General features: G+C 36.1%; 1 protein-coding gene across 1 annotated transcript; it reads left to right on the top strand.

Moving 5' to 3' along the window:
* Positions 1-41,728: 41,728 nt before the first annotated feature.
* LOC139899666 (uncharacterized) lies at positions 41,729-50,451 on the top strand. Its single transcript, XM_071882515.1, has 5 exons — positions 41,729-41,877; positions 43,471-43,737; positions 43,806-43,882; positions 44,324-44,461; positions 50,311-50,451. Exons 1-5 carry the CDS (start codon positions 41,838-41,840, stop codon positions 50,449-50,451), a joined length of 663 nt encoding a protein of 220 aa, XP_071738616.1. The 5' UTR covers positions 41,729-41,837.
* Positions 50,452-72,089: the final 21,638 nt, after the last annotated feature.

Here is a 72,089-nt window from a genome sequence, read left to right as displayed (position 1 = left end):
ATCTAGAGGTAATGATGAACAATTTAATTTAGCCTAAAAGTCTCTACATATGTAACTTCTATCGGTACCACTATCAAATATAATAGATGCTGATAAGTCATTAATGGTAAACATACCCGTAACAAGCTCCGGGTCTTCACACGCCTCTCTAGCATTAATAACAAATGCTCTTCCACGTGCAGGTCTGTTATTCTTCTCTGAATTCGGGCACTGGCTCTTAATATGACCCTGTTTTCCACACCCGTAATAAGTAACAGTAGCCAAGGCAGTTCTATTTGCATTGGTGCCAGGAGTCTTTGTGCCATTTGTATTTGTAACGGGAACCCAACAATCTTCAGCAAGATGACCCCTTCGATCACATTTGTTGCACACCACATTGCAAAAAACCAGTGTGATGTTTGTGGCATCTGTTACATAAGGGATTACGCCATTTGTAACCTGAGCTTGAACCACTACCCGTACCTTGCGTGGTTTCCTGTTTCTTGAGAGATTGTTGCTGGTGACCTCGATCACGGTTTCCACCCCACTTTCTTTTGTTATCCGATACCTTGGCATCTGTATTTGATGCGTTCTTATCCAGGATGATCTGATCCATTAGCTCATTTGCCATGGTGATAGCTTCATGAATTGTCTTGGGTTTGGATGCTGTAACATTGGCCTTGATGTTCTTTGGCAGACCATCTTTGTACAATTCAATCTTTCGCTCTTCCGTTGGTACCAATTCAGGATATAACAAGGCTAATTCCATGAATCGCCTGTTATAGTTGGTAAGTTCTGTTCCAACAAATTTCATATTTCGTAACTCGGCTTCCATTTTTCTAACCTCGTTCCTTGGGCAGTATTCATTGATTAGCATATTTTTCAACTCTTCCCAAGGAGTATCATATGCTCCATCGCCCCCTACAGCTTTTACATAGTTTTCCCACCATGTAAGTGCACCATCCTGTAATGTGCATGAAGCATACTTCGTCCTATCCCCTTCCGCACAACCACTAATTTTAAATACGGACTCCAGATTTTCGAACCATCGGGTTAAACCGACTGGTCCCTCTGTTTCGCTGAATGATGAAGGTTTGCAACCTTGAAATGCTTTATATGAGCATCCAACACGAGGGTTGGTGTTGTTTGCTGCTGCTCTTGCCGCTTCGACCCAAAGCATATGGTCGTTTACGCGTTGGTTGATAAGCTCCTCAATTTCTTGTTCCGTCATTCGATTTAATCTAGCCATGTTTCTTCAATAAAACATATAAGATAATTAATCACATAGAATATTATAGATGTAGCGAGTAATTAATGGTACATCGTGGCATATTAATAATATGAACCAATTATTATAAAAGCATTTTCTTCTTATTAGCATTTTATAATCATTTCTAGGGTACTAACTACCCGTTAAAGTTCATACTTAATAGCTTAGTACAACAATTAACTACTACAATCCAAATAATATTCTATTATGAAAAACTAATGCATTATCATTTCACGCTTATTCATGATATAGCAATACAATACCAGTATTTCACATAGGATATTTTACATAATACATATGTAGGATAAAATAAAGCACACTACATAATATTATACATGGCGTTATATGTTATCATAGCGGAAGGTGATTCAAAAATGACGGGGCCTTTTAGTTGTTGGTGAATCAATTTGTTTAGGTGGAATGAGGGATAGACGCACAGTGTATTTTGTTGTTGGTCGGGGGTTGGAGGTACTTGGTATCTCAGTGGGATTATCAGGGAGATTTATATGATAAGGGTGGTTTGGTGGTAAAAGGTGTCGGTTTTCAAGCCCTATTACAATAGGAAGTTGAACACCGGGTCTTCTTGTTGCGTTAATCCATTACTGTTTAGAAATTTCTTTGACTTTCTAATGACCAAGCATTATATTTTAATTTAGTCGACAATAATTATGTAGTGACCCGTCCTTATCCACCTGGACGAAGTCATCAACGTTTGGTCCCATTGCGATGATCGACTCCAAGTAATGTCCTTAAAATGAACAAATGCACAGCGAAAGACTTAATTCGTACCTGAGAATAAACATGCTTAAAAGTGTCAACCAAAAGGTTGGTGAGTTCATAGGTTTATCATAACAATCATTTCAATATATTAATAGACCACAAGATTTCATAATCATAAACATAATACACTCGCAAGTGTATGTAAAGCATTCTAAGTGGTTGAGCACTTGGTAACCATACTTAACATTTAATCAACGTCGCATATTCCCTTTATTATGAAATCTCACTACACTGTACCAAGTGTAGCCTACAAAACGAAGTACTGTGCAACCGTTGAATACTGGTCGTCCAGTCCGGTTGGGGTTGTCAGGCCCGATAGATTTATCAACAGGATTCGCGTTTACAATACCACATGTAAATAGTAGTTACCAAGCTACAGGGAAGTATGCCAGTGGTACAACTCAATGTAGAATATATTTTTTTTAGTACTCGTGTCTATTTCGTAAACATTTATAAAAGCAGAGCATGTATTCTCAGCCCAACAATATATATATTGCAAAAGCAATTAAAAAGGGAGCAAATGAAACTCACCGTATTGTATTTTGTAGTAAAAATACATATAACAACATTGATCAACTAAACAATGCAAGGTTGGCCTCTGATTCATGAACCTATATCGTTATAAAGATATCTTCAGAAATATAGAGGATATTTATAACGAAAGATACAGTGATATCTCAGAATTTCTAAGTTCCAATGACGAGGAAAATTCTTTTGTTTCCTCTGCATTTAATGCTACCATATCTGAATCATTGGTTATCAATCCGAGATGGTTTCAAGAAATTTTATTTTTTTAGATGATTAAATGCTGATTGTAATCGTCAACGGATCTAATGGTTAACGAATAGGCATTGTTGATGATAATTTCAGTGGTTTGATGTGATAATTCATCATAGAATACGAATGAATATAATTCATGAATGTAGTGATCTTTAGGAAGATAACACCTGCTAAAGCTTTACTTGAATTCTGGTATGTTAATTTCAGAATGTGTAATTAAATTTGTATGAAAATGATTGTGTATCACAGTGAAGGCAGTGAGTATAATTAATGATTTATGAATCGAAATTGAAGAATGTATAGTGTATTTATGTGAGATGTAAATATTTCTCGGGTATTACCTACCCGTTAAAATATTTTCACAATTAACAGTTTTTACAATCTTTATGAAGATATACGTTCATATATGTATTCTTCAGATATAATCATGGATTTAATGAGTTAATATATATTAAACTCATTTGATTTGCGGTTTGGAACGAGAGTAAATAATCTCCGAAATCTTAGAGATTTCATAATTGTTGCAAAATATTTCGCTAATGAAGTTATGAATCAATACATTCATCGTTATACTTGATTTATTATGAAATGGAGTTTATTGTGCTGAAGCAGTGATTAACAATTGTTAAGTCATTAGCGAAGGGTGTACATCATAGCATATTAGTGATATAAATTAACCAAGTAGTACATACTAGTTGAGATTCTCACGTAATTGCTTAGTACGACAAGATTTATTATTGTTCCAAATCATATATATATAAGGTATACATATATAATTCTTCACGAAGAATGAGTCAATACATCTTAACTCTTTATTGCTAATATTCCTTGGTATCTATGGGGCGTATCATGTTGATGTTTGAGGTACTGAGTGTGTTGTTGAGGCGGGGGATGCGAATGTTGTTGATGAAGCTGATGCTGTTAGTGGTGATGTTGATGGTACTGGTGGTGATGCTGGTTATGCTGCTGGTGCTGCTGCTGGTGTTCGTAGGTTTCGCACCAGATTTTCCAGAGCCACTACTCGAGCGCGAAGCTCGTTGACTTCTTCTATTATTCCGGGATGATTGGTGGTTGGAACAAGGGGTGAATAAGATCTAGAATCTTCGATATTATATATTCGTGACGGGATACCCTGGAAAGAAGAGAGAAAATGGTGTTTCGGACTGGTTCGCTGGTAAGCGCTTCAGGTTCTTCGCCAAGAGGTGAATTCGGTTGGTTGAAGGGATCACCTTCTTCTTGTCTCCATTGATTGAGTCGGCTACGAACCCATCCCCAATTCATCCAGAATAGATGATGGCTGATTGGTTCGTTTGTTCCGGTTACACTGCCGTGGGAGCTTGAAGAGTTTGAGAAATTCATATTATATGTTTGGAATAGGGTTTGATATGAAATGGGTATTGAATACCGAATGATATATTCGTCTCCTTGAATACGTATTTATAGCAAAAAGATTTCCGTAATTTACGGAGGAAATTTAGGATAAGTGGTAGACAAAGTTTATAGACATGATAATATATGATAAGATATGATGTGTCATCCATTTATTTAATAATGGTGGTATGACGTGTTGAGATTTGTAACCAGATATTGATTAAAGAATTTCAATTCGTATACTATGATAACCTAATAATATTTTCCAGTTCGCAAACCGATGCATAAAGGCATAAGATACGTGAGTGTTTGAAGTAGTAGCAGGAGCTTGTGGACGAACCGTTATCTTCAATAACATATAGAAGTTTGATAAACTTGATAGGTCATAAGTTTGAAAAAAAAAATTAAGTGGAATAAAGATGAATATGATATAAACGAAACACTTTATTTTATTAAGAACAAGGCTTTAAACAAGCCTTCTTATTACACGATTCGGGGATAGAAATAGTTTAAGGCCTAGCCTTTGCATAGATAGAAAATAACTAGGAAATATTAAGATTGAAGTAGTCTTCATATTTCTTCTTCTCGTCCTCAACCTCCTTCATAAACTTCTCAAACTTGTCGTTCTTCTCCTTTTGTTCCTCATAAAGATACTCGATGTTATCATAAAGATTGGAAACATCATTGTTGATTACATGGTACTTGTGGTCCCTCATAGAAAGTTGATTATTCACGCTGTTTTCCTCCATCTTCAATCTAAAGTCAACATCTTCTCTTAGGTAGGAGAGATATTGCTTCCCCCATCGGGCATTTCTTGTAAGGGTGCAAACCAAAGTCCCACATCGGTCATGGGATAAAACAAATGTATGTATATAATCTCTTTCTTTAGCTCAGCATTTTCCTTCATGAGCTTCTTGATCGCTAGGTCTTTTTCCTTCATTTGAGCATCGATCCTTGCAATATGGCGAATTAGGCCTTCGGTAGTTCTTCACAGATTCATGATCTCGTACTTGACATCAACTTCATCGTAGGAAGGAGATCGGGATCTTTTCTTTGACGGGCCAGTTTCTTCAAGACGTTTCCTCTTGTCTTTATTTCTTGGGGTTGGATAGTATTGAGGAGACCCATGTGAATCAAGATTAGTATTTGGGCTATAATTTGGTGATGGAGGACCACCAAAGCCATAAGGTGGGCTTTGGACTGGTCTTTCTGTGGAAGACCTTTCAGTATCTTTTTCGGTTGGCTTGAAAAGATTCATTTTGGTCGTTTGATGATAATTAGACATCCTAACATTAGGAAGGATATTTTGATTAGAATCTTTAAGTCAAGTTTATTAAAGCATAATCGTTAAGATTATGGGGCAATCCTAAGTACTTTAATTCTAAGGCAGGAAAGGTTATAGTTTCCTAGATTGCTAAGGCACACTAGCTAACAAGTAAGGCACACATAAAAATGCAATTCTGGTTCTCTATAACAGCCTGGTTATGCTATGATACCAATCTGTAACGTCCTCCCAATAGGGTCTGGAAGGAACGTCACTAATATCAAAACATACCAACATATTATAATAAACGAGAACAATACTAAATGATGAATTTAACTTTAATGAGTACGCAGCGGAAAATGAAATGTCGTTACAATGACAGGATTAACAATATCGTAAATGTTCACATGTAGAAGTAATAAATGCGATATCTCTTGATCCTATGTCCAAGTAGCATCACATAAGCAGTAAGTATAAGAGCTTGAATCAAACAGCACCTGAGACAAAACATGCTAAAGTGTCAACCAAAAAGGTTGAGTGAAGTTCATAGGTTTAACAAAAAGTTTGTCGTTGTTTTAGACCACAAGATTTAGTTTGTAAAGTTGATCTCCCACAGGATCAAAAAGTTATGCCAATGCGTGATATTTAGACTAAACGGTCAAGTTTGTCCCATGACAAGTTGTGTCTGTCCTTGTCGGTTTAATTTCATTATTAAGTAATACAATGACTTGGTCAAATGTATCGGGGACGTTACTCCCGATAGGCCTACCCCCAATAATTAAGCATGCCGCAGCAATTAAAAATATCACTGTAGGGACTTAGTCGGACATAGCCGGGTATAACATAGTTTAACAGTTTGGTACTTGTGTCTAAAGTGTAAAAAGTAAAAACAGCATGTGTCTCACCCCAAGTAAAAGTAAGTAAGTTTGCTAGCAATAAAGAGGGGCTATGAATTCACCTTAGTAAATAGAGAGAGAGTTATTCCTCGGAATAAAGAGTTGAACGAGTGAGCAGGAAAGTCAACCTATTGACATTTAAGAGTAGTTAAGTGTTTTGCCCATGTTTAAGTTTAAGTATGTGTTTAAGTATAGTTTATTTTACTAAGTTTCTATTCCTAGTAAGTTACTATTTTTATAAAGTTTCCATTTTTAGAAAGTTTCTTATTTTACTAAGTTTCTATGACTAGAGAGTTTCTACTTTTATCAGTGTTTTCCATTTTAGGATACTTGTCGTATTAGATAAGCTTCCAATCACCCCTTTCCCTTCGAATGGCTAATTTAGATCTAGGGTCTTGAGGCATAGGACCCTTTAAATTGGAAATCCAAACCCTCTGCCTAGAATCTCATAGAAACCATTCGTCAAGAAAGTTCGAAGATCTATACATCTCTAAAACATATCCTAAAATGTTTTTATGTTACAATATAAGTAGTAGGTTATAGGTGCTAGTAATAGTAATAGTGTATATTTATTTTATTTTTAATTGCATATAATTTATAACATTATTTACATGTTTCGGTAAAAATAATAACCGAAGTAAAAAGTAAAAAGTAAAAAGTAAAAATTAAAAAAAATAAAAAGTAAGAAAAGAATACTTACTAGTAGTAATTCTTCAAAGAGAGAATGGGAGAAATTTTGGTGTGAGTTTGAATGAGAAATGAGGGGTATTTATACTTGAAAAAATTAGGTAAAAAGAATAAAATAATTAAAAGAAAAAGAAATATTTTAATTCTTAATGGGATTTTAAAGTTAAAAAGTATTAAATGTTAGGTAATGGGATAATGCACAAAATAAAATAATAAAAGTAGTTTTTCCATTAAAATTTTTAATTAAAAAGTAATTTATTTATTTATTTATTTATTTTTTATTTATTTTAAGGATTTTTTTATGTAAATAAACAAATTTATTTAATGTTTTTCCAAGAATATTTGTCAATAATATTTTTTTTATTTTTGTTTTATTTAATTAATAAATACAAATTTTGTATTAAAATAATAAATAATTCGGTATTTTGTATTTTTAATAATAATTATGATTTTAATTATTAAACTATAGTTTTAGTAAGTTTGTAAATATTATTACATTTATATATAATTGGATTTATTATATAGCTAAATATATAATACATTAACTAAATAATAAAAGTGATACAAAGTTTATATACTTAGTTAAATTATGTCAAATTATATAAATTAATAATATATTATTTATTTAAGCGTACATTGTTGACTAAAAATTACTATTCGGTCAATATTTAATTGTATATAACAACCCTTAATACATATAGTCAGACATATAACCCAAGGGTTAATTCAGTAATTTAGAAGTCGAAAAGTGAGGGTTGTTACAGTACCTCCCCGTTAATAAAAACTTCATCCCGAAGTTTTAGGCAGACTTCTTGGATGCATCAGCGGTTGAGAAGAGATGAGGATATTTCTATTTCATTTGGTCTTCACGTTCCCAGGTATGTTCGGGGCCTTGCGTGTTTTCTAAAGGATAGAATATTGTTTTGTTTCAAGCGTTTAAGTCATACAAACCATAATCTCTATAGGTTCTTCTACGAAGTGCATTTTATCATTAATGCAGAGATCATTCAAAATGATGATGTTATGCAAGTCATTTCAGTAAATTGGATACATGAAATGTGTTATGAATAATATTGAGCTCATTTAAAACCTTGAGCGTTTATGCTGCAATATTAGGCAGACAAAACAGAGAGGAGTTCATGAAAATCATAGTCATGAAATTTGATAGAGATCGTCATTCTTTATAACAAGAATGATGAATTAGAGTTTTATCGACATTAAATAATATGGATAAAGTAATTCGATTATAGAAAGAGTATAAACGAAGCTATCGTAAAAGAGTAAATGAGAAAATTAAATGTTTGCCTTAACTTTTGACGTAGTTACGATTGATTTCCGGATTTCAAGGAATTAAAGAAATCTTCGAAATCTTTATAAGATTTGATTTTCCGGTAATTACAGAAATTAGGATTTTCTTTAATTAAAGGTGGTGAATTGCCTCGATTGCTGTGTCTGAAATTTTTGCTATAAATTAGCTTCTTCCGTTTCATTATCTTCACCACTTATATACTTTCTTTCTCAATTCATATTTCCAAAAGTTTTGTTAATATGCTCAATCCAGTTCTTGTCTTTGACATTATATTGGTTATCGCCACAATCATCCTTCTTTTCCAACTCCCACCAGAGGAGTCTGTTTACTTCTACTATGCTCTAGAATTTATTATGTTTTTAGTTCTTCCGTGTCTTTATATTGCTATACGCATTGATATACACGGTTTGTAATTTCAGTGTTGTTATCGGGATTTATATTTTCCCTTATATGTCGAAGCTTCATGCTTTTGTAAAGCAAGTAACGTTCCAGAATTCGTAGGTATGAAGTTTCGAATGATCATGATATTCAAACCAGAAGGAAAGGTAATTGCACGATTTGATTTGTCATATTACCAGAATATCTGGAAAAGACCGAATTATCAAGAAAAATATTTTCTTGATATGTTTAGAGTTTAAATAGATAAGAGTCGTGTAACATGGCAAATGATGATTATAAAGTCTATGAGTCATCATCTTCCATTAAAAATTTAGCATGACTTACTGTAATATAATCACGTTGGCCTGACGTCATTATATTATACTAACTCATGCTTCAATTCCCAACACTACTTCAAATCATTCATAATTTAAACTTGAACTTTACAGAATATAGAAACTAAAATAGTTTCCTTTATGATGTGATAAAGATATCGCAAAGAGATAATTAATTGCTGACAAGAATCGTTATAAAGATATCTTCAGAAATATAGAGGATATTTATAACGAAAGATACAGTGATATCTCAGAATTTCTAAGTTCCAATGACGAGGAAAATTCTTTTGTTTCCTCTGCATTTAATGCTACCATATCTGAATCATTGGTTATCAATCCGAGATGGTTTCAAGAAATTTTATTTTTTTAGATGATTAAACGCTGATTGTAATCGTCAACGGATCTAATGGTTAACGAATAGGCGTTGTTGATGATAATTTCGATGGTTTGATGTGATAATTCATCATAGAATACGAATGAATATAATTCATGAATGTAGTGATATTTAGGAAGATAACACCTGCTAAAGCTTTACTTGAATTCTGGTATGTTAATTTCAGAATGTGTAATTAAATTTGTATGAAAATGATTGTGTATCACAGTGAAGGCAGTGAGTATAATTAATGATTTATGAATCGAAATTGAAGAATGTATAGTGTATTTATGTGAGATGTAAATATTTCTCGGGTATTACCTACCCGTTAAAATATTTTCAAAATTAACAGTTTTTACAATCTTTATGAAGATATACGTTCATATATGTATTCTTCAGATATAATCATGGATTTAATGAGTTAATATATATTAAACTCATTTGATTTGCAGTTTGGAACGAGAGTAAATAATCTCCGAAATCTTAGAGATTTCATAATTGTTGCGAAATATTTCGCTAATGAAGTTATGAATCAATACATTCATCGTTATACTTGATTTATTATGAAATGGAGTTTATTGTGCTGAAGCAGTGATTAACAATTGTTAAGTCATTAGCGAAGGGTGTACATCATAGCATATTAGTGATATGAATTAACCAAGTAGTACATACTAGTTGAGATTCTCACGTAATTGCTTAGTACGACAAGATTTATTATTGTTCCAAATCATATATATATAAGGTATACATATATAATTCTTCACGAAGAATGAGTCAATACATCTTAACTCTTCATTGCTAATATTCCTTGGTATCTATGGGGCGTATCATGTTGATGTTTGAGGTACTGAGTGTGTTGTTGAGGCGGGGGATGCGAATGTTGTTGATGAAGCTGATGCTGTTAGTGGTGATGTTGATGGTACTGGTGGTGATGCTGGTTATGCTGCTGGTGCTGCTGCTGGTGTTCGTAGGTTTCGCACTAAATTTTCCAGAGCCACTACTCGAGCGCGAAGCTCGTTGACTTCTTCTATTATTCCGGGATGATTGGTGGTTGGAACAAGGGGGTGAATAAGATCTAGAATCTTCGATATTATATATTCGTGACGGGATACCCTGGAAAAAAGAGAGAAAATGGTGTTTCGGACTGGTTCGCCGGTAAGCGCTTCAGGTTCCAAGAGGTGAATTCGGTTGGTGGAAGGGATCACCTTCTTCTTGTCTCCATTGATTGAGTCGGCTACGAACCCATCCCCAATTCATCCAAAATAGATGATGGCTGATTGGTTCGTTTGTTCCGGTTACGCTGCCGTGGGAGCTTGAAGAGTTTGAGAAATTCATATTATATGTTTGGAATAGGGTTTGATATGAAATGGGTATTGAATACCGAAGTAAAAAGTAAAAAGTAAAAAGTAAAAAAAATAAAAAGTAAGAAAAGAATACTTACTAGTAGTAATTCTTCAAAGAGAGAATGGGAGAAATTTTGGTGTGAGTTTGAATGAGAAATGAGGGGTATTTATACTTGAAAAAATTAGGTAAAAAGAATAAAATAATTAAAAGAAAAAGAAATATTTTAATTCTTAATGGGATTTTAAAATTAAAAAGTATTAAATGTTAGGTAATGGGATAATGCACAAAATAAAATAATAAAAGTAGTTTTTCCATTAAAATTTTTAATTAAAAAGTAATTTATTTATTTATTTTTTATTTATTTTAAGGATTTTTTTTATGTAAATAAACAAATTTATTTAATGTTTTTCCAAGAATATTTGTCAATAATATTTTTTTTATTTTTGTTTTATTTAATTAATAAATACAAATTTTGCATAAAAATAATAAATAATTCGATATTTTGTATTTTTAATAATAATTATGATTTTAATTATTAAACTATAGTTTTAGTAAGTTTGTAAATATTATTACATTTATATATAATTGGATTTATTATATAGTTAAATATATAATACATTAACTAAATAATAAAAGTGATACAAAGTTTATATACTTAGTTAAATTATGTCAAATTATATAAATTAATAATATATTATTTATTTAAGCGTACATTGTTGACTAAAAATTACTATTCGGTCAATATTTAATTGTATATAACAACCCTTAATACATATAGTCAGACATATAACAAAAGGGTTAATTCAGTAATTTAAAAGTCGAAAAGTGAGGGTTGTTACATCAGTGGTGATGTGCTCGAACAGGAACAGAAACAGCGGCAGTAGTAACCCGTATCATCTTCATTCGTTATCATTTTTGTCACTGTTCATCGACTGGGTTTTGAAACTGAAAGTTAAAAAGTGGGTTGGTCGATTAATATGGATGACGAGTTTAAGTGGTGGTTAGGGTGACGATTTTAGTGGATGGGAAACACATCGAATAGCAACAGTGGTTTGATTGAGCAATAGCATATACATCTAATAGAAGAATTCAAAATAGGTGGTTGTTGTTCTTGGTGGTGTTGTCGTGATCACGGTGGTTGAACCAAAGTGGTGTTGTATCGAATAGAAAAAAAATTGTGGGTTTGGTAGTTATGGTGGTCGTTGGATGTTAGAAGATGGTGGGTTTTAAGAAGAAGAGGGTGACGGATATAGTGGTGGTTTGATCATCAAAATAGAAGTGACTTGGTGATATAGAAGTATTCATACCATATATGTATGTATAGTTAATAATAATAGTATAATAATTAAGATCATAAGCATTGACATCATTTAAATTCATGTTTGCATTAGATCTGCAAAGATTGTGGATTGGTAAAAAGAATAAAAGTTGAGGAATGAAATCCTGTACTTAAACGTAATACACATATATGTGCAACTTGTGATGATAAAAGAATATATAAGGCAATCATCACTTATTTACTTTTCCTGTGACTCGTGGGACATGTAGAATTACACCCGTGAGTTTTATTTATTTTTATTCTGCCGACGGTTTCGTGGAGCGTGTGCATTGCTAAACAGTTAACGTATAAAAGTGTCCCTAAAAATCCCAAATTTTTAGATTAAACATATTTAATTGTTTCACTCATTAACTGTTTGAAACCTGATCAAAAATGTTCAATAATTATTTATTTTATGTTCCAATTTATATGTACGGAGTACTAATATTTAAACTTTAAAAGGTAAAAATATTTTTAACAAATCTAAAATCCTCGTAATCGATTTACCGTTCAACTTTTATTTCAATCCTTCATGAACACGTACAATATTTATATTAAAACTAACAAAACATCAACCGAGTGTTACCGACATTTGCCAATTAAGCTCGTAATCATTCATTTTCCATTAACTCTCTCTCTATATATAATTAGTTTTAAATAACAAGTTTTATCACATAAATATATATTATATATTTTTAAACAATTATTATTTTATATATTTTCAAGTAGTATTTATATACACATACATATATATGTATCTATTTACATATAGTTGTTCGTGAATCGTCGAGAACAGTCGAAGGTCAATTAAATATAGGAAACAGTTCAAACTTTTTGAGACTCAACCTTACAGACTTTGCTTATTGTGTCAAGAATACTAAATCGTATCGAGAGTTTGGTTTAAAATTAGTCGAAATTTTCCGGGTCGTGACAGTACCTACCCGTTAAAGAAATTTCGTCCCGAAATTTGATCGAGGTGGTCATGGCTAACAATAAGATTGTTTTTATGACGAATATGAGTTAATAACTATAATTTTATCACCATGTAGTAATTGTGGTAAAACAATTCGATTATGTGAAGCGTATGAGTGAAGCTATCACAAAAGATCGAGAAAGAGATTTAACTTATGACGTAGTCACGGTGGGTTTCTGGAATTCGAGAAATTTAAAGGAAATCTTCTAATCAGAAAGAAAATGTAATAGCATGATTTATTAGCAATTTGTTGGAATTACGGAAGAACAGAAATATCAAAGAAATATTTCCGTGATATGCTTAGAGATTAAGTAGAATGAAAGAGTCATGTAACATGTCACATGATGAGGATAAGGTCTGTGAATCATCATCACATTTCATTAGAAACTCAGCATGACTTACTGTAATATAATCACGTTGGCCTGACGTCATTATATTATACTAATTCATGCTACAATTCCCAACGCTTCTCTAGAATTCATTCCTAATTTATACTTAGATTTTACAGAAGTTTCCAATGTAGTGGAGTACAGAAAACACGAAGAGGTAGATAATTTCGGACAAGAATATTTATAAAAATATCCTCAGAAATATCGAAGATATTTATGATGATATTTTGGAATTTCTAAGTTCGAAGGTTGATGAAGAAAGATTTTCCGCAAGATTTTAATCATGAGTATGGAGCAAGATATTCGTTAAAGGTTTCATCGGATCCAGAATTACCTGGATTCTTTGAATATAGGGCTTTGTCCTTGTATTTGTCCATGGTCTCCTTTCATGGTTAGCTCAATCCATTTTTCAGTACCAAAATTTTCTATCGAGCGTTCCCAACACTCCATTCTTTTATCATCACTTTTGGCCATTAAGACCATTTACTACATGCTGCTTCGTCAGCATTTTCAAAGTTAAGGGATCTGGATCATCGGTTATCAAACCGAGGTGTTTTCAGAAGAATTGTGTTTTGAGATGATTAAACACTGATGGTAATATGGTGGAATGTAAAAGGTTCCCCAGTAACAATAAAAGAGTACGCATATATATCAAGGTTATAATAAGGTTGTTTCGGATGAAAAGTCAGAGTTGACTTGCTGGAGCTGTGACAAAATTTGCTACTTTGAAAGGGATTGCAAAGTGATTTTTGGTAGTAACATCGCCAAAGGAGCTAGCGCAGATACGTGTTAAACCTTTACTCAGGTTCCAAGAGTTTTTCAGGTGCATAACTACATGCATAAATCTTTTCTTCCGTAGATGAAGTGTGGTTGGTCCATCTTCTCGATCGAGGTGTTTTCAAGAATCATGAAAGATTTGAACGCAAATTTAAATCGTCAAGATACAAATGAGGTTTAAGATGAAATCAAGTGGCAAACTTGAAGAATTGTTTAGTTTCATATATTATAATCAATATTTTAATTCATTTTAATTGTCCAATATTATTAGTCCACAGTCGATAGTCCACAGTTAACAGTCCAATAATTCATATATAGTTTAATATATAATATTTGAATTAATTAATACGTTTCGTGACCCGTATACGTCTCAGACTCGATCACAACTCAAACTATATATATTATTGTAGAATCAACCTCAACCCTGTATAGCTAACTCCCGCATTACTGCATATAGAGTGTCTATGGTTATTTCAAATAATATATATAGATGCGTCGATATGATATGTCAAAACCTTGTATACGTGTCCTGATATTTAAAGTGCGTAAAAATAAATAACAGAAATTAAATGACCATAAGTAAAGTGCGTAAAGTAAATAACAGAAATTAAATGACGATAAATAAAATTGCGAGAATGTAAATTGCGATAATTAAATTGCGATAAATAAAATGTAATCAGTTAGCTAGGAACAATTAGCTAGGAACAGTTAGCGTGGATACTTATCAATATTTCAATTAGTTAATTCGTTTGTTTCTAACAAATTTTATTTGTCCAATGTTTTCTTCATTATGCCACTTGTTGGATTCTGATAGGTCAAAATCCAAATATGAAATTGAATTTGAATGGAAATAGTTGTTCTTTGGTGAACGGATACGTATATGTATGGATTTGAGCAGTATTTGTTAATGACCGCTGAATCAGAACTGAAGAGTGTACCGTGTAACTCATTAATGTGAATTCTAAATATTCCTCGGGTATTACCTACCCGTTAAAATATTTTTACCATTAACAGTTTGTACGAAAGAACTTTTAATTACAATCTTTATGAAAATATACATACATATATATTTTCTTCTGATGTAATTATGGATTTAAGGAGTCAATAAGATATTAAACTCATTTGAATTATCGTTAGTACTAGATTACATAATCTCTAAAACTTTAGAAATTACATAATCGCCATGTCGAGCGAAGATAATCGATGTAGAACGATATGTAGAACGAAGATAAAGTAGATAGAACGATACGTAGAACGATGATTATGCTCGAGGTACAGAATGAGATGTTGAGGCATGTGATGTTGAAACTTGGGTTGTTGGTGGTACTGGTGTCGATGTTGGTGGTGCTGTTGGTGCCGGTGATGTTGGTGAAGCTGGTAAGTTTTGCACCATATTTCTCCAAATTGATTACTCGAGCGCGAAGTTCGTTGACTTCTTCTATTATTCCGGGATGATTGTCGGTTGGAACAAGCGGATGAATAAGGTTTTGAATTTTAGATAGAAGATAATCGTGGCGAGCTACCCTGAAGATGAGGCTAAAAATGGTGTTTTGGATAGGTTCGCCAGTAAGTGCTTCAGGTTCTTCGCCAAAAGGTGAATTCGGTTGGTGGAAGGGATCGTCTTCTTCTCGTCTCCATTGGTTAAGTCTACTACGAACCCATCAGATAAATTGAGGATGGCTGATTGATTGATTCATTCTGGTGACGCTGCTTTCAGAGCTGGAGTGGGACTTAATATCGGAATCCGAGGGATTTGAACTAGTGGTGAGTTTCATTTGATACGGTTAGATAAAGGGTTTTTGGAATGAAATGAATTTTGGATATCGGATGATATTCTAATTACATAGAATATCTATATATAGTACAGAAGATCCCGTAGATTACGAAGGGATTTAAAGAAACGTGTCAGATAAAGTCTATAGTAACAGATACGCTAAAATATGAATTAGTCGATACGCTAAGATATGAATTTATCTGTAAACTATCTATCAAATAAGTGCAGGAAGTCGTGTCTAGACTTAGGAATGATTAGCAGGTAATTTTCCACTAGGAATGATATACAATACTTATAATATGCAGCTAAGGTCGAAGTTCAGACTTGCTAAGGCATCCTAACAACTATCAGTTAGACACACTAATACAAGACCTAGTTCGCTACGACCACCGCTCTGATACCACCTGTAGTGACCCGTCCTTATCCACCTGGACGAAGTCATCAACATTTGGTCCCATTGCGATGATCGACTCCAAGTAATGTCCTTAAAATGAGCAAATGCACAGCGGAAGACTTAATTCGTACCTGAGAATAAACATGCTTAAAAGTGTCAACCAAAAGGTTGGTGAGTTCATAGGTTTATCATAACAATCATTTCAATATATTAATAGACCACAAGATTTCATAATCATAAACATAATACACTCGCAAGTGTATGTAAAGCATTCTAAGTGGTTGAGCACTTGGTAACCATACTTAACATTTAATCAACGTCGCATATTCCCTTTATTATGAAATCTCACTACACTGTACCAAGTGTAGCCTACAAAACGAAGTACTGTGCAACCGTTGAATACTGGTCGTCCAGTCCGGTTGGGGTTGTCAGGCCCGATAGATCTATCAACAGGATTCGTGTTTACAATACCACATGTAAATAGTAGTTACCAAGCTACAGGGAAGTATGCCAGTGGTACAACTCAACGTAGAATATATTTTTTTTAGTACTCGTGTCTATTTCGTAAACATTTATAAAAGCAGAGCATGTATTCTCAGCCCAACAATATATATATTGCAAAAGCAATTAAAAAGGGAGCAAATGAAACTCACCGTATTGTATTTTGTAGTAAAAATACATATAACGACATTGATCAACTAAACAATGCAAGGTTGGCCTCTGATTCACGAACCTATATCATTTGTATATTTATTAATATATATAGTTGTAATCAAACAAGTTTATATATTATTATTAGTGATAAAATTGTTATATTTAATAATTTATAATTTTTATTAATTATTTATATATTTTCATTTTATATAGTATAGAATTATTAATATAGTTAAGTTATGTAATTTAAATATATTTTTATATCTATGACCTTTATTTTAATACTTATAATCTTAACAACGTTATTTAAAATTTTACTTTAGTAAATTTATATTATTTCAGTAATAATGATGCAGATAATACTTGATAATAATAATAGTTTTAATGATGACAAAATAATAATTTTTGTAAAAATGATTATAATGATAATAGTTTTTAATAATAACGATACTATTAATGATAATCATACTAATAATAATAATGATAATGTTAATGATATTGTTGTTGATGATAATACTAATAACACTAATATTTATAAAATGATACTAATAATAATATTTATGAAAATAATAATAATTTGTATTATTTTCATGATAATAATAATAATAATAATCATAATGATAATAATAATAATAATAATAATTATATTAATATTAGTAGTAGTAGTAATAATAATAATAATAATAATAATAATAATAATAATAATAATAATAATAATAATAATAATAATAATAATAATAATAATAATAATAATAATAATAATAATAAGATAGTAAACTACCTCAAAATAAGCCTTTATAAAAAATACACCAAGCAGGGCTCGAACCTGAGACCATTCGTTAAACCAAAACACCCTCTAACCATTAAACCGTTTCTATTTCTTTTCTAATATATATCACCCTAAAATATATATGACCCATATATCCATTTCATCATCTTCATGTACATCATCGAACCGTCACCATCATCACTGTTTCATCTACTTCCTCATTCATCGTCACCTTCATTATCATCATCACTGTTTTAACAGAGTAAGGAATAGAAAACAAAATGCGTTCGTTTAACAGCAGCTTGTGAGTATAGTGATTTTCGATCGAATAAATAAATTATAGAAACAGCTGAACAGTAGTAGCATGCCATCCTCATCACAGTAGCTACAGTAGTGGGTTTCATAATTGTTCGAAAAGAAAGGGAAAAAAAATAACCAAAACAACAGCAGGAGGTGGTTGCTTTAAATGGTGCTGGTGTTGTTCGACTAGAAACAGAAAACAACAGGCATAGCAGCAGCTGCAGTATCGACAGAATAACCAGAATAGGAGACGTAGTAACAGTGGTTCAAAGGCTTGGTGGTGGTGGTTTGTTCCGGTGATCATGGTGGTGATTGTGATGGTTCTCGGTGGTGATGTGCTCGAACAGGAACAGAAACAGCGGTAGTAGTAACCCGTATCATCTTCATTCGTTATCATTTTTGTCACTGTTCATCGACTTTGTTTTGAAACCGAAAGTTAAAAAGTGGTTTGGTCGATTAACATGGATGACGAGTTTAAGTGGTGGTTAGGGTGACAATTTTAGTGGATGGGAAACACATCGAATAGCAGCAGTGGTTTGATTGAGCAATAGCATATACATCTAATAGAAGAATTCAAAATAGGTGGTTATTGTTCTTGGTGGTGTTCTCGTGATCACGGTGGTTGAACCAAAGTGGTGTTGTATCGAATAGAAAAAAAATTGTGGGTTTGGTAGTTATGGTGGTCGTTGGATAGAAGAAGAGGGTGACGGATATAGTGGTGGTTTGATCATCAAAATAGAAGTGACTTGGTGATATAGAAGTATTCATACCATACATGTATATATATAGTTAATAATAATAGTATAATAATTAAGATCATAAGCATTGACATCATTTAAATTCATGTTTGCATTAGATCTGCAAAGATTGTGGATTGGTAAAAAGAATAAAAGTTGAGGAATGAAATCCTGTACTTAAACGTAATACACATGTATGTGCAACTTGTGATGATAAAAGAATATATAAGGCAATCATCACTTATTTACTTTTCCTGTAACTCGTGGGACATGTAGAATTACACCCGTGAGTTTTATTTATTTTTATTCTGCCGACGGTTTCATGGAGCGTGTGCATTGCTAAACAGTTAACGTATAAAAGTGTCCCTAAAAATCCCAAATTTTTAGATTAAATATATTTAATTGTTTCACTCATTAACTGTTTGAAACCTGATAAAAAATGTTCAATAATTATTTATTTTATGTTCCAATTTATATGTACGGAGTACTAATATTTTAACTTTAAAAGGTAAAAATATTTTTAACAAATCTAAAATCCTCGTAATCGATTTACCGTTCAACTTTTATTTCAATCCTTCATGAACACGTACAATATTTATATTAAAACTAACAAAACATCAACCGAGTGTTACCGACATTTGCCAATTAAGCTCGTAATCATTCATTTTCCATTTACTCCCTCTCTATATATAATTAGTTTTAAATAACAAGTTTTATCACATAAATATATATTATATATTTTAAACAATTATTATTTTATATATTTTCAAGTAGTATTTATATACACATACATATATATGTATCTATTTACATATAGTTGTTCGTGAATCGTCGAGAACAGTCGAAGGTCAATTGAATATAGGAAACAGTTCAAACTTTTTGAGACTCAACCTTACAGACTTTGCTTATTGTGTCAAGAATACTAAATCGTATCGAGAGTTTGGTTTAAAATTAGTCGAAATTTTCCGGGTCGTGACAAATTATTCCTATCAGGTACTCAGGAAATAATAAAAAATATAAAAGAGACTTTGATGGTTAACAGTGCTTACCTCTTGATTAAATGTGTGTGTATATATATATATATATATATATATATATATATATATATATACATACATACATACATACATACATACATATATCACAATGTACAATTACTAAGTCTTAATAGAATCACACATATACATATAGATTCATAATAATATCATGTATAGATTTATATATAAATACTTAATTGATTATTATTTTATATGTTTTATTCCGATTAATTAAAGTTTATATGTATATATTATATAAATTTATTTACATATTTACTTACACACAATGGTTCGTGAATCGTTGGGAATCATCAAAGGGTAATTAAATATATGAAACAGTTTAAAATTTTCGAGACTTCAACATTACAGACTCTGCTTATCGTGTCGAAACATATAAAGATTAAGTTTAAATTTGGTCAGAATTTCACGGGTCGTCACAGACTTCCTCCTCCTCCTCAGGATCGGTTTCAGGTTCTTTCACTTTCGATTCTTCCAGAAATTGTGAATCTCCCCAGAATGGGTCCTCTTTCGGGTGTTCATCATCATCAGACAAATTGATGATCGGCACTTTTGCTGGAGATTCCTCTTCAGAGTCGCTGATTATGATAATGAGATTGGTGCTAGAAGTAGACATCTATCACACATTGACTACCACATTAGAAATATATCACATAATATTTATATGTTATAATATTCAATTTCAGACCAAAAATGATAAGCGATGGTTTTTAAATACAAGTTCGGTCAAAGTCCAGACTCACTAATGCATCCTAACAAATACCGGTCAGACACACTAATGCAATTTCTGGTTCGCTAAGACCTCTGCTATGATGCCAACTGAAACGACCCGTCCATATTGCTATAAATGAAGTACGTTATTCATTGGTCCCATAGCAAGGTATTTGACCTCTATATGATACGTTTTAGAAAATATTGCATTCGTTTCATAAAAAGCACACCATTATTATACATAATGCATGTTTTAAACAAGTGGGCAATTATTTAAGAGATAATCCCCATAATACATCAGTTTCCAAATACTACACACGTGACATAATAGTCGAATATAATACATGACAAAGGTTTTATTGAATGCAACACTTCATTTAAACAAAAGCATGAGACTCCATGCACAGTTTGCTCAGATAATGCAACAGCGGAAGACTTTCTTAAGGACCTGAGAATAAACATGTTTAAACAGTCAACACAAAGGTTGGTGAGATATATAGGTTTAAAGATAGCATCGATATAAATATAGACCACAAGATTTCATAGTTATAAATGTTTCAATAAAGATATTCTATAAGTTGTTGAGCGCTTCGGTAACCATACTTGACCATAAAAGTAGCATATTCCCTTTATTATGAAATCTCCCTACACTGTACCAAGTGTAGTAAAAATGAAGTACTATGCAACCGTTTACGATACTAGAGCAACTAGCCCGATTGGGGTTGTCAAACCCGATAGATCTATCAATAGGATTCGCGCTTATATGTTCTTACAACATGTAAATATTAGTTACCAAGCTATTAGGGAAGATGCAATGTGGTACAACTCAATGTAGAATATATTTTAAGTACTCGTGTCCATGGAGTAAAACATAAAATGCATGTATTCTCATCCCAAAATATTTTTAGAGTTTAAAAATGAGACTATATACTCACTTGAATAGATTTTCAAATCGTTGAAAATCAGACTTGGCCTCGAATCGATTCACGAACCTATAATAACATATACATATATCAAAGTATGATAGAAATATATTCACATCATATTTGTATTTATGTGTTGACGATTTAAGTTGTTAAGTTAGTAGTCCAACGTTAGTAGTCCACAATTAGTAGTCCACAATTAGTAGTACATAGTATACACGTATTGTATAAGACTCAATCATGACCCACAATACCGCTATTGTAGTTACACGTATTGTGTATATGGGTCTTTTGATTTATCTGACGTATTGTGTAACCATGACATGTTAGAATACATGTATAATACAAGAAAAGTTAGTTAGGATATGGTTAGTATAGATTTTGTAAAAACAATCCCGAATTCATTTTAGCCATTTTTAACCAATATTGTTTTGCTCATATCTTTTTCGTTATAAATCCGTTTTAAGTGAATCAAATTGCTATGGTTTCATAATGAACTGTAGTATTTATAAATAAATTGAAAAAGTAGTGGTTTATAGTCGGAGTTACAGGTTACAAGTCATATTTGAAAGAGGTAGTCATTTTTGTCGAAAAATGACATCTTGATGACCATTTTGAAAAACATACTTCCACTTTGAGTTTAACCATGATTTTTGGATATAGTTTCATGTTCATAAGAAGTATCATTTTCCCATAAGAACAACTTTTAAATCATAGTTTATCATAGTTTTTAATTATCCAACCCAAAACAGCCCCAGTTTTACTACGACGGCGTATGTCCGGTTTTACGGTGTTCTTCGTGTTTACAGGTTTTAAATCATTAAGTTAGCATATCATATAGATATATAACATGTGTTTAGTTAATTTTAAAAGTTAAGTTAGAAGGATTAACTTTGTTTGCGAACAAGTTTAGAATTAACTAAACTATGTTCTAGTGATTACAATTTGTTTGTATCGAATAAGATAGATATATGAGTATGAATCGAACAAGGTTATGAACAAGGTTACTACCTCAGATCAAATGGATAAGGTTGCTAAAAAATAAGGATATAATCTTGAGCTTGATGATGTTCTTGAAAGCTTGGAAGTAATCTTGCAAGTTTGAAAGATTTCTTGAAGTGTTCTTGAATGGTTGTTTTTATGATGATTAAAGCTTGTAATTGAAGCTAAATGATGGGGAAAATGCTTGGAGATGATCAAGTATGAAGTTAGGAGTATTTTTAGAGAGAATTGAGAGTGTAAGTATGAGAAAATGGAATGAAGAAATGGTGTGCATGCATAAAAATGTTTTTAGTTTATAAAGAAAGAAAAGATTCCTAATTTTGTTTTCTTGCTAATAATTCATGCTACTTGACAAATGGTTGGTTCCACACGTTCCTTAATCATTTAAGGCTGCTAAGGAGCAGATTTGTATTGGTATATACCATTAGTAAATACATATAGAAGCTGGGTATAATACGAGTACGAATACTGAATGAATACGAGTAGAATTGTTGATGAAAATGAATGGGAATATAATTGTAACTATTTTTGTTAAGTATGAGTGTTTTGATATATGTATTGAAGTCCTTAAAATGTGTATTAATACATCTTAATACACTATATATATATATATATATATATATATATATATATATACATTTTAACTGAGTCGTTAAATCATCGTTAGTCGTTACAAGTAAGTGTTGTTTCGAAACCTTTAAGTTAAAGACCTTGTTAAATGTAATTAATCCCATTGTTACTATATCTAATGAGATGTTAAATTGTTATATTATCATGATAACATAGTGTGTTAATATACCTTAATACAATATATAAATATTAAGATGTTATTACAACGATAATAGTTACGTATATATATCGTTTCGAAATCCTTAAGTTAGTAGTCTCATTTTATGTATATAGTTCATTGTTAATATACTTAATGAGATACTTAATTATCATTTCATCATGTTAAATATATATATAAGTTCATATATATATTATCATGTCATTTACAAGTTATAACGTTCGTGAATCATCGGATAAATTGGGTGGTCACACGTTTACATAAAATTCGTTTCAATTAATCAAGTCTTAATAAGTTTGATTACTTAACATGTTGGAAACATTTAATCATGTAAATATTAATATCGTTCAATATATAATCTTGGAAAAATCCGGGTCATGACAATTAGTGTTCTCATTGGGCTCCTTTTCAACATAAACTGGGCCCACTTTTTCCTTAAGTGATGGACTATAAGTTTCTTTTGGCCCATTCTTCTTGTCAAGGCCATCAAACGTGTCTTGAATCGATATGTTGGAACTATTACCAGCCTTGTTAACGTCACACTTGCAATCATTATTCTTTTTGGAAGTAGGGTTTATTTCAATGTTATCTTGGGTTTCACCTACCATCTCCTCGTTATCCTCAAACAGATTCCCAATCCCAAAACATCTGGACTCTTGGTCTTCACCCCCCAATGAAACCTTGTCATCTTCATCGCCATTAATTCCGGTGTTAAATTCGGTTGGCTTGAAACCTGGAATTTGTACCGATTCCGGGTAATCACTTTCATCGGACTCATCAAATGACTCAAGGGAACCATCATCATCCTCTTTATATGTAGGACCGATATAATCGTCTTCACTGGCAAAATCATCTTAATTTATGACCTAAGTACTATGACCACAAGAATTGTAACCATCACTCTCTAGATCATCAATGGAATTGACCTTCTTCTTCTCCTCATTAACATTAATAAAATAAGAACTGTTATTATGTTGTAAGCGTACATAACCTTTGACCTTCTCTGGACGAGATAATTTAACATAGACCCTCCCATAATTCAGGTTATTTTTTTTGTCAAAATCACAGTTATTCAATTCGTATACTACCCCCCACCATCCAGCGATTGACATAAAAGTTTTTTCGTTCCAACAGTGAGGTGGAACTCTTTGAATTTGGAGCCAAGTCATGCGATTTTCAGGCCATAATGAAGAGTCCCACATACTCACCTTTTGAACCCATCTTCTCAGGGGATGATTTAGACGATTGATAACATCACTTGCAGATTCTTCACAACTAAAAATCAATAGAACGCTTGAACCACCAAGATTTCTAATATGAATTTACTAAACCCTTCCTCCATACAAATGGAATCAAGGTTTTTGAGAACAATCATATTGATTGCATCACCTACAACAGCATACTTTAAGGATTCAATGTTACAGTCATCATCTACCACGTTCACATTTTTTTTCACAGATTGCTTTTCATCATCAGAATTTGAATGGACTTCACTCCACCCCTTTTTGTTGTTAAGTTTTGAACGAAGATCCTCCTTGTTGTGATTCAGTTTTTTACGTAGGTCATAATCCATCTGTGACAACCCGGAAATTTTCAACCAAATTTAAACTTAATCTTTATATGATTCCGACACGATAAGCAAAGTTTGTAATGTTGAGTCTCAAAAATTTTGGAATTATGTTCATACATTCAATTACCCTTTTGACTATGCTCGACGATTCACGAACAAATATATAAATGGATATGAATATATATATGTATATATATATTATAACTTGAAAACGTTAACAAAGTATTAAATGTATAATATTTTAGAATAAGTGTATTTATCTCAGTATATGCTTAATATATTCATCTACGGAATTAGAAGATAATACCAACGATTGGATTAGCAGATATTTCAATAATTATAAATCCCGTAAGTATTGTGATAAGTCTTTGTTGAGAGGTCCACCTTGATTTAAGAAATCTTTCCTTTTTGACTGTATTTGATATATAAATAACTTGAAATGTGTATAGAAAAAGTATTTATATATATTGTATATATATATATATATATATATATATTAAGGTTCGAAATTATTTTTGTAAACAATAGTAACACCCATTTATTGTTCCGTTTGATAAATAAATATTATATACAAATTTATATTTTTCTAAACGAAAATATATATTTTACAATGTGATAATGCATAGAATTGAATTAGATATAAAACGTTTCGATATTATTAAATATATTTTAATAAACAACGAGGAGTTGATTTATAGAAGCAAATGACCAAATTACTAAAATGTATAAGTTATACTTTGAGTAATATAGTTTATTGATAATTTAAGATTATATTTTGACAAATGTACGAATCACGAAACGTAAAGTACAAGTTTTCTAAGCATACGAAAATGCATTCGAGAAATCGGAACTGAGACATTAGTCGAGCGTAAACGTACGAGTCATCAGACCAAAAATTAAAAGTTAACTATGCACGTAAATATAATATAATATATAATTAATTAATATAAATTATATATATTATAAAAATATGTCGACAAACAAAACAAAAAAAATTGTGAGCTGAATTTTGGGGCCATGCGATCGCATGAGAAATAGGCATAAAACCCATGCGATCGCATGGTAGTCAGGATTCAGAAACATTCTATAAATTAGCCAGTTTGCTCGACGTACACACACACATATTCTATATCTACTCCCTCTGTAATATTATTATTATTTATATTATTATTATTATTATTATTATTATTATTATTATTATTATTATTATGAAGATTAATATTATTATTAATCATAATATTATTACTAGTAGTATAGTATTAGTATTATACATAAAATACTACGACGAGGTCATGAGCGAGTTATTTCAAACGGGTTTTTCGAGTGGGATAGAGCTAAGGAAATTATGGGTTATAGCTGTGAAGGTTATGGGTATTGTCAGGGGTATTGATCGTGAGTCAAACTAGTGTTTATCATCTCCGTTGCGTCTACGTACTTTCCTGCAATATTGAATCACAATATTGATACGTAAGCATTTATATTTTATCTTTTATATATTAATAGTGTATCCATGTCTAGTGCTCGACTATATATGTTTATGCATGCTTGTATGCTTTAATTTTGTCGTTAGATAGTTTATGATGAATCACGAATTTGATACATATGCTACTGATATAAAGTATATGATATGCATGTTTTTGGAAAGCTGGCGAAAAATTATTAACTTTTCATTTAGAAATCGCGTGATTTCGATGAACGGATTAAAAGATATGGTCAACTGAATTATGGTTAACGTTAATTGAAATTGTGTTTGAAACTGTACATTAATATTTAAACAACTTTTCTATGAGATTAATAAATTGGATTTTCAAATATTACTAAGCGAGTAAATGAATTTCTATATAAAGCACGTCTCGTCTTGTTGAACAATTGTCAAAGTTGACTTTTGAGATGACTTTTGTTAACTTTTGTATGTCGGTCTCGTGCATTAGGATTCTGATACACTATGACCCAACCTAGCTTATTAGACATGTATTGACCAACATATGATCTCTAGGTTGGGATCTACGGTTAATTTTGCATTTCGAGTTTCGGTCACTTTTTGGTGAATGACCATATGTGCTGCTAAGGTGAGTTTATAGATCCTTTATTAATTGCTTTTGCTATCTATATTTTTAGGCTGAGAATACATGCACTTTATTTTAAACGCAATGGACACAAGTACATACTAAATTCTACACTGAGTTTGAACCAAAAATCCCTTAGCTTTGGTAACTATTAACTGCCGGTTATAAGAACTGGTGGGCACGAGTAGTTATATATAGATCCATAGAGCTTGATATCCCCATCCGAGCTAGAGCACTAGCCTTTTAACAGACGTATGATATTTGAGAAGCGTATACGTTGGTTTGCGTGTATTATTAAGATGATTATACAAAGGGTACTTATTATATAAACGTTAAAGTTTAGTTACCAGGGTGCTCAATTTCGTAGAATATTTTGATAAACGTTTCTGGATGAAACAACTGAAAACTTGTGATTCACCTTTATATACAGATTATACGCAACATTAAAACTATGAACTCACCAACCTTTGTGTTGACACTTTTAAGCATGTTTATTCTCAGGTTTCTTGAAGTCTTCCGCTGTTTGCTTATACGTTATACAAGCTATGTGCATGGAGTCATATATGCTTTATTCGAGAAAACTTTGCATTCAACAAAATCATCACCATGTAGCTTATTTTGACTGCATTGTCAACGGATGTAGTATTGTAAACTATTATTTCCAGTGATTGTATATATGTAGAAATCATCAGATGTCAAAGACCTTGGAATTAGATATTCATTTATGGTGTGCCTTTTTAAAAGAATGCAATGTTTACAAAACGTATCATATAGAGGTCAAAACCTCACTATGAAATCAATGAATGATGTATTCGTCCAAAGGGATTTTGGAAGGATCATCACACCATCCCCCCTAAAACCTCGTCAAATCTTCTGCGTCACGGTAACTGTGCTTAAAAACCCTACCACCAGAATTACTTTTGTTGTTTGTTTTCACATCTTCATTGATAACTTTTGGTTTACGATTTGTTGCCTTAAACACATTGATAGGAGCATCACCAAACCTGATACCTTCCAATCGTCATAACATGTGATTGGAATATGTAATATCAGCAAATCGAACGAACGCATATCTCTTACCACCTTTGAGACAGTTACCGGCAACATACACATCTCGAACAGATCCATAAGGCTTGAATGCCCTCCAAAGATCAACCACTTTGCAGTCTCTCGGAAAGTTGAAGAACATGTACGATGTCAGATCGTTTTTGCTTGACCACTTGAACCGGTGTTTTGGAAGTAGCCACCGTTGTAGCCACCCTTTGCCCTATCCGTCCCCGCATTCACTCTCTCTCGATTTTCTCTCTCACACATATTTTCTTTCCAACTCAAATAGAGATTCATCAAAAAGAAAAAAATATGTAACACGTACAAAGTAATATTTAAAATATATTACACCGTGTGTGTTATTATGCGCTTAAAAAGATGTATTTATGCATTATTTTGGTGATAACTAATTGCTCTACAAGTAATTTAATTTACCAATAAAGTTGGAGCTACTTACTTTATAACTAGTTGGATGACCTAGCGTCGTGCCGGTTGTTCACCCTTGATTAACATAAATTACATAGCTAATTATATAGTTATATGGTTCTTTGCAGATTACATCAGACATGCTTCCAAAATGTTGGGATATTCCTAACTACATCGCAGACTATTTAGTTCTTTTCCAACAGGTTTCTTGCTAACTACGTTAGTGTCTATGCTAGCTAGATTCAAAAAGTTGGGATTGTTTTCGCAAAAGTTGCAGTTGTTGGCTTCAAGCAAAAAATGTTGGCATAAGATTTTTCAAAATATGCTGTCAAAAGATGTTCATGTTGCTTTGTTACTCCTTTTTCTTCTTCGGTTCGCTGGTGCTTATATCTGCAGGTATTTAGAGTTAGTTAGTCTCTTTATAAGCAGTTGTTGTGGAAGGTGTGCTGACCTGTGTTTTCAAAGAGTTTCCTTTTAACATTGAGCGATGAGGTCTGTGTTCCATAGGTTTTTGGGTTGACTGATTCTTCGGCTGGTGTTTCCGTGAGTGACAATTGTGGAGATTCTAAAATGTGATTATAAATGTTAGTGTGTAAAGATTTGAGGTTTAGTTTGTTAATAGTAGTTTGTTTACCTGAAGAGGGTGGCGTGTAGATGTTGTGGTGTTCTTGATTTGTGGTGTCGAGTACAGCTACTCCTAAGTATTCGTTGGTTGAGGATGCGGAGATAGCAAATCCTAGTATATACCACATCACATAATTACTATTAGTACATACCACATGTTCACAAAACATCAGATAGCAAATCCTAGAATCCAAAATAAGGTTTTAAGCATAAAACACATACTAAAACTAAGGCTATACAAACCTGTGGAAAACATTATAACAGCTACGCAAAAAACTAACCACAAACAGAGGCTTTTTGAAAAAAATAAATAAATAAAAAAATAAATACATGCATGAAGAATAAAATAAGGTAAAAAAAAAAAATAGAAGTGTACCTGAAACACGATGAAACGACATATACGAAAACAACCTGAAAATAAGAAACATCAGTGGAAATCATGAACGTTACTACTTTCAAAACATAAGGTCTTGTATTTTCGTTGTAAGAGTAATGCTAGCAATAAAAAAAAACATTGCTAAGCTACCGTTTATGGGGCATTGACTAACAGTACAGTACTATTAGTACATAAAGAAAGTTGCTAAACTAAAAAAAAAAAAAAAAAAAAAAAGACTTTGCTAAGCTACTGTAAATATTAGTCTAGCTAAGCCTAACAATTGAATATTAGCTGAAGTTGTCTCAAAATGAAATCTGCAATTTATAACGGTAAGCATACATATTAGTCTAGCTAAGCCTAACAAACTAAGTGAATATGAGATGTCTGATGTTTGTATCATGAGTTATGTGACGATCGCTCCAAATCCATATGGACGAACACGTCATTTATCGATTTCATTGCGAGGTATTTGACCTCTATATGATACGTTTTGTAAACATTGCATTCTTTTGAAAAGGCACACCATAAATGAATATTTAAATCAAAGGTTTTCGACATCTGATGATTTCTACATATAGACAATCACCGTAAATAATAGTTTACAATAGTACTTCCGTTGACAATGCAGCTAAAATAAGATACATGGTGATGATTTGGTGAATGCAACGTTTCATTGTAAAAATATGCCATGTAAGACTCCATGCACATAGCTTGTCTAACATATAAGCAAACAGCGGAAGACTTCTAGGGAACCTGAGAATAAACATGATAACAAGTGTCAACACAAAGGTTGGTGAGTTCATAGTTTTAATGTTTCATATAATCTGTATATAAAGGTGGATCACAGTATTTCAGTTGTTTCATCCAGAAACGTTTATCAAAATATTCTACAAGATTGAGCACCCTGGTAACTAAACTTAACGTATATATAATTTATACCCTTTGTATAATCATCTTAATAATACACGCAAACCAACGTGTACGCTTCTCAAATAACATACGTCTGTTAAAAGGCTAGTGCTCTAGCTCGGACGGGGATATCAAGCCCTATGGATCCATATAATACTACTCGCGCCCACCAGTTCTTATAACCGGCAGTTACTAGTTACCAAAGCTAAGGGATTTTCGGTTCAAACTCAGTGTAGAATTTAGTATGTACTTGTATCCATTGCGTTTAAATATATTGCATGTATTCTCAGTCCAAAAATGTAGATTGCAAAAGCAATTAAAAAGAGAGCAAATGAAACTCACCTTAGCAGCATATAAAGTCGTTCACCAAAATGTGACTGAAACTCGGATTACCAAATAACCGTAGATCTCAACCTAGAGAACATATGTTGGTCAATAAATGTCTATCAAACTTGGTCAGGCCATAGTGTATCATAATCCTAATGCTCGAGATCGACATACAAAAGTTATCCAAAGTCGTTTCAAAAAGTCAATTTTGACAATAGTTCAACAAAACGAGACGTGCCTTATATAATGATTCATTTACTCGGCTGGTAATATTCAAAAATCCAATTTATCAATCTCATAGACAAGTTGTTTAAATATTAGTTTCAGATTCAAAAGCAATTCCAATCAACGTTGATCATAATTCAGTTGCCCATATCTTTTAATTCGTTCATCGAAAGTATTCGATATCTAAATGAAAAGTTATTGATTTTTTGCCAGCTTTCCAAAAACATGCATATCATATACCTTTTATCAGTAATATATGTATTTACTTCGTGATTCATCATAACTGTTTAACAACGAAATTTAGCATACAAGCATGTATAAATATATATACTCGAGCACTAGACATGGATACACAATTAATATATAAAAGATAAAATATGAGTGCTTACGTATCAATATTGAGATTCAATATTGTAGGAAAGTATGTAGACGTAACGGAGATGATAAACACTAGGTTTGACTTGCGAATATTACCCATAACCTCCATAATTATAACCCATAATTTCCTTAGTTCTATCCCGCTCGAAACCCATTTTGAAAGTGACACGCTCATGACCTCGTCGTAGTATTTTATGTACTAATACTACTAATAATAATAGGATTAATAATAATAATAATAATAATAATAATAATAATAATAATAATAATAATAATAATAATAATAATAATAATAAAAATAATAATAATAATAATAATAATAATAATAATAATAATAATAATAATAATAATAATAATAATAATATTAATAATAATATAAATAACTTAAATAATACGGAGTAAAATAAATAATGAAATAAACTGGAACCAGATCGAGCTTATTTATACTACTTGGCCTGAAACAGTACCCCATGCGATCGCATGAGTTTTCAGTGTTTTTGCCATGCGATCGCATGGCCGCCTTATCTGTTTTTGTTTGCTAGTTCGTCGACATCAAATAGTATCTACTGTAGCAAATAGTATTTACTGTAGCAAATAGTGTTTACTGTAGCAAATCATTGTAGCACTGTAGCAAAATACGGTTTCACTGTAGCAAAATACGGTTTCACTGTAGCAAATAGTGTTTTACTGTAGTAAAGTCATTTTACTGTAGCAAATAGTGTTTTACTGTAGGAAAGTTGTTTTTACTTGTACATATATATACATACATATAATTGTTCATGAATCGTCAAGAGCAGTCAAATGTAATGAAACAGTTCTAAAATTTTGAGATTCAACTTCATAGTCTTTGCTTATCGTGTCGGATACGTTAAATCATTTAAAGATAAAGTTTAAATTTGGTCAAAAATTTCCGGGTTGTCACAGTACCTACCCGTTAAAGAAATTTCGTCCCGAAATTTGAGTGAGGTCGTCATGGCTGACAATAAAAATGTTTTCATGACGAATATGAGTTGGTAAATAGAATTTTATCACTATTGAATAATACGGATAAAACAATCCGATTACTCGAAGCGTATGTGAGAAGTTATCGTAATAGAGTGAAATGGAGAATAGAGATTCGTCTTATCTCTTGATGTAGTAACGATTGATTTTCAGAATTTAAGGAATAGAAAATCTTCATAATTTAAATAAGATTTGATTCTTCGGAATTTAAGGAAATTAGGATTTCCTTTGATTAAATGCGTAATCTGCCTCGATTGTTATGTCTGATATTTTGCTATAAATTAACCTCTTTCGTTTCATTTATTATCACCACTCCTATAATCTTCTTTCTTATTTCATACTTACAAAAGATTTGTGAAAATGCTTCATCCAGTTCTGATTCTTGATATTTTCTTGGCTATCATATCATTCATTCTTCTTTTTCATCTGCCACCAGAGGAAGTTATTTTCTTCTACCATTACCTTAGGGTTATAGTGTTTTTCATTCTCCCGTGTCTTTATATTGCTATACACATTGATATACACGATTTGTAAATTTCCGGGTTGTTATCGGGCTTATATTCTCCTTTATATTTCAGAGCTTCATGCTTTCGTTTTCTCTTCCTGACTTTAAGTCAAGCGAATAATAGTTCAGAATTCGTAGGTATGAAATTTTGGATAAACAATACTAACGTTCTAAGAAAGAAATTGTAATGGCACGATCTTGATTTGTCAAATTACCAGAATATCTGGAAAAGACCGAATCATCAAGAAAATATTTTCTTGATATGTTTAGAGATTAGAATGTAAGAGTCGTGTAACATGGCACATGATGAGGGTGGAATCTGTGAACCCTTATCACATTCCATTAGAAACTCAGCATGACTTACTGTAATATAATCACGTTGATCAAGTGTCATTATATTATACTAATTCATGCTTCAGTTCCCAACACTACTTCAAAACATTAATTTTTTTTCGAATTTTTCAGATGTTAGAAACTAAAATAGTTTCTTTTATGTTATAACACAGATAGCGCGAAGAGATGAATGATTTCAAATAAGAATGGTTATGAAAATATCTTCAGAAATATCGAGGATATTTATAATGAAAGATATGATGATATCTTAGAATATTTAAGATAATGATGATGATGAAGAATATTGTCCGCAAAGGTTTTAGAGTAAAGAGCAAGGTATTTACTAAGGATTTCAGCAGACACTGAATCATTTGGATTCTTTGAAGGCAGGTTCAGTCTTTGTGATTTATCCACAGCCTCCTTCATACTTTGCTCAATCCGTTTTCCAGTTCCAAACCTTCTCTTTTTCTCAGCTTTACCACCATACTATTCATTATCATTAAACTTTTGACCGTTAAGGTCGTTTACAGTTTTTGCTGCTTCATCAGCATTGTTCCAATTTCAGAGAACTAGTTCATAGTTTGGGATGTTTTTCAGAAACTTCACATTCGAAGTATGTAAGTCTAGAAGATAGACATTATATGTATATATAACTGTTGACGTAGAATTGCCGCGATATTCAAAATACTGATTGCTAATTCCCGGTAGTTGAGATGGCAATTATTGTTACAAGATGTGGATGAGTACATGATACAGTTTCAATGAGTATAAGGATTTTTCGGAAGGTCAAAGATCAATGAAGTTGTTGGTAAATTTACTGCTAATGTGGTGGAACATGAAAGGTTCCCCAGTAACGAAAACGTATATGCAAAAATTACAAGTCTGAAAGGTCGTCGTTGACTGGTTGAATGGTTGATAATACTGGATGCTTTGAAAAGGAATTGCAAGGTTATTTTTGGTAAAAACAATGCTAAAGGATCTTGCATAGTTTTGAAGTCAAAGTATAGCTTTGAAAGATGTAGAGATCTAAGAATGATGTCATCGGTTCAGAGTTATGGCTTGGATTCTGATCCGTCGATATCAGAATATGTGATTGAATTTGTATGAAATGGTTGTGTATCATTGTGAAGATAGTGAGTATAGTTAATGATTTTTGAATCAAAATTGAAGAATGTACAGTGTAACATATTAATTGTGAACTTAAATATTTCTCGAGTAGTACCTACCCGTTAAAGATTTCACAATTAATACTTTGTACAAAAGAATTTTTATTACCGTCTTTATGAAAATATATGTATGTATATTTTTTTTCAAATCTAATACAGATTTAATGAGTTAATATCATATTAAGCTCATTTGATTTTCGACTTGACTTAGAAATGATTAATCTCTAAAACATTAAAGATTACATAATCTTTGCGGAGTATTTCGCTAATGTAATTGATACTTCATTATTTATTCTTATTTCTCGGTGAAGGATGTTGATGTTTGTGGAATCTTTGTGAACCTTACAAGGCACAGATGATGTTTTCTGGAAAGTTTCGAGTACATCGAAAATGAAAATGTAAAATCAATTATGTAATTGAATAATACACTTGGTTTATTATGAAATGGAATTCATTAAGTTGAAACAGAGATTGTAGTTAACAATGGTTAAGTTGTTAAGGAAGGATGTACATCATTGCATATTAGTAATATGAACTAACCGAGTAGTACCTACCAGTTAAGATTCACACGTAATAGCTTAGTACGAAAAGATTTATTTTGATTTCAAAATTCATATATATTAAATATACATAAAATTTCTTCAGGGGAAATAAGTCAATACTTCATCGATTATTGTTGAAGGTATTTCTTGGTAACTACGATGCGTATGACGTTGATGTTCAAGGTACATATTGTGATGTTGAGGCTTGCGGTGCGGATGTTGTTGGTGGTGGTAATGGTACTGTTGGTGTTGTTGTCGGTGGTACTGTTGATGCCGGAGATTCTGCTGGTGCTTGTAACCTTTGCACCATATTCTCCAAAGCCACTACCCGAGCGTGAAGCTCGTTGACTTCTTCTACTACACTGGGATGATTGGCGGTTCGGACGAGTGGATGAATAAGATCCAGAATTTGAGAGAGTATATGATCATGACGAGATATTCTGGAGATGAGAGAGAAAATGGTATTACGAACAGGTTCGCCGGTAAGTGCTTCAGGTTCTTCGCCAAGAGGGCAATGTGGTGGATGGAAGGGATCGCCTTTTAACGACCCGTCAAAATCGCTATTGACGCGGCACGTTAATCATTGATTCCACAGTGAGGTTTTGACCTCTATATGATACGTTTTGATAAAATATTGCATTCATTAAAATAAGTGACTTTCTAAACATAGAAAGTTATAAACATGTGGGCGAGTTCTTAGGTATAAGCAAAACCCCGAAATACATAAGTCTTTAATTTACAGGTTGACATCACAGTCCAATTATTTATTACACAATGCAGTTTTATTTTGAATGCAATAAACTTTGTACAAAGCATGAGAGACTCCATGCAGGTAACAAGCACATCACAGCGAAAGCATTCTAAAGACCTGAGAATAAAATATGCTAAAAAGTCAACACGAATGTTGGTGAGTTATAGGTTTAATTGCTCGAGTCATAAACATATATAAAGATAGACCACAAGATTTCATCAAAAGTTTATCAATAGATTCTACGTAACAGAGCACCCTGGTAACTAAACTTAACGCTATAGTGATAATTACCCCATTCGTTTTAATACACGCAAACCAACGTGTCTTAAACTCAAATAACATACGTCCGTTAAAAGGCTAGCGCTCTAGCTCGAACGGGGATGTCAAGCCCTATGGATCCATATACAATTATTCGTGCCCACCAGTCTATATCCTATGTACTGGCAGCTACTAGTTATCAAAGCTAAGGGATTTTCGGTTTAACTCAGTGTAGAATTTAGTATGTTCTTGTGTCTTATCGCGTTTAAAATAAATTGCATGTATTCTCAGCCCAAAAATATTTAAAGTATTTAAAAAGGGAGACTATAACTCACTGTTCAATATTGAGACTCAATATTGTAGGCAAATTGCGTAGACATAATAATGGTAGACGACTGTATGGTTGGCCTTGGATTCAAGAACAATACCCCGAACAATACCCAATATTTCCTTAGCTTAAAGCGGTTTGAAACCCGAATTAAAAACACCCTCGTATATACCTTATTATTATTAAACTTAAATTTAAAATTATAATTATAATATAAATATAAATAAATTACAGAAGAAAGAAGTAAGGAATTCGTCGAGCAAAACTGGCGTATTTATAATACTTTTCCATTTACTGTAGCTCATGCGATCGCATGAGTTTTTAGTGTTTTTGACATGCGATCGCATGGCCGCCTTTTCCGTTTTTGTTTGCTAGTTCGTCGACATCAAATAGTGTTTAATGTAGCAAATAGTGTTATTGTAGCAAAATACGGTTTCACTGTAGCAAATAGTGTTTTACTGTAGCAAATTGTGCTTTACTATAGCAAATAGTATTTTACTATGGGAAAGTCGTTTTTACTTGTACATATATATATATACATACATATAATTGTTCATGAATCGTCGAGAGTAGTCAAAGGTAATTGTATATATGAAACAGTTCTAAAATTTTTGAGACTCAATCTAACAGACTTTGTTTAACGTGTCAAAATAATAAATCGTATAAAGAATTGGTTTAAATAAGTCAAAATTTTCCGGGTCATCACATAATGAAATGTCCCGTTCTTATTGATTAAAAACGTTCCATATTAATTGATTTCGTTGCGAGGTTTTGACCTCTATATGAGACGTTTTTCAAAGACTGCATTCATTTTAAAACAAACTATAACCTTTATTTCATCAATAAAGGTTTAAAAAAGCTTTACGTAGATTATCAAATAATGATAATCTAAAATATCCCGTTTACACACGACCATTACATAATGGTTTACAATACAAATATGTTACAACAAAATAAGTTTCTTGAATGCAGTTTTTACACAATATCATACAAGCATGGACTCCAAATCTCGTCCTTATTTAAGTATGCGATAGCGGAAGCTCTTAATAATCACCTGAGAATAAACATGCTTAAAACGTCAACAAAAATGTTGGTGAGTTATAGGTTTAACCTATATATATCAAATCATAATAATAGACCACAAGATTTCATATTTCAATACACATCCCATACATAGAGATAAAAATCATTCATATGGTGAACACCTGGTAACCGACATTAACAAGATGCATATATAAGAATATCCCCATCATTCCGGGACACCCTTCGGATATGATATAAATTTCGAAGTACTAAAGCATCCGGTACTTTGGATGGGGTTTGTTAGGCCCAATAGATCTATCTTTAGGATTCGCGTCAATTAGGGTGTCTGTTCCCTAATTCTTAGATTACCAGACTTAATAAAAAGGGGCATATTCGATTTCGATAATTCAACCATAGAATGTAGTTTCACGTACTTGTGTCTATTTTTTAAATCATTTATAAAACCTGCATGTATTCTCATCCCAAAAATATTAGATTTTAAAAGTGGGACTATAACTCACTTTCACAGATTTTTACTTCGTCGGAAAGTAAGACTTGGCCACTGGTTGATTCACGAACCTATAACAATATATACATATATATCAAAGTATGTTCAAAATATATTTACAACACTTTTAATATATTTTGATGTTTTAAGTTTATTAAGTCAGCTGTCCTCGTTAGTAACCTACAACTAGTTGTCCACAGTTAGATGTACAGAAATAAATCAATAAATATTATCTTGAATCAATCCACGACCCAGTGTATACGTATCTCAGTATTGATCATAACTCAAACTATATATATTTTGGAATCAACCTCAACCCTGTATAGCTAACTCCAACATTCACATATAGAGTGTCTATGGTTGTTCCGAAATATATATAGATGTGTCGACATGATAGGTCGAAACATTGTATACGTGTCTATGGTATCTCAAGATTACATAATATACAATACAAGTTGATTAAGTTATGGTTGGAATAGATTTGTTACCAATTTTCACGTAGCTAAAATGAGAAAAATTATCCAATCTTGTTTTACCCATAACTTCTTCATTTTAAATCCGTTTTGAGTGAATCAAATTGCTATGATTTCATATTGAACTCTATTTTATGAATCTAAATAGAAAAAGTATAGGTTTATAGTCGAAAAAATAAGTTAGAAGTCGTTTTTATAAAGGTAGTCATTTCAGTCGAAAGAACGACGTCTAGATGACCATTTTAGAAAACATACTTCCACTTTGAGTTTAACCATAATTTTTGGATATAGTTTTATGTTCATAATAAAAATCATTTTCTCAGAATAACAAAATTTTAAATCAAAGTTTATCATAGTTTTTAATTAACTAACCCAAAACAGCCCGCGGTGTTACTACGACGGCGTAAATCCGGTTTTACGGTATTTTTCGTGTTTCCAGGTTTTAAATCATTAAGTTAGCATATCATATAGATATAGAACATGTGTTTAGTTGATTTTAAAAGTCAAGTTAGAAGGATTAACTTTTGTTTGCGAACAAGTTTAGAATTAACTAAACTATGTTCTAGTGATTACAAGTTTAAACCTTCGAATAAGATAGCTTTATATGTATGAATCGAATGATGTTATGAACATCATTACTACCTTAAGTTCCTTGGATAAACCTACTGGAAAATAGAAAAATGGATCTAGCTTCAACGGATCCTTGGATGGCTCGAAGTTCTTGAAGCAGAATCATGACACGAAAACAAGTTCAAGTAAGATCATCACTTGAAATAAGATTGTTATAGTTATAGAAATTGAACCAAAGTTTGAATATGATTATTACCTTGTATTAGAATGATAACCTACTGTAAGAAACAAAGATTTCTTGAGGTTGGATGATCACCTTATAAGATTGGAAGTGAGCTAGCAAACTTGAAAGTATTCTTGATTTTATGTAACTAGAACTTGTAGAATATATGAAGAACACTTAGAACTTGAAGATAGAACTTGAGAGAGATCAATTAGATGAATAAAATTGAAGAATGAAAGTGTTTGTAGGTGTTTTTGGTTGTTGGTGTATGGATTAGATATAAAGGATATGTAATTTTGTTTTCATGTAAATAAGTCATGAATGATTACTCATATTTTTGTAATTTTATGAGATATTTCATGCTAGTTGCCAAATGATGGTTCTCACATGTGTTAGGTGACTCACATGGGCTGCTAAGAGCTGATCATTGGAGTGTATATACCAATAGTACATACATCTAAAAGCAGTGTATTGTACGAGTACGAATACGGGTGCATACGAGTAGAATTGTTGATGAAACTGAACGAGGATGTAATTGTAAGCATTTTTGTTAAGTAGAAGTATTTTGATAAGTGTATTGAAGTATTTCAAAAGTGTATAAATACATATTAAAACACTACATGTATATACATTTTAACTGAGTCGTTAAGTCATCGTTAGTCGTTACATGTAAGTGTTGTTTTGAAACCTTTAGGTTAACGATCTTGTTAAATGTTGTTAACCCAATGTTTATAATATCAAATGAGATTTTAAATTATTATATTATCATGATATTATCATGTATGAATATCTCTTAATATGATATATATACATTAAATGTCTTTACAACGATAATCGTTACATATATGTCTCGTTTAAAAATCATTAAGTTAATAGTCTTGTTTTTACATATGTAGTTCATTGTTAATATACTTAATGATATGTTTACTTATCATAGTATGATGTTAACTATATATATATATATATCCATATATATGTCATCATATAGTTTTTACAAGTTTTAACGTTCGTGAATCACCGGTCAACTTGGGTGGTCAATTGTCTATATGAAACATATTTCAATTAATCAAGTCTTAACAAGTTTGATTGCTTAACATGTTGGAAACATTTAATCATGTAAATAACAATCTCATTTAATATATATATAAACATGGAAAAGTTCGGGTCACTACAGTACCTACCTGTTAAATAAATTTCGTCCCGAAATTTTAAGCAGTTGGAGGTGTTGACGTATCTTCTGGAAATAAATGCGGGTATTTCTTCTTCATCTGATCTTCACGCTCCCAGGTGAACTCGGGTCCTCTACGAGCATTCCATCGAACCTTAACAATTGGTATCTTGTTTTGCTTAAGTCTTTTAACCTCACGATCCATTATTTCGACGGGTTCTTCGATGAATTGAAGTTTTTCGTTGATTTGGATTTCATCTAACGGAATAGTGAGATCTTCTTTAGCAAAACATTTCTTCAAATTCGAGACGTGGAAAGTGTTATGTACAGCCGTGTAACAACCCGACATCGTTTTACCAAAAACACGCCTAAAAAAAAATTTGTCAGACAGCGTATCTGGACGGCGTCCCATAATCTGGACGGCGTCCAGAGATAAAGACCAGGACGGCGTCCCATGATTCTGGACGGCGTCCAAATGAACTAAAGTGGACTGATCAGTTTTTATTTACACGCGAGCGAAAAACTCGCTCCCCGACACTTTTCAACGAAACCATTTTCACAATATGACATATTAAGTAAAACTAAGATATTGCCACCATAAAAACAAGTTTTACAACCCCGGGCTCACAATGACCCGTTTTACAAATAAAGTAGCAGTTTCGACCCATTTATCTCTTTAGACGGATTAGAACTCTACAACCCAACCCGATACCAAGAGCATAATCCCGGGGACTACCAAAACCCCCATCCGCGTCCAATTATCCGAAAGCTACCCCATCAAGCCCAACCGCTCCTGCACGTCTAGTCTAACAACTAGCTAGCATCAATAACACAATACCTGTAAAAAGGTAAACAACGAGAGGGGTAAGCCGAGGCTTAGTGAATGCAATAATTATACACATACATATATAATATACCTACTTGCAAACACTTACTCACATACCGCATACATGCTAGCAACACAATTAGCTTATCATCACAATTACAAGCTATAACCTCCAATAATCAAGCTAGCATAACAAAAGCATATATAATATGAACAAATATAATATGCTTACGCTACAACACAAATAACCATGGTTAACCAATAGTACAAGGGAACGGCGCTCGCGAAAACGCCATCGGTGTTCATAACATCCGTTAGGGCACTTAACACCTCGCACCACTAACCCCTAGGGTGGCACCTTAACACCTCGGCACATCACCCCGAGTGGCATCTTAACACCTCGATGCAACACTCATTATTTTACGGAGTGGTGTCTTAACACCTCGACACTACACTCCTAGGTGGCATCTTAACACCTCGATGCTACACCCGAGTGGCATCTTAACACCTCGATGCTACACTCTTCACGTGAAACATGGTATCTTAGCACCTCGACACTACACATTTCACGCTACAACAAATAGATACATTATATACCTACACATATAATTATTCCACTCACCTCGAATTGCCCGCACAAGTCATAAACGTAAATCGCCTCCAAAAGCAACCGAGCAAACCTTTTACCTATAATACGCATATAGATATACAAACAATCAACATATGATCATGCATGTTTTAACCGAGGGGTCTTAACATGCTTGCTCAACGTAAAGGAGGGGTTTAAGGATCTTAGAACGTGGCTCTCCGGTCCGGCTACCGTGAATAACCCTGGCCGACATGATGATGTCGGCGGGGTGGCCAAGTGATTAAGTCCACCTTCGATGACGTCCGTCGATCAGAAGGCCCCAAGCAAGGTTGTAGGTACCAGTTAATAAAGGACTAACCTGTTAACCTTTAGAAGATGATAGAGGATGTAAGTTACGTAGGATGTGTGGTAGAAGATGGCTACGTAACGTGGTATGTTGCTAACGACGATTAGGGTTTGTATTTATAGGCAAACCCTAATTCTAGAACCGTCATAGGATAGTGATAATCGTTTCCATAACCATCTCCCCCGAATCACGGATATAATTATGGAAAAGATATTTGCTTGTTAGCTAAGCAACCGCCGTAAAGGGACCAGATACGGATCCGCATGCCGCATGATGCATGAGAGCACCCCGCATACGCACCATAGCGCATGCCCGTGTGTATGTTACATGCGCATGCGGGCTGCGGTATCATTAAGTCCCCCCAGTTTGATGTTATATGACGCAAGTCATATGATATCAAACTATTAAGCAAAAAAGAGAAAACAAAAGGACGACGAGCATTTAATGTCCTCGCGTGCGCCTCGATGCCTGTCACAATCGCAGAAGCCCATTCGGCTGACAAGACATAAAGTAACAGTGCCGCAGGCGCGTGCGAACCACGCGCGTGTTTGTAATCATTCTTAACTGACACCACGCGCGATCTGCAAATGCTACCCGTCGATTGCATTACACGTGTATGGCCACGATCACACCATTCCAACCCACGCTCCCCCAATCTTGCCTATAAATAGCCCCAAATCACACACATTTTCACTTTTCCGGTGTCAAGCTTCCCAAATACGCTCTCGCCTCCAAATCCTATCAATTCCGATCAACTCCGTCATATTCCGATCGTCATTTAAAGGTCAGTCGTTCTCCATTCATCTAAAAATGACCAAAGCTAATGAAACTTTCGTAGAGAATGTAGAGTCCAACATAGGCCAGAAAAACATCGACCACTTAGTTAAGCAATACCCCCCTCTAGCGGGTTACAATCCGGTACCACCACTGCCTAGCCAGCGAGCCCATCAGCCACCAGAGAATAAGGTGGCGATCTACGAACATGCTTTTAAGCATGGTAATTTTAGGGTTCCACCCACCGACTTCTTTTTAGGCGTACTAGATCATTTCAAAGTAGGGCTAGGGCAATTGCACCCGTATGCTATAGGCAAAATCGTTCTATTCGAGATGTGGTGTGTTGCACTCGACACAGTACCATTGGTGAAGGTTTTTTGCCACCTATTCCGCTTAGCCAACCACCATAAATCTTGGTTCACCTTCTTCGCACGCCAAAATTTCACAAAAACCCCGAAATCGAATGCGGGAAGTTGGAAAGAAACTTTTTTCTTCGTCGACCAGACCGTAGTAGGCACTGGCTTCCCGCAGACGCTCATTTGGTGCGAGAAGGTAGAAAAAGATGTGAACAAGATGCCAGCGTTGGATGACGAGGAGAAAAGGTTGTTGAAGCAGTGCGTCAACGCACAACTGGTGCACCGTTCGTATGGTAATGTTATGCTGCGGTTGGGGAAGATCTCCGCGTATTGGCCTTGGGAGGATGTGCGGCCGGCCATAGTTGGCCCCGATGGAAAGGGTAGGAATAGCATAAACGCGTACTTACATAAATTTTTGTATATTTTCTAACGCAGGCGTTTATTGTTTGCAGAGATGAGGATGAAGAAGGTGCTTACCGCGGAGGAGATTGCTGGGATCTCTTTCCGCAAGCAGGATGTGGACAAACAGCTAGAGCAGGCAGCTGCTAGCGAACATGTGGAGGAAACGCCGGCGGAGTCAGGCAATAAACGCAAGGCGGCTGGGACGTCCGAGGCTCAGAAGAAGAAGAAGAAGACTCCTAAGCAGCTGGAGGATATGCGCAACGACAATTTTGTTGCCATCGAGCCGCGGTCCGCAGACCTACCTCCCCCCATTAATGGTGAGCGTTTATTTTTTCGCATGTATACCGCGTAGAAAAATCTGCGTACTAATCTGAGTATTTTGCAGAGCATGTGGAGGAGACGCAGCCAACAACACCGCGGGTCAACCCCGAGCTGCAGGCCACTGCCACATCCAAAGACAAGGCGATCCCCGTCGAGTCTGAGTCTACATTACCTCCTCCGCAAGGCAGCTTCCGTGTTGCCAACCTCCGCCAACTTTGCCAGTCCTCCGCAGAAAATGCTGCGGAGCAATCTGCATTCTTGCAGCAAATCTTCCCAGCAGAGTTCCGCGAGCAACTGGCCGCGCTGCCGTTTAACCAGGCGCTCAACGCCTTTGTCCAGAACGGGCTGGTATTCTTTGGGATGTTTGCGGATCAAGCCCGTCGATCCTCCAGCCTATACGATGTTGCACTGCGCAAAGAGGTGGAGTTGGGTTTGCTGCAGGCGGGTGTAGATCAGGCAAAGAAGGACAGGGACGCTGCTGAGGAGGCCCGCAAAGCTGTTGAATTGACTGCGGCCGAAACCAAGACCTTCTTGATTCAAGAAAGAAAAAAGAACCAAGAGCTTGTGGGTGCGGTTGATCAGGCAAAGGGGGAAACTGAGCGAGTGAGGCTGGAGTTGGAAAAGGTGACGAGGGAGAGGGACGATGCGGTTACCAACCGCGAGCTGGCCGAGGCAGATATGACAATGCTGCGCACCGCACTTCCCGCAATTGCGCAGAAAGTGATGGACTCCGAGCCCGTGTCCGACCGGTTTAATGCCTATGTCGATGCGGTCAAGGACCATGAGGTGAACAAGGCTGTGCGGGAAGTGATCCAGGCATGCGGCCTAACTCCACCGTTCCCCGACATTGTCCAAAAGAAATTAAAGGAGGGAACAGCCGCGGCGCTGCTGGAGGCGGAAGAGGCAATCAAGTCCATCCCTATCCCTTTGATCAATGCGTTTGCGGCTGACCCGACGATGCCGCTTGATGGGTTTTTGAAGGAGGATTACTAGAGTAGTTTGTGCCGTAAGCCCTAATCTTAGGCAGGTAATTGTAAATGTATTTTGGAGCCCTAAGTCCCATGTTGGGCAGGCATGTGAAACAATTACTTATGTAATAATTTATTTGGATGTGTATATATGTTTGTCTGTTATGCATGCGTGATGTCCTTGTTTATATATCGCGAATCAAAACAAATTATGAACCGCATGCGCATGCGCATAGTTAACCACAACTTATGCGTATGCGGATGGTACTGCGTAAAATAAACCAATATTTTAACTTACCTTTAATAATTTAGACTCAAAAGCTACTGCGCTATTGCTTTGTCATGTACTAGAGGTGCACTATTAGTTGTATGGTAAGCAAACGCAACTAAAAACAAACCAATGTTTTTATGCTTAGGAGTTCCTCAAGCAAACCAATGCGAGAGCGATTACGCACAAGCAAACCAATGCTTGTATTTTTTTTTTAAAGTCAACTTTGCAGCCATCTAGTCTGCGTGGCGCTTGGCTAGGGGAAAACCAATTCCCTTCGCCTGCCGTTATTGTCTAGCCTTGTAACCAAACAGGCTTCTGCTGCACGGGGGCTAGAGGACACCCCTTAAGTAGGCAGGAAACGCATAAAAAATATAAATGGACAACAAAAGTATGCGCATGTAATTATTTTTATTTGGCATTAATTATGATTACAACTGCGACATATCCGAAAGGATGAAAAATAAAATAATGTGCTAAACAAATTGGAGTGATCAAGTCCATCTAGCTACATGTAACATTATTTCAATAACGTCGCATGCCAAGTGCGTTTCACAGGTTTGCCATCTAATGTCTCTAGATGGTATGCCCCGGTGTTGCTTGCTTTTGCTACCCTGTATGGGCCCTCCCAACGAGGTCCCAGTTTCCCCGTATCTTCCGCATGACTTGCATCGTTCTGGTGCCAAACCAAATCACCGCACTTATAAGTGCGTGAACGCACACGTTGATTGTAATACTTTGCGATTTTCTGCTTGTTATTTGCTTCGTTAACAGCCGCAGAGAGTCTGCGTTCTTCAAGCAGATTAAGATTTTCCCGCAGAGCTTCAGAGTTATTTTGCTCATCAAAGTTTTGTATGCGGAACGTTGGTACCCCAATCTCTGCGGGTACAACAGCTTCTGACCCATAAACCAAACTAAACGGAGTCTCACCAGTGCTTGCTTTGGGTGTGGTTCTATGCGCCCATAAAACCTTTGGAAGCTCATCCACCCAACCAACGCGGTCATGACCCAACCTTGCCTTGATTCCAGCAACTATATCTCGGTTGGTAACTTCGCACTGGCCATTCGCCTGCGGATGCGCAACTGAAGTAAAAGTTTGCTTAATATTAAGCTCCGCACACCAACTGCGAAAAGGATCGCCGGCAAATTGTGCACCGTTATCACTAACAATTTCATTGGGTATGCCGAATCGACAGACAATGTCTTCCCATACAAAATTCCGCACTCTTTTCCCTGAAATTGTTGCCAGCGGTTTCGCTTCGACCCACTTCGTGAAGTAATCGATTGCAACAATTAAGAATTTGACATTTCCTGCGTGTGCAGAGTATGCGTAAGATAATGACGTAAGTAGCATATTTAGCAAATGAATGGCAATATTACCTTGGCCTTTGGGGAATGGTCCGACTATGTCGATCGCCCATTTGCAGAATGGCCATGGTGAGGAGACCGGTATCATTGGATGCGCAGGTGCCCTGCTGATAGGTGCATGTATTTGGCATGATTCGCATTGCTTGACAATACGCGCCGTGTCTGCGTACATAGTAGGCCAATAATAACCTAACCGCATGATTTTTAACACAATGGACCTGTGTCCCGAATGAAGGGCGCATGCACCCTCATGCACCTCGCGTATAACTTCCTCTGCCTCTTTCGGACCTATGCACCTTAAATGCGGTCCCAAATAGTTTTTTCGATACAAGACGTCACCCTCAAGGGCATAAAGCGGTGCCTTTGTGCGGACTTTCTTCGCATCAGAGGAGTCCGCGGGTGAAGTGCCGTCCCGTAAAAAAGCGATGATGGGCGTCATCCACGTTGGGCTTGATTCCTCAACCGGTGCCACTAGAGGCATCATGACAATAGATTTTGCGTTGAGTTCCTCTATTAGAATTTTCTTACCCATATGATCAAAAGCCAAGGCAGCTAGTTTGCTTAGCACATCCGCCTTCTTATTTTGCCCCCGCATTACGTGCGAGATTTGAAAAGCCTCGAACTGGTCAGCGAGATTATGAACAAGCGATAAATATTGCTGCATAGAAATGTCGTGCGCTTCGAAGTCTCCGCAGACTTGATTGCATACTAGCTTTGAATCCACGTAAGCGTGCAAGATTTTAACATGCAACTTATGCGCGATGCGCATACCTGCTAGCAGAGCCTCATACTCTGCTTCATTGTTTGTGACAGCAAAATTAAACCGCAGTGCGTACGTATGTTCCTCACTGCCCGGACCTGTCAAAATTACACCTGCGCCTGCGCCAGATGCGCTACACGCACCATCGGTGTATAATTCCCATGGTGATAGAACAGGTGCGGGCGGATCTTGATGTTCTGCTGACGCTTCGACATCCGCAGGTATTTCTGCTAGGTAGTCAGCTAGTATTTGACCCTTAACCGCACTGCGTGAAGAAAAGTTTATTTCATGTTCTCCCAATTCGACTGCCCACTTGGCCATTCGGCCAGAAATCTCGGGCTTGTACAGTACCTGAATGAAATAAAATGATTGCGTTAGTCAATGCGGTAACCCCGGTCATTGCCGCAAAGTAATCATGTACCAACCTGTTTGATTAGCTGATCAGTTAGAACCACAATCGGATGTGCTTGAAAGTATCGGCGTAAACGCCACGCTGTATGGACAAGCGCATATACTAACTTCTCTATTGGCGAGTAGTTTACTTCGCTTGATGTCAGCGTCTTGCTTACGAAGTAGACCGGCATTTGTGTCTGAGAAAACCTCAGCGTTAAAGTTCTGCGAAATAAATAATGCAAGTAAATTGATAAGTTACCTTTTCGCGGTCTGCGATGAGAACTGAACTTATTGCTTCCTTTGATGCCGCAAGGTACAGCGTTAACGTCTCCCCAGGGACTGGCGCAGTAAGTGTTGGTAACTCTGCAAGCACCTTTTTCATCTCCTGAAAGGCTGATTCTGCTTCCTGAGTCCAGACAAAATCCTTTTTCTTCAAACAGTTTTTCAAAGTGTTAAAGAATGGTAGCTGACGCTCTGCGGCTTTTGAAAAAAACTGCGTGATTGCTGCGAGCTTCCCAGTGAGACTCTGCACATCTTTCTTTGTTTTCGGAGATGGTAAATTATCAATAGCTTCAATCTTTTTGGGATTAGCCTTGATACCCCGCGCTGTCACCATATGACCTAGAAACTTGCCTTCCTCCTCTCCAAAGCTACATTTAAGCGGATTAAGCTTCATGTTGATCCTTCGCAGAGACGCAAACGTTTCTAGGATGTCTGCGAGCATGTCTTCTTCGGTGTTGCTTTTGATTACCAAGTCATCGACATACGCTTCAAGATTTCTGCCAATTTGAGGCTTGAATGCTGCGTCAATTACACGCTGATAGGTCGCGCCCGCGTTCTTCAAGCCGAAAGGCATCTTTGTGTAACAATAAATACCCTGCGGCGTATGAAAAGCAGTCTTGTCTTCGTCTTCCGCAACCATTAGAATTTGGTGATAACCTTTGTATGCGTCCAGAAAGCACTTATATCTGAATCCAGACAAAGATTCAACCTTCCAGTCTATCTCCGGGAGAGGGTAATTGTCTTTAGGACATGCTTTGTTAATGTCTTTAAAATCAACGCACATTCGCCAGTTACCATCAGCCTTTTTCACCAACACCGGATTGGCAACCCATGTTTGATAACGCACTTCGCGTAGAATGTTTGCTTTCACAAGGTTGTCTACTTCTGCGCATAGCCAATCACTGCGGTCTAAAGCCATATGCCGCTTCTTTTGCCTAACAGGTGTGAGCGATGGATTAACATGCAATTTATGTTCCGCAATGTCCCGCGGGACACCTGTCATATCTGATTCGCTCCATGCGAAAACATCTGCGTTTGCGGACAATATACCATGTAACTTAGCCTTGGTTTCAGCTGATAAACCTGCGCCGATTTTTATACGCTTATCTGGATGCAAGCGATTAGCAATGACCGCACTGCTTGCAATCTGCTCCCCGACGCTAGGGATGTTAATTTGCACAACTGACGCACATATCTCAATCGTTTGATGTGACGCCATTGTGGCAACTCCTCCCTTAGTAGGAAACTTAATCAAACCGTGCACTACCGAAGGTATGATGTTAAAACGCCGTATGAAATTTCTTCCCAGTAGCGCATTATATCGCGAAGTCGAGCGAACCACATAAAAGTCAACTAATTCGTTCCTTATTAACTGCGAATTCTTGTCATCTTCGAGCTCTATTACTAACTCTATCCGTCCCACGGGCCATGAGCTTTCTCCGGAAAAACCAGACAGCGTGATATCAGACGGACGTAGCTGCGCCTTCACGTGTTCGGGAAGAAATTGATAGCAATGCTCGTACATAATGTCAACGCCGCTCCCAGTGTCGACATGCATGCGCTTGACCTGCACCCCGCAAGAAGGAATGCGGCACTTGATAATGATAGGTTCATTCACCCTGTCAATTGACATCACAGGAGGGAAAGTGATTGGAAGAAGTTCCCAATCCTGATGATCGTTATACTTTCTTCGCTGACCTAATTTCTCTGCGTCAACCATGTTAATGGTTAAATCAGCATTTTTGGTCTTATCCACTTTCTGCCACGCGAAGGTTTTAGTTTTTTACCCTTCTTCTGCGGCTTTCCCTTTATCTTTCTTTGGCGGTTTGAGGTGATCCAACTTACCCGCACGGAGCGCCTCCAGTACCCGTTCCATCAAGTTTTTACACCTATTCGTATCGTGCCCGTAATCATCGTGAAATTCACAATACTTTGTCTTATCCCGCTTACCAAATTCTGTAAGCGGAGTTGGAACCGCGAAGGTCGCGCATACTGGCTCCGTCGCCAAAATTTCTTTGGGCGTTTTGGATAAGCTTTTAAGAAGCGAATAGTTCTGATTGTTGATGCCGCGCTGATTATTGCTTCGATAATTGCCATTAGATCTCCCCTTTTCACTTCTGATAGGACCGCCACTATGGTAACGCCCGCGAGAATTATTTCCGCGGTTTTGATCTCGTGAGCGGTCATCATCATCCTTTTTTTCATTTCGCGAGCTGCTTGTGGGAACATCGTTATCTTCGCCACTCCGCATATAATCGTGACATTCTTTAAGCGCCTCAGCGTAAGTTGTTGGCACCGTATGACGCAAACGCTTGACTAGCGTTGGGTGCCGTTCTGAATTGATGCCATGTATGAGTCCTGATATCTGTTGTTCTGGCTTGAGATCTAGAATGCGCAAACATTCATTAGTATACCTTGTGAGATACTCTCCCAAAGATTCCTTGGATTTCTGCGTAATATCATGGCATTCAATGTGAGTGCGCTTGCGTGGTCTTTGATTCTGATACTGCAATAAAAACTTTGTTCGCAGATCCATGAATCCGGCAATACTGCCCGCCGGGAGTTTATTGAACCATTCGCGAGCAATGCCCTGCAAGGTCATTGGAAATATTTGGCACGCAACCGGATCCACCCAACCTTGAGTGCGCATTGCACCCTCAAAGCGCTGTAAAAAGTCATCCGGATCGGACAAACCATTGTAAGTACCTAGCGTACCAGGTATCTTTGGTGCTGCTGGAAACGGATATGCAGTTATGTGCGGAGGAAATTTGTCAAAAGTAGTCGGTAGCTCGAAAGGTGGTTTAACAGGATCCCCTTTTAAACCCGCAAAGAAACGCCGCATCATGTCCTGAACGAAGTCAGGCTACGAAAATAAGTGAACCATGTCAGGGGGTGCGGCCTGCATAAATTGCCCTGCAAGATTAGCCTGCCCCTGAATATTTTGCCAAGGTTGACCCTGCATCTGCGGATATACCCACGGCTGCGGTGTTGGAAAAGAGGGATTACTTGAGGATGCCGAATACACAGGTTGTAAGGGGAGCGAGACCTGTGGCGCAGATGCCTGCGAAAACTGAGGATACACACTCAAGAGCCCAACCGTTTGCGCTGTGCTTTGTTGTTGCGCTGTTATTGGCGCCCAATGAGAGTTTGCGTCTGGAATGACACCAAATCCCCAGCTGTTAAGTAACGCCTGCGCATCCGCAGGGGTTAAGAATTGAGAAACTGGGCGCGGTGGTTGCCAAGGTTGCAGGGGTGTAAACGACGAGTTTTGCTGAATAGTCTGCGTCTGCAGAGGTATCGAAACAGTGGTACTGTAAATAGGTACCTGGCCGCAGCAAACTACATGTGGTCCCATGGTTTCGCCACCAGCGTTTATCGGGTTAACCCTTGGATCCACCGATGAAAAATCCAACCGCGTGGTTGTGACTGGTGAGTTTGCTCTTGGCGGTGTAACCCCATCCGGATATATCGGCTTAAACCGCTGAAAGGGTTCGCCGGATACAGGTGGGGGGTGCATTGTGTACCCTGCTTGAGCAGCCGCCTCCGTAGTCAAAACTAGCGTTTGCTGACTACCAGACGGCGCGTGTTGAATTGCTGTTTGAGTACGCTCCGATGATTCCTCGGAAGTCATGATACTGTTAAAAAGAAAAAATTCAAAAAATTCTGTAAATAACGAATCATAATTCAAAACCTAAAAAGAAAGAACAATTAAACAGTTTTGAATTAATTCGACTCTCAATGAAAGCACCACTTGATCATGCATGTTTTAACCGAGGGGTCTTAACATGCTTGCTCAACGTAAAGGAGGGGTTTAAGGATCTTAGAACGTGGCTCTCCGGTCCGGCTACCGTGAATAACCCTGGCCGACATGATGATGTCGGCGGGGTGGCCAAGTGATTAAGTCCACCTTCGATGACGTCCGTCGATCAGAAGGCCCCAAGCAAGGTTGTAGGTACCAGTTAATAAAGGACTAACCTGTTAACCTTTAGAAGATGATAGAGGATGTAAGTTACGTAGGATGTGTGGTAGAAGATGGCTACGTAACGTGGTATGTTGCTAACGACGATTAGGGTTTGTATTTATAGGCAAACCCTAATTCTAGAACCGTCATAGGATAGTGATAATCGTTTCCATAACCATCTCCCCCGAATCACGGATATAATTATGGAAAAGATATTTGCTTGTTAGCTAAGCAACCGCCGTAAAGGGACCAGATACGGATCCGCATGCCGCCGTAACGGGACCAGCTAAGCAACCGCCGTAAAGGGACCAGATGCGCATGCCCGTGTGTATGTTACATGCGCATGCGGGCTGCGGTATCATTAACATACATTCTCTACGAGAGAATTCGACTTCAACACCCTTAACCAAGGGTTTACACCTATCACCACAAACCGCCCATTTAGACACATAAAGTGGACTTCACCAATTACCACTACGGGTGGTAATTCCGACCCATCCAACAAGTACAATTTAACCAAAATTATATTTGACACCATTTAAACCAATCTAGGTCTTAACCAAAATTGCTTATCATCCAATTAATCCAAAATTAAAGTCATTACCAAATTTGACCCATCTAAGTCAATTCCCAAAAACATCTTTAATCACTAACGGCTAGTGACTAACTTTCCAAAATACCATTTAACACTTGAATCAAACATTTATATACTTGGTTCATCAAATCTTGACCCATAACTTAGTTTGATACCGAATCAAGCTTACTTGACCCAAAATACCAATTCGACCCATTTTGACCTAGATTAGGGTTTACACCCAAAAGTCAAGTCAACACAAGTGTTCTAAGGTTTAACTAACACATGCAAGGTTCAAACTAACAATTCCATCAATTGAAACCCTAAGTCACCAATTCGGGTTTACATACATGAATCTTCTCCAAAAACCCCCAAACTTCACAATAAATGGGTTATAACTCTAACTAGCACAAACTTTAACTCAAACAATAATCTTAACAAAGAAATTCGGATTTAGAGCTTACCAACACTACCACCACGTAGCCGTGAACGAGGTGAACAACTTTAACTCTTGAGACCCGACCCGAATCACACTTCTTCTTCTCCAAATCCCCAACTCTTTCACTAGAACCTCTCTCTCTCACTAGGGTTTGATGAGAGTGTTTGAGAAGGTGAAATGGGGATAAGAATGAGAGTGGATCAGTTTTAATGGCTCAAAACCGACCCCCAAGTGAAAAGACTCAAATACCCTCTTTTAAAACCTTTAAAATACAGCTACTGGCCCGTCAGGCCTTCTGGACGGCGTCCAAAAAGCTTGGATGGCGTCCTGACCTTCATTGTTGGACGGCGTCCCAAAGTCTGGATGGAGTCCCAATGAACTGAGTCTGAAACTGAACTTGTTTTGGTCGTAACTTTCAAACCGTAACTCCGTTTTCGACGAATCAAATATCGTTGGAAACGTAATGAGATTTACTATCCAATGGTAAGGTTTTAGAACATCAACTCCAACTTTATTTGGGATCCAAATATACACTTACATGCCTCGTATTTTGAATGACGCTCGAAATAACGTGTAACTTAAAAACGGGTGTTACAACTCTCCCCCACTTAAATTGGATCACGTCCTCGTGATCCGCACCTATAATAGAAGTTAAGCAGTTCTCCCTCGAACATCTCCGCTTCCAATGCGGAGTCACACAAGTAGTACTTGCATTCGCACTCTCGCTTCGTGCACTAATGCATCATAATACAACAATATTGGGTAATCAACCCACGAGTCGAAACAACCGTAACCGTTGCTCCTACGCCGAGTATCCAAACTCATACCATACACTTCACAATCGTCCTAAGAGTAGAACAATTTGCCGACAAACATCGTCGTCACGCCTCACGATCTTACGAAACACAACCAAGCCCGACATCCATAACATCTTCTACAAATCCGAAGATCTAACCACACGCTAATGATCACTAGCGTGCACTACCGCAATAAACGATATCTCATACACTCAACGTCCAGAGTTTCCATATAGGAAAATACGAAAATCACTACATATACCTTCAAGTTCTCTCGGCTACAACTCGCCACAAGCTACGTCCATAACCATATCACTCAATCAGTCCATCCGCACACGACCAATCCGTCACTGGATTAATCCAGGACAACAATAATACACCATGTGCTGAGCAAAACATCAACACTCGACGAGGGTTCCTCCTCTAAACCCTACGACACAACCACACCAGAAGGCTTCCTAGTACTAGCATGGAGACTAATCATATACTAGAATCCCGTCAAGGCGAATTATCATCACAAAATTCCGCAATTCGCCACACGATCTACAAAAATATTCACCACGTCGGGTGGACCTTCCTACCTAGACCGTCCGTTAAAGATGGTCTCGACATTTCAATGCAACTAACAGTCGCATTACTAGGGAACACACTCTCGCAAACAAACAACATCCGTGTGTCTCGATGTGAGACAATCAGAATCGACACTCTCCGCCTCACATTCGTCCATAAAGTGGAATAATCCACTGACAATCTCCACGATTGTGTTTCCCGACCGGGAAAATACGATATTCGTCACGATATCGAACTTGTTCTCATTCAATTATACTGTTCGGGTTTCACGACAACCCAGATTTTTCACTACGGGAGCACCCGCAACGACAACTTCATTTTCTCACACCGGGATCTCAAACTTCACATTTGGTCTCATACCGCACATTGGTACTACACGACCACCTTACATCGGAAGTTTTACACTTCCTTCGATCCCATCATCACAATCTTCACGCATAACATTCCAGAGTTGTAACTCACAATCGTAAAGCACGATCTCGAGTCGACATTAGCAACCCGTCACTCTTCCTCGTCAGGAACTCCGAATACCTATTGAGGTTTAGCACGGTACGCTCCGACATTTCACTATACATAACACCACTGGAGTTTTCCTCGGGCGACAGTAAAAACTCCCCCACTTAGGATTTATCTCCCTATTCTCACCGCCAAGATGATAACATCCCGCGGAATTGTAATTCCACGTCACACCTGACCATTCTCGCCATTGGTCATAAACATCAATTCACCGCAAATTCGCTTTAGGCTCTCAGAGCCGACATGCACAATCACTTGAGACATCGTACACGCGATGAAATCGCACCTTCATACCACACTTCACAACTAACTACCTTAATCGTTCGAAAAGCAAACTCCACCAAAGTCTTACATATGCCTCTAAGCCTAGGCATATGTCACGCCGCTTACTTAGTCGTGATTCTCAGTCGAGATCACCCGACCTTCCACTTGACGAATCGTTATCAACAATTGCTCACTCTCATAGAGAAGAGTGACCAATTCTGACACCATAATTGCGTCCACCACAATATCAACACTTCATCAAAACCCTTCGGACTAACCGACCATTAAGTCCGTCACCGGCTCACCGGTCATCTTTACCCGTCTATCACTTAAGAGCAACAAGATTCGCTCACCCGTCACTTCATAAGAAGTATTCGTCACAATGCTCTTAAACTTCGACTTTCGCAACCGTCGAATTACTATCACCCGTCGATCACTATTATAATCTCCGATGCTTCCAAGGGTATCTCACGGGCACCCTAAGCACAAAGTGATCATACCACTACCGGAGTTGAACATTACACTAGCAGGTATAAAAAGGCACCTGACGCAGTGTCATGCAGACTCCCACCACAATCAAATGAATTTTAGAAAATCGATCTTTAGGTTCCATAAACCCGATGTCACCCATCTCTCTATAATAATGACCCGAAGTCATACCTACCCGACAACCTTACGGTTTATTGTCTTATCGAAAGTTCCTAGCGATCACACGCTACCCGCAGTTTCCACAAGGCCAAACGATATAGCCTAATGAGGCCCTTCATCTAACACAAGGAGATGCTCGGGGATACCAAGTCTTACACCCTTCTACATCTCGATAAAACCACTACTACAAGGGATATTCCATTAGGAATGTTGCCCTATAATCTACAACACACTAACGCAATCAACATTACACGGGTCCCACTCCCATGAGTTTAACGACCCGAAGACTCCTCAATTCGCCAATTCCAAGGTGACTCACAACAAGAATCCTAATACGATTCTCTAACCACACACTCTACCGAGTGTAACTCAAAACTACAATCATTAGACTTGTCGCATTCCATTACGGAATTCAAGTCCTCGTCACACACACGCAAGCGTAAATCGGTCATCCTAGTTACGATGGGTAACTAAAACCAATTACAATCTCAATAATGCACCCACTACTTAGGGTGGCTAAGCACGCACCAAACTTGTGAGTTGGTTCACTCACTTAACTAACCGAATCCATCGTAACACTTCACGACTCGCAACGAACCCGATGCGACTACAAGCACATAACCCGAGACAACTATCACTTAGGAACCAATAAAGATTCCTCATTTATCCCGAATCTACCCCAACCATGCACGTTTCCTCCGTTCGGTACTCGTCATGTCATGCTTGATGTCAAGATACACTTTCGTAATAATGGTGATCGGTCACTATTACAAATGCGTACCGTACCATTTCCACATGGTCACGCAAAGTACTTTACCCGGACTGACGCAACATTCACACAAAATAACACGCGATAACTCCTAGTACCTGAATGACCAAAGTCCTTACCGTGAACTTGATCACTCAAAACCGCCAAACATACGAATCTCCCCAATAGATTCATCCCTAGGATACCGCACAAAAGATACCTGTATATATACACCTATATACAACATAATAATAAATATACACAAGTACACCGCAATAACACGTCATCCTACAGCCTAGGTGACTATCACTAAAACAACGTCCCCGTTCGCCTACTTACCTTAGGCACTAACAACCTAAGGCACTAATTTACTCACGAAATAAGGCCCCACATAATCCCACATTGGACAAGCACTAATCCTAGTTAGTCACCTACTCTAAGGCACTAACAAATCTCAATCCGACCCGTACTCCTACAAGTCTCGCAAATAACGCACAACCGCCAATAAGTCTAAGACTAGGCACCTATTCCAAGGTCACCTAATTCCCTTAGACTATGCTCTGATACCACTTGTAACAACCCGACATCGTTTTACCAAAAACACGCCTAAAAAAAATTTTGTCAGACAGCGTATCTGGGCGGCGTCCCATAATCTGGACGGCGTCCAGAGATAAAGACCAGGACGGCGTCCCATGATTCTGGACGGCGTCTAAATGAACTAAAGTGGACTGATCAGTTTTTATTTACACGCAAGCGAAAAACTCGCTCCCCGACACTTTTCAACGAAACCATTTTCACAATATGACATATTAAGTAAAACTAAGATATTGCCACCATAAAAACAAGTTTTACAACCCCGGGTTCACAATGACCCGTTTTACAAATAAAGTAGCAGTTTCGACCCATTTATCTCTTTAGACGGATTAGAACTCTACAACCCAACCCGATACCAAGAGCATAATCCCGGGGACTACCAAAACCCCCATCCGCGTCCAATTATCCGAAAGCTACCCCATCAAGCCCAGCCGCTCCTGCACGTCTAGTCTAACAACTAGCTAGCATCAATAACACAATACCTGTAAAAAGGTAAACAACGAGAGGGGTAAGCCGAGGCTTAGTGAATGCAATAATTATACACATACATATATAATATACCTACTTGCAAACACTTACTCACATACCGCATACATGCTAGCAACACAATTAGCTTATCATCACAATTACAAGCTATAACCTCCAATAATCAAGCTAGCATAACAAAAGCATATATAATATGAACAAATATAATATGCTTACGCTACAACACAAATAACCATGGTTAACCAATAGTACAAGGGAACGTCGCTCGCGAAAACGCCATCGGTGTTCATAACATCCGTTAGGGCACTTAACACCTCGCACCACTAATCCCTAGGGTGGCACCTTAACACCTCGGCACATCACCCCGAGTGGCATCTTAACACCTCGATGCAACACTCATTATTTTACGGAGTGGTGTCTTAACACCTCGACAATACACTCTTAGGTGGCATCTTAACACCTCGATGCTACACCCGAGTGGCATCTTAACACCTCGATGCTACACTCTTCACGTGAAACATGGTATCTTTGCACCTCGACACTACACATTTCACGCTACAACAAATAGATACATTATATACCTACACATATAATTATTCCACTCACCTCGAATTGCCCGCACAAGTCATAAATGTAAATCGCCTCCAAAAGCAACCGAGCAAACCTTTTACCTATAATACGCATATAGATATACAAACAATCAACATACATTCTCTACGAGAGAATTCGACTTCAACACCCTTAACCAAGGGTTTACACCTATCACCACAAACCGCCCATTTAGACACATAAAGTGGACTTCACCAATTACCACTACGGGTGGTAATTCCGACCCATCCAACAAGTACAATTTAACCAAAATTATATTTGACACCATTTAAACCAATCTAGGTCTTAACCAAAATTGCTTATCATCCAATTAATCCAAAATTAAAGTCATTACCAAATTTGACCCATCTAAGTCAATTCCCAAAAACATCTTTAATCACTAACGGCTAGTGACTAACTTTCCAAAATACCATTTAACACTTGAATCAAACATTTATATACTTGGTTCATCAAATCTTGATCCATAACTTAGTTTGACACCGAATCAAGCTTACTTGATCCATTTTGACCTAGATTAGGGTTTACACCCAAAAGTCAAGTCAACACAAGTGTTCTAAGGTTTAACTAACACATGCAAGGTTCAAACTAACAATTCCATCAATTGAAACCCTAAGTCACCAATTCGGGTTTACATACATGAATCTTCCCCAAAAACCCCCAAACTTCACAATAAATGGGTTATAACTCTAACTAGAACAAACTTTAACTCAAACAATAATCTTAACAAAGAAATTCGGATTTAGAGCTTACCAACACTACCACCACGTAGCCGTGAACGAGGTGAACAACTTTAACTCTTGAGACCCGACCCGAATCACACTTCTCCTTCTCCAAATCCCCAACTCTCTCACTAGAACCTCTCTCTCTCACTAGGGTTTGATGAGAGTGTTTGAGAAGGTGAAATGGGGATAAGAATGAGAGTGGATCAGTTTTAATGGCTCAAAACCGACCCCCAAGTGAAAAGACTCAAATACCCTCTTTTAAAACCTTTAAAATACAGCTACTGGCCCGTCAGGCCTTCTGGACGGCGTCCAAAAAGCTTGGACGGCGTCCTGACCTTCATTGTTGGACGGCGTCCCAAAGTCTGGACGGAGTCCCAATGAGCTGAGTCTGAAACTGAACTTGTTTTGCTCGTAACTTTCAAACCGTAACTCCGTTTTCGACGAATCAAATATCGTTGGAAACGTAATGAGATTTACTATCCAATGGTAAGGTTTTAGAACATCACCTCCAACTTTATTTGGGATCCAAATATACACTTACATGCCTCGTATTTCGAATGACGCTCGAAATAACATGTAACTGAAAAACGGGTGTTACAAGCCGCGAGTTTTTGAGGTAACTCAAGTCAGTAAGCTACTGGTCCGACACGATCAATAATCTTGAATGGTCCAATATACCTTGGATTTAATTTCCCCCGTTTACCAAATCGAACAACGCCTTTTCAAGGTGCAACTTTAAGCATGACCATCTCTCCAATTTCAAATTCTATATCTTTTCTTTTAATATCAGCGTAGCTCTTTTGTCGACTTTGGGCGGTTTTCAACCGTTGTTGAATTTGGATGATCTTCTCGGTAGTTTCTTGTATAATCACCGGACCCGTAATCTGTCTATCCCCTACTTCACTCCAATAAATCGGAGACCTGCACTTTCTACCATAAAGTGCTTCAAACGGCACCATCTCAATGCTTGAATGGTAGCTGTTGTTGTAGGAAAATTCTGCTAACGGTAGATGTCGATCCCAACTGTTTCCGAAATCATTAACACATGCTCGTAGCATGTCTTCAAGCATTTGTATCGTCCTTTCGCTCTGCCCATTAGTTTGTGGATGATAGGCAGTACTCATGTCTAGACGAGTTCCTAATGCTTGTTGTAATGTCTGCCAGAATCTTGAAATAAATCTGCCATCCCTATCAGAGATAATAGAGATTGGTATTCCATGTCTGGAGATGACTTCCTTCAAATACAGTTGTGCTAACTTCTCCATCTTGTCATCTTCTCTTATTGGCAGGAAGTGTGCTGATTTGGTGAGACGATCAACTATTACCCAAATAGTATCAAAACCACTTGCAGTCCTTGGCAATTTAGTGATGAAATCCATGGTAATATTTTCCCATTTCCATTCCGGGATTTCAGGTTGTTGTAGTAGACCTGATGGTTTCTGATGTTCAGCTTTGACCTTAGAACACGTCAAACATTCTCCTACATATTTAGCAATATCGGCTTTCATACCTGGCCACCAAAAATGTTTCTTAAGATCCTTGTACATCTTCCCCGTTCCAGGATGTATTGAGTATCTGGTTTTATGAGCTTCTCTAAGTACCATTTCTCTCATATCTCCAAATTTTGGTACCCAAATCCTTTCAGCCCTATACCGGGTTCCGTGTTCCCGAATATTAAGATGCTTCTCCGATCCTTTGGGTATTTCATCCTTTAAATTTCCCTCTTTTAAAACTCCTTGTTGCGCCTCCTTTATTTGAGTAGTAAGGTTATTATGAATCATTATATTCATAGATTTTACTCGAATGGGTTCTCTGTCCTTCCTGCTTAAGGCATCGGCTACCACATTTGCCTTCCCCGGGTGGTAACGAATCTCAAAGTCGTAATCATTCAATAATTCAATCCACCTACGCTGCCTCGTATTCAGTTGTTTCTGATTAAATATGTGTTGAAGACTTTTGTGGTCGGTATATATAATACTTTTGACCCCATATAAGTAGTGCCTCCAAGTCTTTAATGCAAAAACAACCGCGCCTAATTCCAAATCATGCGTCGTATAATTTTGTTCGTGAATCTTCAATTGTCTAGACGCATAAGCAATCACCTTCGTTCGTTGCATTAATACACAACCGAGACCTTACTTTGATGCGTCACAATAAATCACAAAATCATCATTCCCTTCAGGCAATGACAATATAGGTGCCGTAGTTAGCTTTTTCTTCAATAACTGAAACGCTTTCTCTTGTTCATCATTCCATTCAAATTTCTTCCCTTTATGCGTTAATGCATTCAAGGGTTTTGCTATTCTGGAAAAGTCTTGGATGAACCTTCTGTAGTAACCAGCTAGTCCTAAAAACTGGAGTATGTGTTTCGGAGTTTTCGGGGTTTCCCACTTTTCAACAGTTTCTATCTTTGCCGGATCCACCTTAATACCTTCTTTGTTCACTATGTGACCGAGGAATTGAACTTCTTCCAACCAAAATGCACACTTTGAAAACTTAGCGTACAATTCTTCCTTCCTCAATACTTCTAACACCTTTCTCAAATGTTCACCGTGTTCTTGGTCATTCTTTGAGTAAATAAGTATGTCATCAATGAAAACAATGACAAACTTGTCAAGGTATGGTCTACACACTCGGTTCATAAGGTCATGAACACAGCTGGTGCATTAGTTAAACCAAACGGCATGACCATAAACTCGTAATGACCGTAACGTGTTCTGAAAGCAGTCTTTGGAATATCATCTTCTTTCACCCGCATTTGATGATACCCGGAACGTAAGTCAATCTTTGAATAAACAGACGAGCCTTATAGTTGATCAAATAAGTCGTCGATTCTCGGTAGTGGATAGCGATTCTTGATGGTAAGTTTGTTCAACTCTCGGTAGTCGATACACAACCTGAATGTACCATCTTTCTTCTTGACAAACAAAACAGGAGCTCCCCACGGTGATGTGCTTGGTCGAATGAAACCACGCTCTAAAAGTTCTTGTAATTGGCTTTGCAGTTCTTTCATCTCACTGGGTGCGAGTCTGTAAGGAACACGAGCTATTGGTGCAGCTCCTGGTACAAGATCTATTTGAAATTCAACGGATCGATGTGGGGGTAATCCCGGTAATTCTTTCGAAAATACATCGGGAAATTCTTTTGCAATGGGAGCATCATTGATGCTCTTTTCTTCAGTTTGTACTTTCTCGACGTGTGCTAGACCAGCATATCAACCTTTTCTTATTAGTTTTTGTGCCTTCAAATTACTAATAAGATGTAGCTTCGTGTTGCCCTTTTCTCCGTACACCATTAAGGGTTTTCCTTTTTCTCGTATAATGCGAATTGCATTTTTGTAACAAATGATCTCTGCTTTCACTTCTTTCAACCAGTCCATACCGATTATCACATCAAAACTCCCTAACTCTACTGGTATCAAATCAATCTTAAATGTTTCGCTAACCAGTTTAATTTCTCGATTCCGACATATATTATCTGCTGAAATTAATTTACCATTTGCTAATTCGAGTAAAAATTTACTATCCAAAGGCGTCAATGGATAACTTAATTTAGCACAAAAATCTCTACTCATATAGCTTCTATCCGCACCCGAATCAAATAAAACGTAAGCAGATTTATTGTCAATAAGAAACGTACCCGTAACAAGCTCCGGGTCTTCCTGTGCCTCTACCGCATTAATATTGAAAACTCTTCCGCGGCCTTGTCCATTCGTGTTCTCCTGATTCGGGCAATTTCTAATAATGTGGCCCGGTTTTCCACATTTATAACAAACTACATTGGCATAACTTGCTTCGACACTACTTGCTCCGCCATTACTCGTTCCGACACCATTTGTTCCTTTCGTTCTATTAACCCCTGGTCCGTAGACCTCACACTTCGCCGCGCTATGACCATTTCTTTTACACTTGTTGCAAAATTTGGTGCAGAACCCCGAGTGATACTTTTCACACCTTTGGCATAGCTGCTTCTGATTGTTGTTGTTGTTGCGGTTATTATTGTTGTTGGGATGATTGTTATAGTTGCTGTTGTTGTTGTTGTTGTTGTTGTTGTTGGGCCGTTTGTTGTAGTTGCGATTGATGTTGCGATTGTTGGGATAATTGTTGCGATTATTGTTGTAATTGCTGCTGTTGTTGTATTGGTGATTCTTATCACCGTTTTCCTCCCACTTTCTTTTGACTTGCTTCACATTGGCCTCTTCAGCAGTCTGTTCTTTAATTCTTTCTTCAATATGGTTCACTAGTTTGTGAGCCATTCTACATGCCTGTTGTATGGAGGCGGGCTCGTGTGAACTTATATCTTCTTGGATTCTTTCCGGTAATCCTTTCACAAACGCGTCGATCTTCTCTTCCTCATCTTCGAATGCTCCCGGACACAATAGGCACAATTCTGTGAATCGTCTTTCATACGTGGTAATATCAAATCCTTGGGTTCGTAACCCTCTAAGTTCTGTCTTGAGCTTATTGACCTCGGTTCTGGGACGGTATTTCTCGTTCATCAAGTGCTTGAATGCTGACCACGGTAGTGCGTACGCATCGTCTTGTCCCACTTGCTCTAGATAGGTATTCCACCATGTTAACGCAGAACCTGTGAAGGTATGCGTAGCTTACTTCACTTTGTCCTCTTCAGTACACTTAATTATGGCAAACACCGATTCGACCTTCTCGGTCCACCGTTTCAATCCGATCGGTCCTTCGGTTCCATCAAATTCCAAAGGTTTGCAGTCAGTGAATTCTTTGTAGGTGCATCCTATACGATTTCCTGTACTGCTAGATCCAAGGTTATTGTTGGTATGTAGCGCAGCCTGTACTGCGGCTATGTTTGAAGCTAGAAAAGTACGGAATTCCTCTTCATTCATATTCACGGTGTGTCGAGTAGTCGGTGCCATTTCCTTCAAAATAGTCAAATGGAACAAGTTAATCATACAGAATATTAAGAGTAGTTAATAGTATTTCGTAGCATAATATGAACTCATTTATAAAAGCTTTTTCTTCATATTAGCGTTTTATAAGTTTAAATTCGGGTAGTACCTACCCGTTAAGTTCATACTTAGTAGCTAATATACAATTCAACTACTACAATTCTATATGAAAAACTGATTATAATAATATTTCGCGTTCAAACTTTTACACAATATTTTACAAACTTACAATACCGCTTATTTTACATATAGCATGAAATATAGCACACAATAAATTTGATACAAGATGGTTGTGAAGATAATTCTAGCTAGTACACAAGTCGTTCAGCAAAGGCAATAAAGACACGTAATTCATACGTCCAGAAACAAGTCATGCATTCTGGTTTTACTAGGATTACTTCCCATCCTTGGTCTTGTGGAATATAACCGTCATGGCCGTTGATAAGATAGCGTGTTGTAACGTCGTCAAAGGGACGAGGGTTACGTAACATCCAACAGTCCCGTAACAATCTAAAAACCTCATTTCTTACCCCAATTACCGATCCGTCACTTGTGGGAACGTTTTGTAGCCCGATGTTCTTGTTCTCACTTTGGTGAGAAGCGAACATTACTAATCCGTAAGCATAACATGCTTCTTTATGTTGCATGTTAGCCGCTTTTTCTAAATCACGAAGTCCAATATTCGGATATATTGAGTCAAAATAATTTCTTAACCCATTGCGTAAAATAGCATTTGGGTTCCCCGCAATATATGCGTCAAAGTAAACACATCGTAACTTATGGATTTCCCAATGTGATATCCCCCATCTTTCGAACGAAAGACTTTTATAAACCAAGGCATTCTTGGAACGTTCTTCGAATGTCTTACAAACTGATCTCGCCTTAAATAGTTGTGCCGAAGAATTCTGACCGACTCTAGACAAGATTTCATCAATCATGTCTCCGGGTAGGTCTCTTAAAATATTGGGTTGTCTATCCATTTTGTGTTTTTATACTGTAAAATAGACAAGAGTTAGATTCATAAAAAAAAAAATACTTATTAATACAAGCAATTTTTACATATATCATAAAGCATAAGCACACTATATTACATAATATTACACCACACGAATACAACTATCTTATTCCGACTCGCTTATTTCTTCTTCTTCGGTTTTGGTTCGTTTTGCCAAGTTTCTAGAGATATATGATGTTCCCCTAATACGAGCCGTCGTTTTCCACATTGGTTTAGAAAAACCTGGTGGTTTAGAGGTTCCCGAGTCATTGTTACAACTTAAGGACTTCGGGGGTTGACGATACATATAAAGTTCATCGGGGTTGGAATTAGATTTCTCTATTTTTATGCCCTTTCCCTTATTATTTTATTTTACCTTTTTAAATTCAGTTGGGGTAATTTCTATAACATCATCGGAATTCTCGTCGGAATCCGATTCATCGGAGAATTGGTAATCCTCCCAATATTTTGATTCCTTGACGGAAACACCATTGACCATAATTAACCTTGGTCGGTTGGTTGAGGATTTTCTTTTACTTAACCATTTTATTATTTCCCCCACCGGTTCTATTTCTTCATCCGGTTCCGATTCTTCTTCCGGTTCCGATTCTTCTTCCGGTTCCGACTCTTCTTCCGGTTCCTCTTCGGGAACTTGTGAATCAGTCCACGAATCATTCCAATTTACATTTGACTCTTCATTATTATTAGGTGAGTCAATGGGACTTGTTCTAGAGGTAGACATCTATTACATAATATCAAACGCGTTAAGAGATTAATATATCACATAATATTCACATGTTAAAAATATATAGTTTCCAACAAAATTTGTTAAGCAATCACTTTTCAAGTAAACACGGTCGAAGTCCAGACTCACTAATGCATCCTAACAAACTCGATAAGACACACTAATGCAAAATTCTGGTTCTCTAAGACCAACGCTCGGATACCAACTGAAATGTCACGTTCTTATTGATTAAAAACGTTCCATATTAATTGATTTCGTTGTGAGGCTTTAACCTCTATATGAGACGTTTTTCAAAGACTGCATTCATTTTAAAACAAACCATAACCTTTATTTCATCAATAAAGGTTTAAAAAAGCTTTACGTAGATTATCAAATAATGATAATCTAAAATATCCCGTTTACACACGACCATTACATAATGGTTTACAATACAAATATGTTACAACAAAATAAGTTTCTTGAATGCAGTTTTTACACAATATCATACAAGCATGGACTCCAAATCTCGTCCTTATTTAAGTATGCGACAGCGGAAGCTCTTAATAATCACCTGAGAATAAACATGCTTAAAACGTCAACAAAAATGTTGGTGAGTTATAGGTTTAACCTATATATATCAAATCATAATAATAGATCACAAGATATCATATTTCAATACACATCCCATACATAGAGATAAAAATCATTCATATGGTGAACACCTGGTAACCGACATTAACAAGATGCATATATAAGAATATCCCCATCATTCCGGGACACCCTTCGGATATGATATAAATTTTGAAGTACTAAAGCATCCGGTACTTTGGATGGGGTTTGTTAGGCCCAATAGATCTATCTTTAGGATTCGCGTCAATTAGGGTGTCTGTTCCCTAATTCTTAGATTACCAGACTTAATAAAAAGGGGCATATTCGATTTCGATAATTCAACCATAGAATGTAGTTTCACGTACTTGTGTCTATTTTGTAAATCATTTATAAAACCTGCATGTATTCTCATCCCAAAAATATTAGATTTTAAAAGTGGGACTATAACTCACTTTCACAGATTTTTACTTCGTCTGGAAGTAAGACTTGGCCACTGGTTGATTCACGAACCTATAACAATATATACATATATATCAAAGTATGTTCAAAATATATTTACAACACTTTTAATATATTTTGATGTTTTAAGTTTATTAAGTCAGCTGTCCTCGTTAGTAACCTACAACTAGTTGTCCACAGTTAGATGTACAGAAATAAATCGATAAATATTATCTTGAATCAATCCACGACCCAGTGTATATGTATCTCAGTATTGATCACAACTCAAACTATATATATTTTGGAATCAACCTCAACCCTGTATAGCTAACTCCAACATTCACATATAGAGTGTCTATGGTTGTTCCGAAATATATATAGATGTGTCGACATGATAGGTCGAAACATTGTATACGTGTCTATGGTATCTCAAGATTACATAATATACAATACAAGTTGATTAAGTTATGGTTGGAATAGATTTGTTACCAATTTTCACGTAGCTAAAATCAGAAAAATTATCCAATCTTGTTTTACCCATAACTTCTTCATTTTAAATCCGTTTTGAGTGAATCAAATTGCTATGGTTTCATATTGAACTCTATTTTATGAATCTAAACAGAAAAAGTATAGGTTTATAGTAAAAAAAATAAGTTACAAGTCATTTTTGTAAAGGTAGTCATTTCAGTCGAAAGAACGATGTCTAGATGACTATTTTAGAAAACATACTTCCACTTTGAGTTTAACCATAATTTTTGGATATAGTTTCATGTTCATAATAAAAATCATTTTCTCAGAATAACAACTTTTAAATCAAAGTTTATCATAGTTTTTAATTAACTAACCCAAAACAGCCCGCGGTGTTACTACGACGGCGTAAATCCGGTTTTACGGTATTTTTCGTGTTTCCAGGTTTTAAATCATTAAGTTAGCATATCATATAGATATAGAACATGTGTTTAGTTGATTTTAAAAGTCAAGTTAGAAGGATTAACTTTTGTTTGCGAACAAGTTTAGAATTAACTAAACTATGTTCTAGTGATTACAAGTTTAAACCTTCGAATAAGATAGCTTTATATGTATGAATCGAATGATGTTATGAACATCATTACTACCTTAAGTTCCTTGGATAAACCTACTGGAAAAGAGAAAAATGGATCTAGCTTCAACGGATCCTTGGATGGCTCGAAGTTCTTGAAGCAGAATCATGACACGAAAACAAGTTCAAGTAAGATCATCACTTGAAATAAGATTGTTATAGTTATAGAAATTGAACCAAAGTTTGAATATGATTATTACCTTGTATTAGAATAATAACCTACTATAAGAAACAAAGATTTTTTGAGGTTGGATGATCACCTTACAAGATTGGAAGTGAGCTAGCAAACTTGAAAGTATTCTTGATTTTATGTAACTAGAACTTGTAGAATATATGAAGAACACTTAGAACTTGAAGATAGAACTTGAGAGAGATCAATTAGATGAAGAAAATTGAAGAATGAAAGTGTTTGTAGGTGTTTTTGGTCGTTGGTGTATGGATTAGATATAAAGGATATGTAATTTTGTTTTCATGTAAATAAGTCATGAATGATTACTCATATTTTTGTAATTTTATGAGATATTTCATGCTAGTTTCCAAATGATGGTTCCCACATGTGTTAGGTGACTCACATGGGCTGCTAAGAGCTGATCATTAGAGTGTATATACCAATAGTACATACATCTAAAAGCAGTGTATTGTACGAGTACGAATACGGGTGCATACGAGTAGAATTGTTGATGAAACTGAACGAGGATGTAATTGTAAGCATTTTTGTTAAGTAGAAGTATTTTGATAAGTGTATTGAAGTCTTTCAAAAGTGTATAAATACATATTAAAACACTACATGTATATACATTTTAACTGAGTCGTTAAGTCATCGTTAGTCGTTACATGTAAGTGTTGTTTTGAAACCTTTAGGTTAACGATCTTGTTAAATGTTGTTAACCCAATGTTTATAATATCAAATGAGATTTTAAATTATTATATTATCAAGATATTATCATGTATGAATATCTCTTAATATGATATATATACATTAAATGTCTTTACAACGATAATCGTTACATATATGTCTCGTTTAAAAATCATTAAGTTAGTAGTCTTGTTTTTACATATGTAGTTCATTGTTAATATACTTAATGATATGTTTACTTATCATAGTATAATGTTAACTATATATATATCCATATATATGTCATCATATAGTTTTTACAAGTTTTAACGTTCGTGAATCACCGGTCAACTTGGGTGGTCAATTGTCTATATGAAACATATTTCAGTTAATCAAGTCTTAACAAGTTTGTTTGCTTAACATGTTGGAAACATTTAATCATGTAAATTACAATCTCATTTAATATATATATAAACATGGAAAAGTTCGGGTCACTACACATAACCTCCCCGTTAAAGAAAATTTCGTCCCGAAATTTTGAGTAGTACCTGTTTTATGAGCGATATTAGTGAACAAATGTGGATACTTTTGCTTCATTTGATCCTCACATTCCCAAGTAAACTCGGGTCCTCGTCTAGCGTTCCAACGAACTCTAACTATCGGTATTTTGCTTTGTTTTAATTGTTTGACCTCACGCTCCATGATTTCAACAGGTTCTTCGACAAAATGGAGTTTATCATTGATTCGTATTTCGTCAAGAGGAATTACGACATCCTCTTCAGCTAAACATTTCTTCAAATTTGACACGTGAAATGTGTCGTGAACACTACTAAGTTCTTGTGGTAGCTTTAATCGATAAGCAACTGCTCCAATTCTTTCGGTGATTTCAAAGGGTCCTACATACCTAGGACTTAGCTTTCCTCGTTTACCGAATCGTACAACGCCTTTCCAGGGTGACACTTTCAACATGACTTTGTCGCCCACTTGAAATTCTAGCAGTTTTCTTCTTACATCAGCATAACTCTTTTGGCGACTCATGGCCGTTTTCAATCGCTGTTGTATTTGAATGATCTTTTCGGTGGTTTCATGAATAATTTCTGGTCCAGTAAGTTGTCTTTCTCCTACTTCACTCCAACAGATAGGAGATCTGCACTTTCTACTGTAAAGTGCTTCAAATGGCACTACGTTGATGCTCGTATGATAGCTGTTATAGTATGAAAATTCTGCCAATGGTAAGTGTCGATCCCAACTGGTTCTAAAGTCAATCATGCATGCCCGTAACATGTCTTCCAATGTTTGTATTGTTCTTTCACTTTGACCATCTGTCTGTGGGTGATAAGCGGTGCTCATATCTAATCGAGTTCCCAATGCTTTTTGTAATGACTGCCAAAAACGTGATGTGAATCGGGTGTCACGATCAGATATGATGGAGATGGGTACACCATGCCTGGAAACTACTTCCTTCAAATATAGGCGTGCTAATTTCTCCATACTGTCTGTCTCCTTTATTGGTAGAAAGTGAGCTGATTTAGTTAGACGATCAACTATCACCCAAATAGTATCATGACTACTTGTAGTCCTTGGCAATTTCGTAATGAAATCCATGGTTATTCTTTCCCATTTCCACTGCGGAATTTCTGGTTGTTGCAGTAATCCTGATGGCTTTTGGTGCTCAGCTTTGACCTTTGCACACGTCAAACATTTGCTTACATAAGTAGCAATTTCTGTCTTCATATTAGGCCACCAATAAAACTTCTTGAGATCTTGGTACATTTTCCCATTTCCTGGGTGAATTGAGTACCTCGTTTTGTGTGCTTCATCCAGTACTAGTTGCCTTAGATTACCATGTTTTGGTACCCATATCCTACCAGCAAAATACAGGGTTCCATCGGCTTTTACTTCAAGCTTTTTTTCTAACCCTCTGCTCATTTCGCCTTTTTCATTTTCTTCTTTTAAAGCCTCTAACTGTGCTGCTTGAATTTGCTTTGTGAGATCAGTACGAATTGTAATATTCAAAGCTCGGACCCTAAGAGGTTTTACACTTTCTTTCCGACTTAGGGCATCGGCTACAACATTAGCCTTTCCGGGGTGGTAACGGATTTCACAATCGTAATCGTTTCACAACTCTACCCAGCGACGTTGCCTCATATTGAGTAGTTTTTGATCAAAAATATGCTGAAGACTCTTATGGTCGGTGTACACTGTACACTTGGTGCCATATAGATAGTGTCTCCATATTTTGAGTGCAAAAACTACTGCTCCAAGTTCCAAATCGTGCGTCGTATAGTTCTTTTCATGAATTTTTAGTTGTCGTGAGGCGTATGCGATGACTTTTGTGCGTTGCATTAATACACATCCTAAACCTTGGCATGAAGCATCACAATAGATCACGAAATCATCATTTCCTTCCGGTAATGACAAAATGGGTGCAGACGTTAACTTCTTCTTTAATAACTGGAATGAGGATTCCTGTTCCGTGGACCAATCATACTTCTTTCCCTTTTGAGTTAATGCAGTTAAGGGTTTGGCGATTCTAGAGAAATCTTGAATGAATCTTCGGTAGTAACCAGCAAGACCTAAGAATTGGCGGATTTGTGTTGGAGTCTTCGGTGTTTCCCATTTACTAATGGCTTCGATCTTGGCGAGGTCAACTTTAATTCCATGTTTACTGACAACATGGCCCAAAAATTGTACTTCTTGTAACCAGAAATCACACTTCGAAAATTTTGCGTACAATTCTTCTTTCTTGAGTATCTCTAGTGTAGTGACCCGAACTTTTCTATGTTTATATATATTAATTGAGATTGATATTTACATGATTAAATGTTTCCAACATGTTAAGCAATCAAACTTGTTAAGACTTGATTAATTGAAATATGTTTCATATAGACAATTGACCAGCCAAGTTGACCGGTGATTCACGAAAGTTAAAACTTGTAAAAACTATATGATGACATATATATGGATATATATATAGTTAACATGATACTATGATAAGTAAACATATCATTAAGTATATTAACAATGAACTACATATGTAAAAACAAGACTACTAACTTAATGATTTTTAAACGAGACATATATGTAACGATTATCGTTGTAAAGACATTTAATGTATATATATATCATATTAAGAGATATTCATACATGATAATATCATGATAATATAATAATTTAAAATCTCATTTGATATTATAAACATTGGGTTAACAACATTTAACAAGATCGTTAACCTAAAGGTTTCAAAACGACACTTACATGTAACGACTAACGATGACTTAACGACTCAGTTAAAATGTATATACATGTAGTGTTTTAATATGTATTTATACACTTTTGAAAGACTTCAATACACTTATCAAAATATTTATACTTAACAAAAATGCTTACAATTACATCCTCGTTCAGTTTCATCAACAATTCTACACGTATGCACCCGTATTCGTACTCGTACAATACACAGCTTTTAGATGTATGTACTATAAGTATATACACTCCAATGATCAGCTCTTAGTAGCCCATGTGAGTCACCTAACACATGTAGGAACCATCATTTGGCAACTAGCATGAAATATCTCATAAAATTACAAAAATATGAGTAATCATTCATGACTTATTTACATGAAAACAAAATTACATATCCTTTATATCTAATCCATACACCAACGACCAAAAACACCTACAAATACTTTCATTCTTCAATTTTATTCATCTAATTGATCTCTCTCAAGTTCTATCTTCAAGTTCTAAGTGTTCTTCAT

The sequence above is a fragment of the Rutidosis leptorrhynchoides genome, chromosome 3 (assembly GCF_046630445.1).
Source record: "Rutidosis leptorrhynchoides isolate AG116_Rl617_1_P2 chromosome 3, CSIRO_AGI_Rlap_v1, whole genome shotgun sequence".
In the NCBI taxonomy this organism is placed as follows: Eukaryota; Viridiplantae; Streptophyta; class Magnoliopsida; order Asterales; family Asteraceae; genus Rutidosis; species Rutidosis leptorrhynchoides.
This window is presented reverse-complemented; position numbering and strand designations above follow the sequence as displayed.

Coding starts and splice junctions, on each gene's coding strand:
- LOC139899666 (XM_071882515.1), top strand. CDS start 41,838: ATGACGTCCGTCGATCAGAAGGCCCCAAGCAAGGTTGTAG. Junction 43,883..44,323: donor CTGCCACATCCAAAGACAAG/GCGATCCCCGTC, acceptor GCGGTTGATCAG/GCAAAGGGGGAAACTGAGCG. Junction 44,462..50,310: donor TTCCCGCAATTGCGCAGAAA/GTGATGGACTCC, acceptor CTTTGTTCGCAG/ATCCATGAATCCGGCAATAC.